Here is a 55407-nt window from a genome sequence, read left to right as displayed (position 1 = left end):
CTATTTGAAGCTATTTTGTTCTCCAATGTCTGTCTTTCTCTTATTTCCGAATATATTCCTCTTGATTGCATATATTTGTCCTCTTTTGCTATTTTTTCCTGCTGTCTACTCTTTATATTTTATTCTGGCACCATTGGTGTGGAGCACCCACAACTTCATTTTACACGTACAATGACAATAAAGGGCTATTCTATTCTATCTATTCTATTCTAAATAAAAATAAATAAATAAAAATGAATAATAGAAATTAAAAACTTCTGGAAATGGTCAGGTATGAGGATTGGACTGAACGTGAATTAAACAGCAGTTATTGTCCAAAGAAAACTTTGAAAACCCTTCAGAAACTTTGAAAGACTATTCTCGACATCACTTTATTATTTTTTAAACTGGCTCATTGGAATCAATCCGCTGTTTTCCTATTATCTAGTTAACTACAGTCATATGACATGCTTCACATGATGTGCGTGCAAATAAAACTGTGATTGGAGGAGACACTTCCTCGGCGCGATGTGATTGGTGGACCGGGCATGCACCGTTCTCCATGATTTAATCATTGTTTTGGGGGTTAAAGAAAGTCCGCAGAGCAATGTGTTTCTCTGAGGTTTGGCTTTAGTCTGCCAGCTGTTCTCATTGTCTCTCTGATAATACAGAAGAAAAAAAATGCAGCTTTGGTACATTGCAGCTATTTTTTTGTGCGATGTCGCTGGTAAGGAAATACATTTCATATTTGTTTTTTGTTTTTTTTAGGTTAGCTGTTTACAGTCAGCCAGCGTTACATGCTGTGGAGGTAGCTAGCACTCGGGGGTCTTGTTACGTGCAAATAAACATGTTAATAAACTTACATTAGCATTCAGTTTGCTAAATAAGAGGCTATCTTTGTAAGTAGCTATACAGTAGAGCAGGAATACATACGATAATTTTTAACTTTCACATTAAAGTCTTCCTGTTTTAGCTTGAGAGAAGTGCTAATTTATGAGCGCCACTAACCACTCTTTAATTCGGCACACAACTAACTTAACCTGTTCCTTTTATGATAAAGTGGGCTTTAAAACTTAAAAAAGGAAGTTTGGGGTATGAGAAGTTTATCTAATTTTATAACTTTTATTGCCAAAATGGCTACAAACGTCTGTTTTATCCTCTGCTCCGTGTGTGAGAAGTTAACAAGGCGTCTGTAAATGACCAGTGTTTGTGGCGTACATGTAACCAGTTATAGCAAATATACAGGGATAGTTGTCAGTATTTCTTGCTTTGCTATTTGCTGCTTGTTGCACCCGCACACAGCTCTGTAGTTATATTACTAATATGTGTTGTCACCTCTGCTTCATTGTCAGGTACAGAGGCAAAGGCAGTACATAGCCTTCCTGATTTTGGAAAGAGCTATCATGTCAAAGGTAGGCTGTGAACTAACAGAGGGTTACACAGTATGTTTTGGGCTTTGTTGGAAGTTATGTTTCATTCAGTATTTACATTTCAGGAATCATCTCTCTGCCCTATGCTGAAATTGAGGAACCATTTGAGGCCTGGTTAGACCTGACAGCAAAGTCAAGCCGGATAGACTACTACCACGGTGAGAAACCCCCTTCAGCTGATTCTCCTGAAGCAGATTCTGTATTCCCCTGCTTGGCTAATCAGTAATTTGAAATTGAGTGCCTGTTGTGTAAGAGAAACGATACCAGACTGTAACATTATCGCAAAAAAAAGAAGTGAAAAAAGACAGAGTAAGCACGAGTGATGAACATAATCTGATGACTCGTGTTGCATGTGACTTTGTACCAAAATTGTGTTTTTATATGCTTACAGTGCTGATGACGGCTGGTGCAAACTTACCCACGAATACTCCTCTTTATTTAATTTTTCTTCCATCAGACAAATCATCATCTTGACTTGTACATAACTGTAGTCTGTTAGGGAAAAGGAAGAATGAACACATTCAAAGTAATAATGAAATAATAATAATAAAATTGAATCCTGATATAATGCATTTCTGCTGACTGGTGTATATGCCAAAAAGTAACTATAAACTATAGCTAAACTATAGCTAATAAAGGTTTTGTCTGAGCCACACATAGCATATTCATTCAGAAATCTTGAGCTATTAACAAAATAAATGTACTATTAACATTAGAGAAGTCAATAATGTCTAATTTTAACACTCTTTATCACCAACAGGCCAGGTTTTGACTTACCAGTTAGCTTCAGAGCAGCAGTTTGGCACTGCCTATAAGATCTCGCCTGAGACCACTGAAGAGGAGCTAAATGTGATGAAGTGCTTCCAGATTAACGGAACAAAGGACGAAGCAGTCACACCGCAGGCTGCGCTCCCCGATGTGCAGGGCTTCCAGGTGTGTGTTTTATTTCTTTTTATTCCACTTTTCAGTTTTATCTTCATGAGTAAAAGTGTATATATGGAACAGTCTCCGGTTGTTAAAACAGAAGCCAAAGCAGAAAAGTCTTAAAGCTGTATACATCTATCATTCTAATGGCCAGAAGGGGGTAATTACCCTACTGCAAGAAGAAGTCAGAGTGTACTGAGGTCACGCACACATGGGTTAAGAGTTGACCTCGACATTGGACATGATGCAACCACCGGTTGCTAGGGAAACTTCTATTCCCAACCAGTTGGCAGTGTTTCTAGTAGATTGCCAGTGTTTGTAGATAAGCCCTTCACTTACAGTCAGACCAGTAAATGGGAATATGCTATCATTACCAGTATTACTAACATTGGGGGAATACTAATATTTCTTTAGTGACAGGTGGTTTCCAGGAAATCACTAACCTGTCTGTAGGCCTGTGTGACTTTGGTTATAGCAGTCATTTTTGCAGCAACTGCCATCAGCCTCCAGCAATCATTCACAGCTGGTCTTGGAGTACTCATTTTCACACAATCATGGTATTAATGGTTAACAAGTTGACATCACATGGTCAGTGGTGATGTGTCAGCAAAACCGCAAAAGAAAACAGGTAAATGACTCAACTGCTTACCTGAGCTCTTACCTCAGTAAACCTTTTCTGATGAGTTTATGGGCTCATAAGTCATAAGATCTTTATTACAGTGTCATGTTCATTTTGTAAATTACATTTTCATGAAGAGTATGTCTTAGTGGAAAACAAACCGTCACCATTTATGAGTATTTATATCGTAGTCACATATTTCATTGAATGTTTTTATCTTTTATTTTGACAAGTCAAGTTGTTTATTTCCCTCCTTAGTTCCTGAGGGTGGAGTACTACAGAGGTTCCCTGTGTGAAGTCTGGCAGAATGTGACCACCGTGGGTTACAAGAAGAACACGTACACACTGTGGGTGACACATTCAGAGCGAGGTGCAGATGGAGGAAAAGACACCCCCATTCCCATTCACTATGAGATGATGGGATACAACACTCTGCTGGGGTCCCATTACGACAAGTACTTGGTGGAATACAAGGAGTTCAGCACTGAGGTGAACCCCAAAGTCTTCCTGCTGCCTGAAGGTTTGTGTAAATATATACCTGCTCGACCTTTTGGAAGACTCAGAGGACAAAAGAAAAACAAAAACTCCTTCTTGTTGTGTTTCTATACAGGCATGAGTTGTGGTGGGTTTCCTGGTCCTGGAGTGGAGCACCATATGTTGGCCAATCCAATGAAAGATCTCATCCACACCTCAGCGTCAGGCCAGTCACAGCGCATGTTCAGCCATTTCAAGGACAAGTTCCAGCGGCAGTACAATGATGAAAGGGAGCACGAGAAGAGGGAGCATGCTTTTGTTCTTAACCTACGGTGAGAGCAACATTTAATACTTTAATAATAATTGTGAGGCTGCAGCTTTAGTAGTAGTTTTTCAGCGGTGTGTCTGACTGGTTTCCTGTTTTTCTAGGTACATTCACTCTAAGAACAGAGCGGGCATGTCTTTCTCTCTGGCTCTGAACTCTCTGTCAGATCGCACCATGTCTGAGCTGGCAACCATGAGGGGAAGAAAAAGGGGAAAGACCCCAAACAGAGGGCTCCCCTTCCCCTTCAAAGCTTACAAAAGAGTAAATCTTCCCGAGTCACTCGACTGGAGGCTTTATGGTGTGTATAAGCTTTAAATATTCACCAAAGATGCATCTGTGAGGAAGGTTTGTTTTTTTCACCTTAACTCTGGCCTCCCAGGCGCCGTGACCCCAGTAAAGGACCAGGCCATCTGTGGCTCCTGCTGGAGCTTTGCCACCACTGGAGCAGTAGAGGGCGCTCTGTTCTTAAAGGTAAAAAGGATAGGAGGCAGCTTGCTGCACAGTCCTTGGCCCCATTCCAGTGTCTTCGAATAATGGGGCTCCTTCCCTATTCTCTTTGAAGCCGCAGATGCTCAGCTTGATGCTTCATCTGTTCTTGTTTGGGTTTATTTCCATTGCAGTTACGTTTGGTATAAATCTATAGTTTCTGATGTTTTAGGGAGAAATTAGGTTTTATTTTAATACTCCTTGTATTGAAGTGGCTCGTGCAGGCAGAAGAATACGCCCAGTGAAATGAATAAAATACAAAGATGCAAATTATTCAAGGTGCAGGACTGATATAGATTCTTTGTGACAAAACCAGCAGAATTATTTGCAAAATTAAAAATAACCATTTGTAAATTAGATAGATATGACAGTCTGTCACATTTATTCAGCGTAGTGCTGCTGTTTGAGTCTACTGACCTTTTTTTAAAAACAAAAAAACAAACAAACATCCTTCTCTCTGAAGTGCAGCCCTCCTTTTGGGGACAGATCCACAGGAAGATTCATTGTGTAACTTCAGTCGTGTTGCACGGGCTTTACAGTGTGTGTGTCTGTGTGAATGAATGAGTCTGAGGGGACGTCAGCTTTGGGCTGCCTCCATCCTGTAGAAAGCTGAGCTCAAAGGCATTCCTTATCCCATGTTGCCTAGCAACTTGATCCAAACATAGGATCAGTTTATTGGGACTTGACGGCACCCCATTGAAGTGACCGAATTCTGTGTCTCTCCCTCACATAGGAGACTCTTAATTATGTGTCTTGCCCCTGGCCTGTAGCTCTGTAACTCCTAGGCTGAGGTCCAGTGATGGAGGAAGTCTCAGGGCTAATACTTACATTAAAGCTCCTGCTTCATCGCAGTGCAGTAACAACATTTAAACATTAACTGAAGTAAAATGTTTTTGCATTGCAGTATACTTAAGGTGCTGCTGGAAAGCTTGGAAATTTCCCACTGAGTATCAGTAAAATCTGATCTTAGTATTTATTTACTCATCTAGTTTTAAATTACTGATCAGAAAATGCAAAGTACATAACGAACACCGAAATCCAGGGTCGAAAAGTAAAGTGAATGTGGAAGTGAGCCCCTTGAGACTGGCTCCAAAGGCGATTCACTCAAGCATAAAAGATCGATAGAGCTTCTGGGTCTGAAAAGTGAAGCAACTGCAAGTTTATTCTTTTTTAAAGCCACCGGGGAGGTGATATCTGTGATTTTAAAAATACTCCTGCCTTATAAAAGTCTGTAGGAGAAGAGCCCATAAATCTTTATCCCTTTTGTAAATTTTAGTCATTTGAAGTGTCAGAAAGGAGGATTATCCAGGACATGCTCTTTGGCATCAGTGCAGTTTCATGGTCAGATCACCCCTCGCTGTCACATGTGGTTCAAAGCACCAAGATGATGTTGCAATGAGATTTCACAATGCAGTAGGCAACTTTATGGTAGTTACATCCTTGTTTCACACTGTCAGTGGTCGTGATAGACTTCCATGTAAAAATGTCCAACTTTACACCCAAAACATGTTTTTAAGGTCTGGTTTTGGTCTCTGTAGCTACTTCTTGTTTAACGATGTATAAATATATAAATGTAAGGGATTCATCCGTGTTATAATCTTAACATTTCTCACTGAGGTAAAGCAGCTTGAACTGCTAATTGCTTTGCAATAATTGCAAGAACAGTTTGTTTTGGCTTGGAGGAAGTACTGCTGTGAGGCTGCAGCAGGTCGTCTTTGAACCTGAGCGATGCAGTGACCCTTTCCCCACGGGCAGGTTCATAAACAGAGCCACTCAGTGGGGGGCACGCTTTGAATTTAGTTCTTCGTGATCTCACAGCATCTGCCTAGAAACCTGTAGATTGCAGCTGGAGTAAAAATGGTGTAGGAATGAAAGCCGCTTATAAATGTTTAGCTGTCTTGTTTGTGTTTCATATAATCAAATGTCAATAAAGTGGATCAGTGGATTAAAATGTCTGCATTTTATTAGAGTTTGATTCATGATTAGTGCAGAGTAAGCGCAGGCTGCTGATGTAATGCCGAGTGTAATCATACTTTTGCTCGTGTCTTTCAGACGGGCTCTCTGCAGGTTCTGTCTCAGCAGATGCTGATCGACTGCTCCTGGGGTTTCGGTAATAACGGCTGCGATGGCGGGGAGGAGTGGAGAGCGTACGAGTGGATCATGAAGCACGGAGGCATCGCCACAACGGAAACATATGGCGCCTACATGGGGATGGTGAGATGATTTCACAACAACAAATCCAAAATTTAAATGGTCTGTATTTGTATTCAGGCCTGTATTTGTATAGCGCTTTACTAGTCCCTAAGGACCCCAAAGCAGCGGTCCCCAACCCCCGGGCCTCGGACCGGTACCAGTCAGTGACTCGTTTGGTACCGGGCCGCGAGAGTTGAGGCTCAGGTGTGAAATGTATGGTTTTCAGGGTTTTTATCGGTTTTCAGCGTTATTTTGTTATCGTTTTGATCGTTAACTCGGTTTTCCTGGGTCTTTTTGTGTGTGTTATGAATAAATCTTCTTTTTTTCGGTACCGGTACTAGTTTTATTTTGTTGTATTTATCCACGACACATTAAAGGCCGGTCCGTGAAAATATTGTCGGGCATAAACCGGTCCGTGGCGCAAAAAAGGTTGGAGACCGCCCCAAAGCACTTTACACAACCAGTCATCCACACACCCATTCACACACTGGTGATGGCAAGCTACATTGTAGCCACAGCTGCCCTGGGGCGCACTGACAGAGGCGAGGCTGCCGGACACTGGCGCCACCGGGCCCTTTGACCACCACCAGTAGGCAACGGGTGAAGTGTCTTACCCAAGGACACAACGACCGAGACTGTCCAAGCTGGGGCTCGAACCGGCAACCTTCTGATTACAAGGCGAACTCCCAACTCTTGAGCCACGATCGCCCCTTAAAAGAGCTTGAGCTGTTTCACGACGTTAATAGTGTAATTCTACAAATCTTATAATTGTGGTATTAACGGCATGTTTGCTTTCAGGCTCAGGAAGCCTGTCTTACAGTTAAACAAGCTTTTGACCAGAGATTGTTTCATGTGTCTCTTAAGTACTTAAAGCATTCAGAAAGTTACTGTCAGTTTGCCCCACTGTGTATAACTGTGTATTTATTAACATCAAAGGAAGAGACTGACTTCCAGTGACCTGTGATTATCCCAAATTGCTCTGGTGTCACCCAAAAGTAGCGACACCTGAACAGTATTTTGCAAAATTCAGTCATAAATCTAGCATGCTCTAACTAAGCAGACATAGATCTGCTGTTAAAGAGTAGTATTAAATATTATACATGTATTTAAAAATAAACTATGTGATGTCTGTTCATGTCTTTAACCCAGCTGCCCCACATGTGCTAGGTCACAAAAAGCCAGAGGTGGATGACAAGTGCTGGTGTGTATAAATGGCCTTTACTGGGCAGCTATTCTACCACTCTCTCCAGTGCTCCTTGTTAAGTTTTCCTTTGTAATAAAACAGCAATTTTAAGGTCCAGAAATATTCAGAACCCAAACAAAGATTCACATTTTGTTCCAATAATCCCTCCCCTCTGGTATTCCAATTAAAATAACATTCCTTGCAGCTATCATAGAATCATCAGGAGCAAAACATCACATACTTTCTTTCTGTGTTAAATAATGGATTGTTTTTCCATTAATTTGCCCTCCACAAACCCCAGTAAATCACATGCGTATGATTCATTTCAATACATTCCTCCCTAAACGTTAAAGCAAAACCTACAAATGTATATTTAAAAAACAAGCCAGCAGAATAACTGCCTGCTTATTAACAGTGGATTTCAACACAAAAGAGGATTTCGAGAAGCTGTGAGAAAGTTTTTAAAAATATTTTTTTCTCTCCGAGTAGAACGGATTTTGCCACGTGAACTCATCCGAGCTCACTGCACGTATCCAGAGTTACACGAACGTCACGTCTGGCGATCAACTGGCCCTCAAGCTGGCGCTCTTTAAAAACGGCCCCGTTGCCGTGAGTATTGACGCATCACATCGCTCGTTTGTTTTCTACAGTAACGGCGTCTACTACGAACCTGCTTGTGGTGAGTGTTTTTTCTTTCCACAGTGATTACGTTAGCTACTATCCTTCACGCTCACAACAACGTAACTCGCTGGTTCTGTTTTTCAGGGAACACTGTGGATGATCTGGACCATGCTGTGCTTGCAGTGGGATATGGCACCCTGGATGGAGAGCCATACTGGCTCATCAAGAACTCTTGGTCCACATACTGGGGCAATGATGGCTACATCCTCATGTCTATGAAGGATAACAACTGTGGTGTTGCCACTGATGCTACATATGTTACACTGGCATAGACTGTGTCTTCTTTTAAAGCCTTTATGTTGCTGTTGATGCCACTTCATGACTGCTGAATTACACTTAATCTTGATGTGTGTGTTAGGCCAGCTTTATGGGAAAAAAGCCTAAGAACTTATCGTGGACTGAACTAAACACGAGAGCCTGATTGGGAGGAGACAGCACTACAGTGTGTTGCATTGATAACAAGACAAACTGGATCATCAGTAAAAAGTTTTACGTCATCAATTTTGTCTCTGTGATGTTAGTTTTTTTAATTGCTGTTGGAAGGCAGAATTTTTATTGAAAACAAATTTAAATAAATTTGTTGGTCCCAGGAAGTTATTAACTCTGGTTGCTTTGTCTGTTTCTACTTGGTGGCACACAAACACACAGAACAAGTTCACTCAGTCATTAAAATTTTACTGCTCAAGGCACACTGGCTCAATGCCCTTATTTCAGATAAGTCACAAATTTCCACTCGTCCTTTACAGACAAATTATTCCTGCTATAAAAAGAAGTTGCACTTGTGCTGACATCTAACATCACATGCTGTGGCCAGCATTAAGGCGTGCACTCTCACATCATGCACATCGACATTTATACAATTGGTTTCTTTAATTTCTTTGCAACAGGAATTTGTTTTTTTTAAATCTACACAAAAATAGTTTTTTAAAAAAATTGATGGAAGGTCACAAAAATATTAAGTCATACAGGAACATGATAAAGAAATGATGCCGGAGAAATTGGAAAACTGCTCTGTGGTCAGAAATGTGAAATTCCTTTTGGAAAACATGAGCGTCATGTCCTCCTGGATAAATCCTGTGTCTTTCACGGTGTGTGAGGGGCTGTGCAATTGGCAGCTTACACATCTGAAAAGGCACCATTAGTGCTGAATGGCATATACATACATATGAGGGCCCAAAATTTTAAAAAAAGCAGGGTGGGTATAAAACTTTGAGAAAAAACTCAAGATTTTTGACATTAAAGCGGCAAATCTGAGAGAGAACATTGAGCCTACAGTGCCTAAGACGCCTCTCATGGTTTCAAGCCTTCAAACCATGAGGATTGAATGCTTTAATAATCTGTTGGATTGCGTCCTGATGTACCACAAGTCCTCAAGATATCAACTGTGCTGTAGTACTTCACACACAGGCTGTTATCTCATCCAAATCAGTGTGTTTTCTCCTGAATGGCAGCTCACGACAACGACTCTTTGAAGCTCAGACGCTTTTGAAAATGTGGTGATTCTGAACTTAAATCACAAGGATTTCTTTATTGCAAAGTCCAATTGAAAAGTATAATTAAATTAGGTCATCTAAGAAAAAGGTTATTTTTTTGTGTTATTCCTGGCAAATTTGCCATTTTTCTCATAAATTTACCACTTTAATGTAAAACATGTTGGGGGGTTTTTCCATTTTTTTTCTTGGAATTTTTCCTGCAGTCCAGACCTTCCACCAACAGAAAGCAATTGGCACATCATGAAGAGAACAAGATATAAAGACTCAGGACTGATAAGCAGCTAGAATCTTTTTTTTTCTCCGTTTAAATGTTTCATATTGTTTCCATATTCTACTGTGAATCAAATGTGGGTTTATGAGGTTTGCAAATCATTGCATTTTATTTCTATTTACACTTTTACAGTTGGACATGTAAATGCTTGTGCCTGAGTAACAGCACAACATACGGTGTTGTGTAAAAGTATTTGCCCGCTTCCTGAGTCCCTCTTTTCTTTTTGCTCATCTGTCACAATGTTTCAGATCATTAAGCAGAGTAACCAGAGTAAACGCAAAATGCAGTTTTTAAATGATCATTTCATTAAATGTGTAAAAATAAAATCAAGAAGGGGCACAGATACTTCAGAGCACTGTATGGCATCATATTGCACATTCAAGTGCATCCGATACATGAATCGAATTTCTTCTATAATTCATAACAATAACAGCCCTTGATTGCTTGTGAAGACTCATAGACTGTTATCATTGATACATGCTGCAGTCCATTTGTATTGGACAATAATAAAAGGAGAACAAATCTAAAAACAACAACAACAACAACAACAATGCTGAAATCAAATATTCTTCCACATGCTGATAACAGTCAAATCTTTTTTTCATCCAAATCTATTAAATACAGCAGTCTAACTAAAAGGCTTCATTAGTGCATGCAGTCTCACTTGACTAGTTTCATTTTTCTTGGCTTGAGACTAAGATGAGGCAGTTGCTTGCAATATAAATTTGTGCTACAACCAACATATGCCCAAAACAAAAACACTTTCATACAAAAATATCAAACATGTTTCTTTGAACAAAATGTTTAAAATGCAGTAATAACGTTTGGAGAATAGGTGCGCTGCATTTGGCAGTCTGCTAGTCTTCTTCTCCAGTCTTTAAACAACGTTTAGTTGTGCGTTCGGCCCCCCCAATCACAAGAGCAGCGCGTCCAGGGATTTTGCCCTGAATAGCAACCGCACACCCATCTTGAGTGAAAACAATACCTAATTTTAAGTGGTGCAAAACACAGTCTGGAGATCTTTGCTAATTTATAGCACGCAGCACACAATGGGCCTATGCCCAGATCAACAATCAGCACCGTTACAGTCACGTGAAACAGAACGTTTTCACTGGACTTCATGCTGCCTGTGAAGACCCAAGTACACATTTAATGCTTCCAAAGCAATTAAGAGGATAATAGAGCACAGTTTATTTAACTGACTAACAACAAGCGTGACCACTTCTATAAAAGCAGGCGTTTGATGGTCTGGTGCATTCAGGTGTGTGTTAACACATTACCGAATCTTCAGAGGAATGGACACCCCAAAGTCAGACCACCAAATGCTCAGAGTAACAGCAAAAAACAGCTACGTGAGCTACATCTCAGAGTCTACACACTTCAGTTAGAATGTTAAATGTTAAAGTTCACGACAGTACAATTAAAAAAAGACAGAAAAAGTCGCTTGCTTGTGAGGAGCTACCAGGAGAACATCTCCTCTCTAAAAAGAACATGGCACCAATGCTTAGGTTTGCACAGTCACATCTGAACAAACCACAACACTTCTGAAGAATATCTTTTGGCAAAAACCAAACTCAGCATATCAGCACTTACAGCTCATATCAGCTGTGAAGCACAGTGGTGGAGGGGTGGTGATTCAGGCTTCCTGTTGGCCATGTGACCTAAGCATCTTTCAGTGACTGAGTCGACCATGAACTCCTCTGTACACACAAGTGATCTAAAGTCAAATGTGTGACTATCTGTCCGTCAGCTAACGTTTGACCCAAATATGGTCACGTAACAGCACAGCAGGAACAGAACGGCTGAACATGAAAAGAATCCAGGCGCTACAATGGTCCCGTCGAAGTCAAGACTTCAATTTGATTAAAATGCTGTTGCAGGTGCTTAACAGAGCTGTGTATAAACAAATGCCTGCAAACCTCAATGAACTGAAACAATGCTGTAAGGAAGATGTCCCAGAATTCCTCCACGATAACGTGGTAGACTGAGAAAGTCATACAGTGAACTATTACTTCAAGTTAATACATGTGGTTCTACAAGAAGTTTCTGGAGTAAACGAGTGTCGCAGAAGGAGAGAGGAAGTCGCTTTAGCTTGCTGTAGCCATGTCTGACAAGCTAACTGTTAGCCAATTTACATACAGGAGAAGATTAAATTAATTTTTGCTGCGTTTTCATTGTTGCTATGGCAGATTTTACAAATGTGACTGTTTACTCTTTAAATTTGACATAAATGACATACATACTTACAGAACAATCCAATTCAGCTTTATATTGATGTAAAGACCCTACAATAATACACTTTTACGCTGATTGTTTTCACCCAAAAGGCAGTGCAGATGGTCTGGTGGCAGGGAAGTGATGTATGAGTGCTCTCATGCATGGATGAATATATACACATATGCAAAATCCTAATAGGAGCTATTATTCTGCCTACCCACATTCAAACCTCAAGTAAAAGGTGTAAATCTCTGATGGATTTAAAAGATTGTAAAACACAGATATTTCTGTGCTGCTTTTTTTCCATTTGAAATATGCTCTGCTCAGAATCAAACACCTGACGTGTAATTGCATAGAGGGTTTTGTGAAAAGTAGTATTTCTGGCATCAAAGCTGAGGCTGTGCATTAGGTGTGGCTTGCCAGATTGCATAACTCCAGCTTCTCTGTGCTGCGTCCTGATTGGCTATCATCTTCACACATCTCTGGGTTTTCCTCGGTTGGAGGTGTCCTGTGAGAGAGGAATAACAAAAAGTAGACACTCATAATTGTAGAGAAGGTTTCATGTGCTTTGGAGTTCAAATTGAAGACTGTGTGTTAAAGTTTGCTAACCTGCGTTTTTACTTTCATCCTTTCTTTTGTATTTTGCTCAGAAGCAAGCAGGTTTTTAAACAATTACCTAACATCCCAGTTCTCTGCATCCTCCACTGTGTCTGGAAGAGGTCTGTCGGCAGTTTCAGGAAGGGCCAGGGCAAGGACAGCTCCCAGAAGCGGAGAGATGCCAAAGATGGCGAGGGGTGTGGCCGGGCTGTGGTTATGCAGCATGTTGATAATGGGTGCCAGCACACCACCCATCCTTGCAAACATACAGGATATGCCTATTCCTGTTTGCCTTTTGGCACAGCAAGGGAAAAGAGACAGTTTCAGGAATGCATCACTGAAATAACCGTTTGATGATTAGGACAAAAGTCTCACCGAAGCACCGTGGGGAATATCTCAGCAGTGTAGACATAGATCACAGCAAACGACGCCGCTATGCCAAACTTCCCTACCATGGCGAGACCACTCAGGAGATTGGGATGATCTGCAGACGGAAGGAGAAAAATCATTCAAGTGATGAAATAAATTTTAATATTAGCTTTTTGAGGAAGAAAAAGCATTTTTAGCAAGTTTGCATCTTACCTGCAGGCACTGCAAGCATGAGCAGACAGGCGAGGCCTCCGATTGCCAGAAAGCCACTCTGAGTGAGTCGGCGGCTAAAGGGCAGCACGACGAGGACCAGAGAACGAGCTGGGATCTCAACCAACCCGAACACAAACTGGGTCAGGTAGAGGTCTGTCCCCAACCTGGACACGCCCAGTGAGAGACCATAATAGACCAGCACATTCACAAACCTGTGATTTCAAAGGGGAGAAAGAGAGGAGTGGTAAAAAGCTACAGAGACATTGTCTCTGCTGAAAATGACAGTGAAACGACAAGAAGTCGTACCAAACGTAGAACAGGATCAGCGATCTTTTCCTCATCTGAGGCGTGCGTACCAGATCGACAGCCGAGTGACTTCTCTTCCCCTCGACCGATATCTCACACTCAACCTGATGTGGACGCCACAAACGAATCAGAAACCACAAAAGAGGCTTTTACATTTTACCTGTACATTAAAAACATCCCTACACTACTTGATGTACTGTAAATGTTAAATAAAAATATTATATTTAAATCTAAGTGTTACATTAAAAATCCTCAAACCAGATGTTTTTATAAGGTGTGGAGCATGCTTCAGCTTACAAACCCCATACAGTTATGTGTAGGCTGATCTAGTACTTAGCAGTGTTGTGGTACAGGTGCCTTTAGCCACGCTGGCTTTAAGCAGTCATGATGGCTCATGTAACGACTGCTTATATCTTTGCCGAATGCATTTAGCAAAATCCACAAGGAGCAGTAAACCTCTGAGTCATCAACACCAGGAGTACAGGTCAGCTGATCACCGGCTGTCCACAAAGAAACTGTACTGTAGCTCCCAGTGCACATCATCATGTGACTTATTTAAGTTAACCCCCTCTGTGGCACTGCTCCATCTATCTCAGGGTTCCCCACCTGCCAATTTCAATTTTAACACCTGTACATGATTAACAATAAAACATGTTTTAGTATCAAAATATATTTAAAGTACATAAAATACTCAGTAGTAAAGCAGGATGGCCTTTTTCACAGCCACATACAGGATATTGTTGGATCAATTTTGGCCTGATAGCACTGAAATAGAATTCATGGAAAAGTTACGTTTATTTGTAATTTCATTCAAAAAGGTAAAGTTGCATATATTCTTTATTCATTACATGTAAAGTGAATTAATTCAAGCCTTTTTACATATTGATCAAACAATATAGTTACTGCGTATCTCTCCGTCTAGCTCTGTACATGAAACCACGGTAACGGGAAGACTGATTAGTCTGGAAGGTCGTCACTAGACTGCAATAGTGTATCACCAGCTGTGAGTCATGACAACCAGTTATTGAAGTTTCATCTGTGCCACAAACCTGCACGTGTTCAGCACACAGCCCGAGAAAATTCCTGCTATCCTGACCATGCATTACACGCTGCATTAAAACAAATCAAGAAAACAGTGTTCTCAGCACGAAACCTCGAGTCCTTCAGCTTTCATGTGGCCATCATCAAATCAGAGGATTCAGCTTTGAAAACCAGCTTAGAAATATATGTATTTATTTGTACTCCTCATTTCGTGATTGTCTCATTTTCCTCAGGAAGCTCAGCTTTCACTTGATTCATATTTAATTCTTATGAATATCTTGCAAGATAGAAAATGCCAAAGGGACCCGTTTCATGAGAGAACTGCAGCATGAGTCCTACGAGACAAAACAAAACATTTAATATGGCTTTTTGTTTTCTTTTTCACATGGAAATGATGAAGACGACGAAATCTCTGCGGCTTTTCCGAGGTCATCATGTTTACTGTATGCAGATGTTTCAGTAATTACGCTGCTGATATAAAGGCAACTGTAAGGGGAGGAGATTTCTCTGTGATTATTTTCTTTTAATTTTGTTACAGAATCGCACGCGGCTACATGACGATCAAAGGAGCAAACATTTGCTTCCAGGACAACATGCCCTGTTCACTGTTTTCCCTTGGTTTAATGTAGCGTGTAATGAATGCTCACACTACTGGTGTGTGATCTGAAATGCAGTTAGGTTTGTGTGCGATCGCTGCTGGAGGAGTACGAGGTTTTTGTGAGAGTTTACAGAGTAAACAGCAGAAACGTGACTATATAAATAAAGCCTAGCACTGTCACAAACACTGTTTTTGAACCAGGTGATCCTGAACCTGAGACACACACACACCTGTACGGTGGGAGGTAAGACACGACCATTAACCAGCGCTGCCTTGCGAAGGAGCGCGATGGCCTCCTCTCTCCTGTTGTTGGCCAACAACCATCTGGCCGAATGGGGAAGCACCCTTGTTGGCATTGAGAGGTCAAACAGAGAGGTAGAGAAAAGGAGAAAATGAGGAATGATAACATGCAAGACACTCATAGAAATGCAGGTGTATTTTCATGTCTGAGCAGGGCAGATTTTATATTCAGATGTCAGTTGAATTTCTCACCATATATAGAAGCTAAGCAGGAAGCCCGGGGCTGATATTGCTAGTTGCAGCTTTCTCCAGTCTCGTATAAGATATGCTACTCCTGCTAGCAGCATATAACCCAGGCCATAGGCATAGTCGGTGATGATACCAGCCAGCATGCGTCTCTTGGTGCATGTCCACTCAGTACCTGTAGAACAAAGCGAGAGGAGAGGAATTGTGGGTAGCTTCCCCATTCGGCCAGCTTTCAACCAGTTTATTTGCATATCTGAAGATAATGAAAGGTCTGCACAAATGTGTTCCTTTCTTGTTAGCATAAAGATGAGGAGAGCCTAGCTGTCTAAAGCCTGAACTTACATCTAAAAGTTCTGTCGTGTTTGCTTACTCAGCACAAAAAAATAACTGTATGAGAACTTAGGTGAAAATAAGGAAAGTGCTAGACAGAGCTCTTAAATGTCTGGCATGGTGGTGCATTAGTAGTCTATGAGGTTTTGAGTCATGTGACCACGAATCTTGTGACCGTTAATCACCTGATATAACCTGTGTGCTTTTTTGGATGTGTAACAGGGTTTAAGTGAGTAAGGCAAGGCAAGTTTATTTATATAGCACAATTCAACAACAAGGTGATTCAAAGTGCTTTACAGAGACATTAAAAAACAAATAAAAAGCATGATTTAAAATTGATTAAAAAAACAGTAGATAAAATCAGAACAGTAGATAAAATCAGTAGTTAAAATGTAAGTTTTGAAATTTAAGCTTAAAGGTGTGGATTTGGTGCTTTATTCAAATGCAGCTGAGAATAGGTGAGTCTTCAACCTGGATTTAAATAAACTGAGTGTTTCAGCTGATCTGAGGCTTTCTGGGAGTTTGTTCCAGATATATGGAGCATAAAAGCTGAATGCAGCTTCTCCGTGTCTGGTTCTGACTCTGGGAACTGATAAAAAACCGGATCCAGATGACCTGAGGGATCTGGAAGGTTCATACTGGGTGAGGAGGTCACTGATGTATTTTGGTCCTAAACCATTCAGAGCTTTATAGACCAGCATCAGAACTTTAAAGTCTATCCTCTGACGGACAGGCAGCCAGTGTAAAGACCTCAGAGCTGGACTGATGTGGTCCACTTTTTTGGTCTTAGTGAGGACTCGAGCAGCAGAGTTCTGAATGAGCTGCAGTTGTCTGACTGATGTTTTAGGTAGACCTGTAAAGATGCTGTTACAGTAAGCCTACTAAAGATGAATGCATGGACTAGTTTTTCCAGGTCCTGTTGAGACATCAGATCTTTTATCCTTGAAATATTCTTCAGGTGATAGTAAGCTGATTTTGTTATTGTCTTAATGTGTTTTTCTAAGTTTAGGTCTGCATCCATCACTACACCCAAATTTCTCGCCTGGTTTGTGGTTTTTAGGTGTATAGATTGAAGTTCTCTGGTGACCTGTAATCGTTTTTCTTTGGCACCAAAGACTATTACTTCAGTTTTGTTTTTGTTTAGCTGGAGAAAATTGTGGCACAACCAGTCATTAATTTCCTCAATGCATTTACCAAGAGCCTGTACGGGGCCTCGGTCTCCTGGTGTCATTGTGATATATATTTGTGTGTCATCTGCATAGCTGTGATAGTTTATTTTGTTGTTCTTTATAATCTGTGCCAGTGGGAGCATGTAAATGTTAAACAGAAGGGGTCCCAAGATGGAACCTTGGGGAACTCCACATGTGATACTTGTCTGCTCAGATGGGAAGTTACCTATTGATACAAAGTATTTCCTGTTTTCTAAGTATGTTTTGAACCAGTTTAGTACAGTTCCTGAAAGACCTGCCCAGTTCTCCAGTCGTTTGAGTAATATGTTGTGGTCAACTGTATCAAATGCTGCACTGAGATCCAGCAAAACTAAGACGGACATTTTTCCCCTGTCTGTATTCAGACATATGTCATTAAACACTTTGGTCAGAGCGGTTTCAGTGCTGTGGTTCTGTCTAAAACCTGACTGGAAGGCATCATAGCAGTTATTCTGTGTTAAGAAGTAATTGAGCTGTTGAGAAACTGCTTTTTCAATGATCTTACTTAAAAATGGGAGATTTGAGATCGGCCTGTAGTTGTTCATTTGTGTCTTGTCAAGATTGTCCTTTTTCAGTATGGGTTTAATTACAGCAGTTTTTAGTGGTTCTGGAAACACACCTGACATTAAAGACAGGTTGACGATCTGTAACAGGTCTGACTCCAAAGTCTTTGAGACCTTTTTGAAAAAACTTGTTGGCAGGACATCTAAACAGCAAGAGGAGTTGTTCAGTTGACCTAAGATGTCCTCCAGGTCTTTGCTGTTAATAGGGTGAAACTGTTTGATGGTGTTTAAACAGTTTTTCGGTGGACACAGTACATATCCTGAATCTGCTGTTGATGTACCAATTGCTTGTCTAATCTTTTGGATTTTTTCTGTGAAGAATTTGGCGAAGTCATTGCAGGCCATGGTCGAATGAAGTTCAGCTGCCACTGACACAGGAGGGTTTGTTAGTCTGTCAACTGTAGAAAATAAGACCCGAGCGTTATGACTGTTTTTGGTGATGATGTCAGAGAAGTAGGACCTCCTTGCACTCCTCAGTTGTAAATTATAATTGTGAAGTTTCTCTTTATAGATGTCATAATGAACCTGGAGGTTTGTTTTTCTCCATCTGCGCTCAGCTTTCCTACACTCTCTTTTTTCATTTTTCACCAGTGTGGAGTTTCTCCAGGGATATTTTTCCTTCCAAAGATAACCTTCACCTTAATGGGAGCCATAGTGTCCATTACATTTAACATTTTAGCATTGAAGATATTGAAGAGCTCATTGACTGAACCTCTGGACAGGCCAGGTGTTAATGGGAAGACCTGGTTAAAGATCTCACTACTGTATTCAGTTATACACCGTTTTGTGATCACTGCTGTTGATATATTTGTGTGTGCTGAAATTGCCCAAAGTTGCCCAGAGTGTTACTCAGGTCTTTAGTCCCTTTGTCCTGAGGGTTGTCCACATGGATGTTAAAATCCCCAACAATAATTACACAGTCGAAATCAACACAGATCACAGACAGCAGTTCACAGAGATCATTAAAAAAAGTCTGTGCAGTATTTGGGAGGCCTGTAAACATTAAGAAACACAACTTTGGATGGGGCCTTCAGCTGTAAAGCCACATATTCAAAAGACTGAAAACTTCCAGGAGATGCTGCTTACATTGAAATGATTCATTAAATAAGACTTGCTGTCTTATTTAATGAGGGGTTGCTGTCATTAAATAAGACAGCAACCCCTCCTCCTCTCCTGCTCACCCTGGCCTCACTGATAAAACTGTAGTTAGGAGGGGTCAACTCGATGAGAACAGCTCCACTGTTACTTTGGTCCAACCAAGTTTCAGTTAAAAACATAAAAAAGGCTGCGCTCAGTGATTAAATCATTAATTAAAAATGTTTTCCCAGCTAAAGATCTAACGTTTAATAACGCCAACTTAAGTGTTTTAGAGGTATTATTTGCCCCCTCGTGTTTGGGAGCAGTCTGTGGCACACAAGGTATGTTTACTATATTTAAAGATCTTTTAGAGTGCAGCTCTCTGTGTTGTGACCAGGCCACATGTCTCCTTCTGTCACCTAAAAGTACAGAAATTTTAAAACCTTCTAGTAAACAGGGTCCCAGCTTCTCCTGGGAAAAGTCACCACTGCCATAATCCTCGCAGCCCGGACCCTCCACACATCACACATCAGACTGCGGAGACAGAGCATGAAGGTGGTAAGGAGGAACTAAGGGGGGCGAGGCTGGGCAATGTAACTTCGATTGCTCTGTTGAGGGCGGGGCTCGATGGCGAACCTTTGGCTGCTCTGGTGGGGGGTTTATGGGGGACAAAAAGGGATTGGGCCGGGGGGTAGATCTGAGCCCAGCACTGACCCGCTCCATCATCTCCTCAGTGAATTTCAGGTGTGGGGAGGAGGGAGAAAGGGAGGGGGGGAGAGGGTGATGGCCTGTCAGGGGTTTGGGGGACTGGGGAAGATCGTGGTCCCTGGTCCTGGTCATTGGTGTTGTTGAGAGAGTTGGAGGCAAATAGGGACCCCTCTTCTTGCCTCTGATGTCTCTCCTTTCTGAAGCTCTTCCGGGCGAAGCTCTTCCGGGTTGGGAAGGCATCTGCATCCCAAAATATTAAAATTGTTGATAAAATGCACTGAGTGATCAGTACATGCTGATATAAGCCATTATTCAGTGCAAACAACCTGCTGAATCTCTCGTCTCCTCCTCTGACGGGCGGTACAGGTCCACTGATGAATACAGCTGCATTCAGAGAGTTTACAGTATTTAATAATCCAGTAAAGTCCCGTTTCAGAACCTCCGACTGTTGTCTGGACACATTGTTTGACCCTGTATGCAGAACAATGTTTGTCACAGTTGGATATTCATCTGCAATTTGAAGAATTCTCTCCTTCAGGTTGTTGACCATATCCTTAGGAAAGCAGAGGACTTTAGTGTTCTTACCACACATCCTTTGTACATCCTTTACGGCAGAGTCACCCACAATCAGAGTTTCAGGCCTAGCCTTTAGCTTTCTCTGTGGCCTTTTACTTTTCAACAGATTTTCAGACCTTACTTCGCTACTTTTAGATGGATGGTTGTCCGATATAGATCCAGGGTCCTTTGATAGTGGAGCAAATCTGTTCTGCAGTTTCACATTCAGTTGTTTTGGAGGTTTGTTGTTAACCTTCCTATTCGCGGTTGTCCAGTCCTGTTTCCTCCCGTATACAGGGGTAGAAGAGCTTCCCTGTCTTGTAGGAAGTGAAGGCCAGTTGGTTTCAGAGATTTCAGCTCGCTGCGCCCTGCCTGTGATACGTCCTCCCCCTTCCAGGAGACATGATTTATGTCTTGGTTTTGCACCAAGACAGTCCAAGGGGGGATTTTCGCTTGAGGATTTATTATAATGCACAGAGTCTACTTTCTTGGTCATGTTATCTGTGCTCCTTAGCTGTGTACTAGCTTGCTCATCGCCATTGTTTTGAATCAAAGGCAAGGTTGTTTAATTTCCACACAGTCCATTTACCTCCACGTTTACTTCTAAGAGATGAATTTTTGTCTCCAGTACTGTAATCTTCTGCAGGAGGCTGTGGTAGTCATCTGTGGAGAGGGAAGGCATCTTGTTGCTAGTTAGCCTAGCGGTTAACACCTTTCCAGGCTATTGAGGCTGTTCAGTGCCCAGACGCTGTAATCAGGCTTCAGCTGTGTGTAGGCCACAAACACATGGTGCGCTGAAGATAAGGTAACTATAAAAATGTTGCTGTTTCTGTTAAGAACACTTTAGTCCGAATGATCTATAAGTGTCCAGAAGCTATCGCAGGTAAGCTCATACGGAAAAAAGGGAAAAAATCAGCATAAAAATCAATAAAAATCAATAAAAGAAGCAAAGTATTTAAAGAGCAAAGAGAGGAAGCGTCCACACTCACAAAAGGGGGAGATAATTTAAATGGCCATAGTCACACAGGCTGCTCTGTAACCATCTGGCAACAACCAATCTTGAGGGAAAAATTAGTATTCTTTGACTAGTTTTTGAGTGGTTTCTGCAGGTTGCTGGCAGTTGTTGTGAAATAGACTCCTAAACCCCCAGTCACACAAGCCTAGACCCATTCAGTGAAAACCTGGCAACCGCTGGTCACAAGGAAAAAATGTGTATCACCCCGCGGGTTGGCAAAAACCTCCTTGAGGTTGCTTTGGTCAGTGGCAGGTTGTTGCAGTCAGCGTTCTCCATTTCTGGTTCTGGCTTTGCCAAGGCTTGCTGCCACCCTGGCCATGGGGTGACTGTGGCTCAGGAGGCAGAGCAGGTCTTCTACAAATCGGTAGGCTTGTTGTTTAGTGTTCTTGTTCCAGTCCTTGGGCAATGGGCATGGTACTGAACCCTGATGTGCTCCCAGTGCATTTATCAGAGTGTGAGTGTGAATGTTAGATGCAGATGCAAAAAAAAAAAGTGCTTGTAGAGTAGAAAACTTTAACTATAACTATAAAAGAGCCAATCCATTTACCATTCACTCAGCTGGCAGTCACAGACTGTTTGGAAATAAGTTGACGTGTTGCATGCAAACGACTGGGAACCACAGTAATCTCAAATCAGAAGCAGGTTTATGGTGCAGCATCCTCTTTGTAACTGATTTCATCCAGCGAGAACCAGCAGCCTGCAGGAACCACTGATCAGCATGCTATAGCTGTGTCAAAAACATGCAGAGCTGTGACCTGTTCATGTTTCATGTTTGTGCTGATATTGGCTCTGGTCGGAAGACAATAAGAACTTCTTTGTAGTGAAGTGAAACCAAGTGAAAGAATAAATACTAACCACTGCAAATACTATCTGTGCTTCCCACGCATGTTTTTTTTAAATATATACTTTCAACCAGTCAGCAGTGAACATATCTGCAGGGCCACCAATGTCGGTTTATGTGCTGTTGGCTGTTTTAGAGAATTGTGTACAAATATATCTTCACAGACTCAAATCCTACAATCCCTCAGACTCCACACAGACACCAACCATAAATTTGTATTAGTGGTGTCTCTCAGTGTATCTAATTAGAGCCTCGTTAGCTGTTTCCATGTTTCCACTCTGAGTAAATACAATTGAAGTTTATCAGCCAGGATATAAAATGTAGGTTTGAAATAGTGTTGTAACTGTTAATCTGCATTTAAAGTAAATGTAATCACATTGCAACAGGTACCAACGTGTTTTTTTATACACACACTTTTGGGACACTCAACCAGAAACACACCTGTGCTGGATCTGTGACGATTAATAAAACTTAATAGTAACTTAAAAAGTCTTAACACTGACTAGGAGGATGATTTTGTTGAGGCGTATGTCATTATGTTTTCTTTATTAAAAACTCTTCTGAAAATGACAAACCCTGAAGTCATCAGAAAAGTGTGAAAAGTTTTGAAAAATAATAATAACATTAATAGTTTAATTCATTTATAAATTAATTACCAAATTAAATATTTAATATTGAAATGTAAGTTGTTTTTTAGTATAAAAGTTCTATATGAATAAATGAGGTCCTTATATGTCTGAGATGCATCTTATTGATCTGATATTGCTTTAAAATTAAAGTCATAATAAGGAAATTAAAATAGGAACGCTTAACCAACATTTAAAAAACATAAACGCACTATCCTGCATCAACAAAAATGTCAGTCCTGTCATACAAGGCATTATTGTTAAATAATTGACAATTTAAAAAAATATTAATGAATTATCTTTTTTCACCATTTAAATGAACCTGAGATTATATATCAGCCACTGTGTTTTATGAAAACATCACTTTTTTATAATTACTAGCAGCGCTTTCTCAAATTTTTCATCCTTTATTTATGGTTGTCTTGGTGACCATTACGTTTCGAATGGGCAACGTACGTTGAACATGACTCATGAGACATGATCTATATGAAAATCAAAAGAATTTGGATTTATTTAAAATATTTTTAAAAACATATAGATGTTAATAATTGCTACATGCATGACGGTGTTCGTGCACAGCTTCATTCCGATTGGCCCACCCAACACATATGCATACATACACTACAATGATTACAGTAGGAAGGTAAGTGCCTGTCGGGTATTCTGTGCTGACGCTCCACTACAGCAGCCTCAAATCATCATACTCATGCAGGGTTTGAGTATGTGTGTGTGTTTGTTTAGTACCAAGTACAAAAGCATTGATGATGACACCAGATATTGTTGTGCCAACTACAAAGCGAAGAATCACATAGACCGGGAAGTTGGGTGCGAAAGCCACAGCGACACCGAACACAGTCTGGAGAGCGAGGGACAGCAGCAGGACGACGCGTCGGCCATACCTTGTAGACAGAGAGAGGACACAGGAATGTGAGTTAGCCCTCCCTCATTATTAAAGATTTGCACCAGTAGACCCAACGAAACAGAAGTAAAGATATCACACTAAGCTCGAAACACATAAAAGAAAAAAATACTAAGTCTTTATCTAGTTCTTAGTGTAGGAGGTGCAGTTATCAGAAACCAAGTGCTTATAACTTTATGTTCACCAGAGAAAATCTGAGGTTTGAAAATTAGTAACAAAGCTGGAACAGTTTGTTCCCTGGGCTGTTTTTCTTTTCAGGTGCAAACGCTTCCTTTTGTTCACTTTAGCCCTAACTTACCAGGAAGACCACATATTGCCACCTGCTCACTACCACCCACTGCAGCCTTCACTCTTCAGCTTCTTAACCCTTTCAGCTCCGTCAATAAAAGGGAAGCACAGGTCTCATGACCCACTCCCACTTCCCATTTGTCTTTCTGCAATAGATCTACTGTGTCAGTTCAAAGACTTTTCCAAGATATTGATGATACTACCCTTCTATTGTTTCTAGTTTAAAGAAAAAACAGAGAATGAACAACAATGTTACAAGTATGGGTGATTTTTAGTGTCACACAGTTAAGTCTGAACAGTTTTATCGTGTGTATCTGTAGCTGATTAATCAAATAAATTAACTGCTCCCCTTACATACAGTTAGCACATGCAAAGGCCTACAGCAGTGGCCACCCCTACAGTCGTGCTTTGATGCTGAGGATCTGACACTTTGTTCTATCTGTGCGCCGAGTGAGAAAAGCCTACCTGTCAGCCATGGCTCCAAACACCACCGATCCCACCAGCAGGCCAAACATGTAGATAGATGATCCAATGTTGTTGAACACAGCTTTGCTGCACACCAGGTCCCACTGGTAGATGGAAAAAGAAGTTAGTCCTTGTGCATTTGTTTATTTCTTATGTATTGGTGAATGGCCATGCAAGTGACATACACTCTGTGGGCAAAGTGTCGGGCTACATCACGTAATCTTAAGCACCTCACTTTTGTAAAAGAACTCAATAAATTTAAGTGTAGTACTATAGTAGGATGATATCAGTGAAACAAGTCAGTTCCTGAAATTTCTTCCTCCTTTGATACTACACAATAACATGAAAGTGGTATTATTGTAACGTGGAAGCTTTTAGGAACCAAACCACAGCAACTCATCCACAAAGTGGCAGACCATATAATCTTACAGAGCAGGCCTTTCAAGTGCTGAGGCGCATATTGTGGAAAAGTTGCCAACGCTCTGCTGACTCAGTAACTACAGGGCTCCAGACTGCTGCTGACATTAACATCAGCACAAAAGCTGTGCACTGGGAGCTTCACAGGATGAGTTTCCATGTTTATGCAGATCCTGCAGCTGTATCTGGCCCAGTACCTATGTCTATGTAGAGTATTGTCAAAGTAAATTTGCTTGTGTGTTTGGGCTGCTCTTTGCTGATATTGATTATAGAGTATGGTATCAAACTGGCATTGGACAAAACAAAGCACTGTCATAAAGTTCCAAGTGCAAATGGACCTTAGGAAAGGGTTAGGGCTGCATCAGGGTCAGATTGACTGCAACCTCTAAGGAAATATGATTAAATCAGTCTATACTTGCCAAACATGGCAGCTGACCAGCTGTAAATGACCAGACACTGATGATTTTCAAATTACACTGTCATTTGTTTCTGTTCTGGCTCATTAAACGCATAACATAAAATAGTCCTTGCACACAAACTGAACCTTCCAAAGTCCAAGAAGAACATCCGCAAAAGTGGCGAAACTGTCCAGGATATGGTAGCAGTACAAAATGATGGCAATCATTTCTGAATCCCTTTATAGTTGTGACAGTGACTGTTAGTCAAGGAAAATATGTGGCACTACAGCACAATATCAAGGACACAAGAACCTTTATGCCAAGAAGACTCTTATGTAATATAATACAAACTGTTGTTGATTAATTCGTGCATGATTACAACAGCAGCCGTGCAGCAGGGTGTGAGTGGGGCCAGTTGCTTATTTTGGCTCCAAGGCCCTTTGGAAAGTTAATGTGGATGTTTGCTGTGCTGGGTTCATTACCCTTTATCATCACATCAGTCTTTCATGAAATAACTCTAATTAAATTTCTCAGATTTTTACATATTTGACTTTTATTTTATTCATGTTTTTCCTTATTTAGCTCCTTTCTTTTCCATAGATTGAGATATTTGCCTTGCCATATTAGAATAGAATAGAATTCAACTTTATTGTCATTGCACATGCACAGGTACAGCGCAACGAAATGCAGTTTGCATCCATCCAGAAGTGCTTTAGTGATATAGATATATTACAATATATATTAGCAATAATATAGATATGTAAGTATATTACAGAAATGGGTCTATTATGGTATGTTATAATGTACACGGTATGAAGTATGTTGTGAATATTCTATAACTATAGGTATATACAGGCTGTAGTGAGTACAGGCTGTAGTGAGTACAGGCTATGTACAGGATATGAACAGGATATAAATATGAAAAACTAGACAGAATATGAAATAAATAACTTTACAGAAGTCTGAGATATACAGTTATACAGAAATGGGAACTATGCAAGTTGTAAACAGTTGTAGGGTTAAAAATTATCGTATGTACAGAATGATTATTTACAGAGCTATACAGTAGTGCAGTTAAGATAAATTAGATATGTGGATAATTTCTACAGTATCTGTATAAAGTGCTAGTGGTTGTGAGTGGTGGTTCAGTCCATGTTATTATTGTGTGTTTGAGGGTACAGTTGTCCATTGTGGGGGTGTGTGTGTGTGTATGTTCAGTCCATGTGTTAACGTGGGTCAGATGTCAGGAGGCAGAGTTCAGGAGTCTGACAGCTGTGGGGAAGAAGCTGTTCCGGTACCTGGTGGTCTTAGTCTGGAGGCTCCTGTAGCGCCTCCCAGAGGGCAGGAGGGTGAAGAGTCCATGTGATGGGTGACTGGGGTCTCTGATGATTTTCCCAGCCCTTTTCAGACACCGCTTCCTGTAGATGTCTTTTATGGCAGGAAGTGGTGCTCCGGCGATGCGTTGGGCAGTTTTCACGACCCTCTGCAACGCCTTCCGATCCGAGGCAGAGCAGTTCCCGTGCCAGACTGTTATACAGTTGGTCAGGATGCTCTCGATGGTGCAGCGATAGAAGTTCACCAGGATGTCTGAGGACAGGTGGTTCTTCCTCAGAGTCCTTAAGAAGAAGAGGCGCTGGTGAGCCTTCTTGACCAGCTTGGAGCAGTTGGTCGTCCAGATGAGATCCTCGGAGATGTGGACTCCCAGGAACTTGAAGCTGCTCACACGCTCCACAGCCGTCCCCTTAATGTGGATGGGTGGATGTGGGTCAGCATTCCTCCTGTAGTCCACGATGAGCTCCTTGGTCGTCTCTGTGTTAAGCAGCAGGTTGTTTGTGTCGCACCACTCAGCCAGACGATCCACCTCCTCCCTGTAGGCGGCCTCATCGTTGTCACTGATGAGGCCAATCACCGTGGTGTCATCTGCAAACTTAATGATGGTGTTGGAACCATCAGCAGGTCTGCAGTCGTGGGTGAAGAGGGAGTAGAGGAAGGGGCTCATCACACAGCCTTGTGGTACACCGGTGTTATATATTGTTTTATTACATGCATTTAGCACAAAAAAATAAGAACATTTATGGTTGGTTGATTATTTCTTTGGACAGCCAGTTTATTTGGGTGCCAAATGGTGCCACGTTTGTAAGAAAAATGCATTTGTGGGTTGAGCAGCAGAGCTGAGTATGTGGATTGCACCAATGAAAAACTTGCCAATCTTCTCTTAAATTGTGACTCTTGTTTGGTGTTGTTTATTGGGTTATATGATTGAAGTCTGAAGAAACAAGAGATATTGGCAGATTAACAACTGATTCATTTATCAAACAGGGGCCTCTGCAGCATGTAGAAAAGCCGTACACAGCCACAACAGGCACCTCCTCACTAGTTTGTCCACACTGCTTTGGCATGGCATCCCAGTCTTAATCAGTATTTGTCGCATGTCAGACAATGTTGTTGTGCTGGTCACAGAAAATGTAGCAACAGCGATTAAGATTCGTCAAGTTTTTCACGGCACAACCCACGTACTCAACTCTGCTGCTCAACCCACAAATGCATTTTCCTGACAATTGTCACGCCGTTAAAGGGAAAACAAATAAGCTATGATTTATTGCCAAGAAGCATTGTCATATGACCACATGTCATAAGAACACCACAAATATTTTACATATTTATCAAAAACAGGCTAAATAAAGAAAACTATATTGTTATATAGGTACATAAAACACTAAATTCATGTTTTGCCAAAAAGTGATTTCCAGTGTTTCTATGCGTTTTCTATGTGTAATATCTTTATTTATATCGGTAAATAGACTTCAGTGAACAGAATTTACAAAGGGTTACATAAAAAAAAAATGTAACCTCTTCATATCTTCATGACTGCGACATTATAACCAGTGTAGTCCTTTATGGCCATTAAAATATCTTCCTAGGAAATTAAAAAAAAATAAAAAATTAAAATTTCCTTCTAGATATTTGTTGCAATTTCTGCTACCCACTTGGTCACATAAGTCATAAGTCAATGAGACTTTTTAACTGGATAAATAAAAGATCGATAAAAGTCCCTTTGCCAAAAATTGCGGTTTCTACCCTGTGACAGAAATGTTCTTTCTGGCACTTAACGAATTAATATCATTCACGCGGGACAGATTTTACATGTGTTTCACATATTATAGGCCAGCATTGCAAGTAAATAACCGTAATTTGACATCTTAATATAATTTTTTAAGTGCTTCCCTTTTTTTCTGCTTATAAAACAGTAAATTTGGGAATAAACGGCTAACAACAACGATTATATTTTAGCATTAAAAAATATAATTTAAATAAAAGAAATTAAGCACGCTTGGATTAGGCTTTGCAGAAACAAAAGATGATTTTGGTAAATATCAATATGGTTAATTTAGACATAAACGCTGCACTAGGTGTTGGTCTAGTAAATGTTTTAAACACTGGTAGTTTTGGCTGCCGTAACACAAAAAAGTCCCAACTTTGGGATAAAGTATACCACATCATAGCTTAAAAACCACACTGGCAGCAAATGATCTTTGGATATGTCTTTTTATATATTAGTGAGATTAAAATCCTTACTCTGATACTTATAAGTATTTAATAGGTAATATAAGCAATAAAAAGTATCAAATGATAGCCTACCGTCTAATATTTGACACCTTTTTGTCTCTTTTTTTGATTTCCGCCTCTTTTCCCAGCATGAAAGTGAACTGATTAATGACTAAAGTTGATCTTCAGCCCAAACCGAACAGACCACATGGTCATGTTTCTGTACCTCGGTGACGATGGTGCTCTCAAAAGTCTCCCTGCTGTAGACCCATCCGTCACTGCACGGCACGCGCTGAGTGCCGTTGCCCAGCAGCACGACATCCTGGGAGAAGCAGGAGGAGTTGGAGAGGCTGAAGTTCAGGGTGGCTGAATACAGGGACTGATTCCCCGCTGCTGGACTCGAGCCCTCGCGGCACTGATGAGGCGGCGTGGCTCCGGTGAAGATGCTCACCAGCATGTGGAAGGCGAGGAGGATCTGAGGTAGACATATCCATATGTAGAGAATTTTCTGGTATCTGCCAAAGCCTCCAATGGCAGAGAGGATCTGATCGAAATTCATTTCAAATGTAGGTCAAATTGGCTCCAATGGAGTGGATGAGCCGGGGAGATGGAGGCGGAAGATGGTTGTAAATACCGACCAGATACTGAGGCGGTGTTTGCGGTGGTATGGAGACAAAGATAAATTTCCATGTGCTGCCGTGGTCAGTCCGCGTGAAGTTGTTTAACAATTACTGAAACGAGCTCAAGAAGGTTATCCTCTCTCTGCAAACACACTCTCACCTCACGGGCAGCGAGGCTTCACAGAGATCGATTAAAATGCTCCAAGATGAGACGCGCGGACAAAGTTTTTCAGTCTCAAACCAAGTAACAGGTGCATCAAATTAAATGTAAAAAATCCACAATTAGTCTTCCGTTGTAAATATTGCACAGGGAGTAAAATCACGCACCCAACAAAACGCCATTGTTGTTTTCCACTCTGTGCAAAATATGCACATTATGGCAGCGGGGAGCGCGTGTGGTGTTACGTATCCGTTACTTATAGGGGAAGGGCCATAGCATCGCTACCACATCTCATATGTAAAAAAAAAAAAAAAAAAAAAAAAAAAAAAAAACCCTCAAGAAAAACAAAACTCAGTGTAAGAATCACGGGCCACCACTGAGGCGCAGTGATTTCACAGATTACCGGATTTAAAGCACTTCAATGTGGAAATCGTGTAAACCTCACTTGCTGCAGTTCACTGCGTGGATGCAGGTGTAGCACTCAGCTGTTACACAACCTTCAAACACATCTCTACTCTCAATTCGCAAAAAGCAGGTTGTGCGTTATCTAAGAGGCTCTCTGCTGCCACCTGCCGTTTGATGCGATGGTAGGCACAAAACTACTGTGAGCGGAGGGGATGCGGGGGTTATCATAGCATTTGTAGCCGCCAAGACTGGTGGACCTAAATCTTCACCACCACGTCTGTATACATACAAGCGAAAAGGGGAGCGAGCGGGTCAGCGCTCAGGGCACAGAAACTAAGCTGGCTTCAAACACCATTTATTTCCATAAAAAAACAAAAAAAAACAAAAAAAAAAAAAAAAAAAACCCCACACAGCTAGAGTCACAAATACAAGATAAAATTCCCCGTATACAATAAAAATAGTGTTGCAACCCGCTAAAAACCCTGCCGGCAGAAATAACTATACACTATTAAAACAAGGCTAAAACATGTTTTCCATATGCTAAAATTACCCTCCCACAGTCCCATAATCCCACAGTCCAGCCACACATGGGCGAATGGTCCTTATCTGAAAGAGACAGGAGAGGAACTTCTCTTCCGGTATGGTAAAACTCGCCAGCAGCAGACCAGGGAGGAGGCTCCTATCGCAGACCTGTCTCATCCGGACAGCGCGTCGCCGCACAGTCCCGCCCCACTCCACACCTGAACACGGCCTCCCTCGTCTCACCGTCAGATGCAGGCAGAAGGGCATCCCTGCCCTGTTGTGCATTGCGGCCATCGCCACCCACTGTTGCCGTTCCTGCCGTTGGGACTGGATCGCCGAACGACTCGCGGCACCCCACAGTCAGGCAGCAGTTCGTTCCACACACGTGCGGGCTTGCACGCGTTCCTTTTTCTCCTGCTCACCTTTCGTGCGTCGCTTTTTTTGTCTCTGCGCTCACTATCCCCTTTAACAGGTCAACCTGGCGGCTGATAGGCCACCTTGGGGAACGCCCCCACCTCACAGGTGCCTACAATTGTCTGTTTAGTCCACAGTGGATTGAAGGAATATGGTACAACATTAACACACATAATATAAATATGAGGATAAAACCATGCAATATAAATATCACAATAAAATCAACACTATGTACCAATACACAGATTGATAAAACATAAAAACACAAATTTCCACTGTGTGACACATTCACCTGAAAGTGCTAGATATGAAAGGTAAAGACCATAAAGTGTTAGGTAGACAAGCGATGGTGGGGAGAAAGAACTCTGTTTTAAAGGGAAGAAACTTCAGAATCAGGGAGGGGCAGAAAAAAAGACGAGCACAAAGGGATCAGGACAAATAAAAAAACAAAACAAAACAAACAAAAACAGTAAGATGAGAGAAAAGTTAGTGATTAGTGGCATATAAACATCAGGATAGAAAAGAGGGAGGTGGAGGAGTCCAGAGTATATCATAAGATTTCATTTTCAGGGGCTCGAGTTGGGAAAAATAGAAAATAAAAAGCATAAGAAATCAGAAAAGGAATCATAAAGAAACACCAAGATAAACCATTTAACAAATGACTTATAGTAATGCAACTGTGGACACACTTCTTACTTTGCAACTGATAATGCAAGGCTATCTTGTTTTGCGTTTAACCCTGGAGAACCCATGGGGTCAGATCCGACCCCATTGGTTTACTAGGGAAACCATGGGGTCAAATTTGACCCCATGGGTTCTCCAGGGTTATAATCACCACAGGTTACAGCGCATGCCTATATAATATTTCAAAGGGGGATCTGTCCTCCCGTCATTTCTGCATATTGCTGCACTTATATGATCACAGAATATATGCTTGGTGGAGACAAAAAAAAATGGAGGTGCAGGGGTGGCACCTCTGGTTTCAGACCTACTCGTTTGCACTGATGCAGCTGGCTTTCAGAACAGGATGAAAAATGGTTGAGAAACAGTGAGAAAGAGGACCTGAGTGGCTGTTCTTACTTAAGTTACCCCCTCTCCCACTTGTGCAGTTGATCAAATAGAAAACACTGAGGATTGCTGGGAACTGAAGTTGTGTGTCATCAACAATAAATTAAAAAAAAAAAATACCTGTGGGAGAAACGTGATTATCTGTCGTGACCTGTACATTTGTAACTTTGCACAAAATGCAAGTTTTATTTTTAATCTAAAATAATACACTTTTATATAATAACACTCTAAATGTCTCGACGTTACAATAGTATGGATAACTAATTGCACTTTATATTCTGACCACTCTCTACCCTTCTGTACACAGTGCTTCCTTTATTATAGATTTATTTTATTTATTGGAGTGTAGGAAATCTCGCAAAGTAAGAATATCATTGCTCAGCGTGACCACTTTGTTCTGGACAAATACATTTCTTGATTAGAAATTAAATATGTTCCTTATCATGATTACAGCAAAACTAGCCTTACAAGCTTTTAAAGCTGTAAAGATCCTATAATTTTAAATTGCCCGCAAATGATCACCCCAACCTCTTCCTGTTAGGCGCGTGTGACGTCACTGATGCTCGGTCCAGAACGGGTTGGGTCTCTGGTTTGGGAGTCTTCTGGGTGGCAGCAGGGTGGGAAAAAAGTGAAGTCATATACAGTTACCCAGGAAACCGTGCGAAATAAAGCAGCGCCTTACAATTAAAAGCATCAACGCGTTTACTAAGTACGAAACTTTTCAACTTAAGCCGTAATAAATATTAAAACCATCAAGTGGAAATAGAAGTTAATCTCAAGATGATCATTGTGCACTTTCACTGTATTCTACAGGCGCATGATAACAGTATACTTACTACGGTGCAAAATATGCATCCACGTGTTTTTTTTAAAGCTGTTAGGGAATAGGGATTTTATTTTGAAGGTCTCGGCCAGAAGTCCTATTATTCTAATGCTGTGTGGTGTGACAGTGGCGAGGGAGGTTGATCGCAGGGAAAGTGAGAGAACAGAGAGACAGAGGGAGATGGCTGAAAGGCTGGAGCAGTGGACCAGGTCAGGAGCGAGTCTGGACAGCGGTCTAAGGTGATCTTGATCATCCAGAGGTGTCTGCGCTGTGGAACGAGAGTCCAGACCGCGCAAATCCCCCGTCACGGCGCTCCAGCCCGGCCTGACCGAGGACTGTGTGGCAGACACCCTCTTCGGCTGCCCATCCGGGAAACATTTTCACTGTCTAAACATTTCCTAGCTGCAGGATTGCTCAGCTTCACCCGAGTCCTCTCTGGATCACGGACAAGGAAACGTGCTTGGATCCGTCACCGTGAGTGTCCGTGTAGTGGCTGATGCACTGCTGTCATGATTAAATGCTTTTAATGGCGATGCCGTGCATCATAAGGTCAACTGATCAGGTCCTGGTAATTACTGTCATACTTGTACGGTGACACGATTTGCAAAAACCCAGATTCGCATCCGTGACGGGTGCTGATGTAGATGAAGCCACGCCCTCAGACATGTCATTGTGTATGCCCCACGCTTGAATGAACCCTGGCCTATTTACTGCAGCACAATCAGCAGGAGCAGCTGTCAGCGTTCATTGCGGGACAGTTGTAATATCTGGGCCTGCAGGACATCCAATAAGCACCTCACGTTTATCCTCGTCAGCACGGGATTGCAGCTTTAATGTGTTGTTTTAATCCCAAATCTGCATGTGGTGCATGTGCGTGTTGTCAGTTCAAATCTGAAGTCATCTTTCATCCACAGAGTATGTGGTGAGGTTTTTAAAAATAGATAAATTCCCATAAGATGCTGCTGTCACAGTGAGCAGTGTGAGTTCAGCTTTCAGACTGCTGCAATGGGAAAGACGTTCCAAGGTTGCACTGCAGCTACAGTGATGACAGAGACCCGTGCTTGCCCGTGTGTCCCTCCCTTTATACATACACTTTCTGCACCGACATGTCTCTCTTAAGAGAGGTAACCGGCTATTCATGCAACTGGCTCACACAAACACTCATGCATATTCACAGAGACTTTTAGTGAGGCTCTATTTTTGTTCAGAGCTGCAGCACCGGCTGTTTGATCTGGCGCTCAGGTGAATTTGTTTCATCTGGCTTGTGTGTGTTTTTACCCTGCCTCAACACGCTGATCCCTGCAGGATGCAAACTGAAATATACAAGGTCACCGTGAATGAGCACCGGTGTGTTTATTTCAGACAGGGATCCCAGTACAGTGTGTGACTGCGAAAGAGGCCGTCTAAGGTGACTGTGAGGTCAGCTGGAATAGGCTGAAGCTAAAAGCTTTGTCCTTTTAATTTAACGTTACTGGATCGATTAGGTAGAACACTCTTTCTTCTCTTCTTCGGTATAATGTCTTTATAAAGAGCTGCACAGGGGACCTCTTATGCTCATTTCCAGCTCCATATTTTATTTTTATTTATTTGGAGTCTGCTGGAGTAGATCTGCATGATTTACAACTCTTACACAAGGCCTTTGCACCATTTTTCTTCCTGTTGGCTATCCCTCACAAACAGAAGGTTTAAAAGCGGGTGGGTGGAGCTTATGTGATTCAAGCCAGAGCTGGATGCCTGTGATGATTGTACCAGAGATGTCCACTCTCACTGACACCAACTGGAGATGTTAGGAAAAGTGTTAGAAATGGAGAGTTTAGAGAGGTCTGAAGCCCACTCTTTTGACCCACAGACATTATTTGCACATATCCTGAGCTCATGATTTGAAACTTTGGCCATGTTTCATATGGGCATCCACTACTGTACTGTATATATGACAGGAAATAGAGAAAAGCATAAATGTTCCCCTCCAACCACCGTCTGTTTTTATTTAAGTCTTGCAACTTATGAAACCTGGTGTCTGCAGTGGGTAGGCTGTGGTTTTATGCAGCTTGTTGGCAGGAAGCACTCTGCAGAGTCAGCAGCAGCACTTGTGGTAAAGAGTCTGTAGGGAAAGAGAGACACACTGATTGAAGTGGACTTTGGATCACAGCAGCAGAAAAAGTAAAGGTCTCTCCTTCTCCTCTCTTCTGTCCCCTGCAGGTGTCTGTGTCTGCTGTCTATCGTCTGTCCCGTGTCACCGTTACAACAGTGGAGCTCCAGCTCCATGGCCCCCGTCTCTCTCCGCTAGCGAGAGGTGAGCCAAGCTGGCCTCCCCAGCCCCCTCCTTGTCCCAGGACCCGGAGTCAGAGCCTGAGCCCGACCGGCGGCACAACCACGAGGAGCAGTATGTGAGCGTGGGCGAGTACAACCAGCCCGAGACACGTCCGGAGCCTCCCGACTGCAGGGACGCCGAAACCATCACAGGTGCAGAAGAACTCAGATCATCCAAAAGTCCAAATATAGCAACAAAATTTGGAGTATGCAGCTCACCGTCTGGTGACAGTGTTGAAATTACTATTCTAATAAATCTTTTTTTTTAAATAGTTTTATTAATAAAGTATTGCTTTCTCTTCTTCTTTTTCTTCTTCTTCTTAAAAAAAACAAACAATTTTATATGTGCAATTCCAAACGTAATTTTTCAAAATAAAAGTTACTTTTCCACAATTTGCACATGGATGTAGCCATGCATCAAAGTAAAGTGATACCAGTTGGTGAAACTAGTCTTTTACCATTCTAAGCTTGCAGTCATAATTAAGTTAAAATGCACAAGTGTTTCTTTTTGTTTTTAAAGTACAGTATTGCTTGTTTTTCAAAATATTTCACATTAAATAGGACGTGTTATGTTAAATTCCAGCTCCACAGTTTCATTCATGGACTCTACTAGAGTAGCTTTGCATGATTGACAGATCAAGACAATCCTGTGCTATTGGTGTAGCCCCTCAGCTTTTTTTTGCCCTTCCCCCTTCCTTTAAGCCAGCTTTCACCTGATTGGCTGCTCCGTGTAAACATTAGCTTTGAACCCACAGGTGTCCAGGGGCCAGAGCCGTGTGCTGTCTGATGTCTTTATTTGAAACATTGGCTGTGTTTAAAACAGGTCCTCTTACAAAAAAAAAAAAAAGTTTTGTGAAGAGTTATCTGATTTTATTTTAGCAGAATATTTTTTGTCTCTGATTAAACGTAAACCTGCCTTTCAAATGTTTGATCAGATTTAATGTCGGCCATCACAAACCTGACTCGCTGTGGTCACGCAGGGAATGAGTGGAGAAAAAACCCACCCGTCTCATCCACCCTCATCCCCTCTCGCTCTCTCTCTCTCTCCCTCTAATGTTCAGATGTCTGTAACAGCACTGACCTGCCGGAGTTTGAGATCATCAGTCTTCTGGAGGAGCAGCTGCCGGTGTACCGCTTGCGGGCTGACACTGTCTACGGCTACGACCATGACGACTGGCTCCACACGCCCCTCGTCGCTCCTGAGGCCAGGCTCGACCTGACCACCGAGCAGATCGAAGAGACACTAAAATACTTCTGTAAGTCTGCGCGATCGCATCAGTACTTTACATGTTTCACACCGAGACAGACTGAAAGCAAGAAGGAAAAGCTGCCGAAGGCAATGATAACAGAACTCTCTATTTAAAGGTTTCAGGTTATAACTGAAACGTTGTTTATCAATATTAAAATTGCAGAAGTGTTTCAGTCGAAAAGCTTTAGAATACAAATAATTTTAATGACAGCAAAAAGTACAAATTATAGTCGACGTGCACTCAAATGGGGTAGATGTTATAAAGAGGTACTCGGGTGTTCTACTTGCCTTTATGGGTCTTTCCCTTAAAATCATTTGATAACCCCTCCTACAGTAGATGAACAAGACAGGTTTCGAATAGCCCTTTGATGTCTTTTATGAATCTGTTTGACTTAATGCTCAAAGTTAAGCCATAAAAACATTTGGATACCAAGCCCTTTATTTCTGTTTGGCCCTGAAACATGAATGCATCTTCGTTTATTCTGGATAATTGCTGCGCTCCCTGTATATCATATCAGCACTCTGCTTAATTCGCTGCTTTATGAGTAGGCAGAAGAGGTTTATGGAGTAAGGACAGCACTGTCTGCAGAGGCTTTCTCACATTAAAGATTAATGTGCAATATTAAACAATATTAACTCTTGCTGTCATCGCGTTACATTGTTCTTTGAATCTTTGATGGCATCTGTTTATAAAGTATAACCTGAGCCACCAAGCATCCGCCATAAAATCTGTGCAAAATCAAACATGCTGATCATCAAGATGCAGATGGAGGAGGACGTGCCGCTGGTGGGCGTGACACAACACGATGTGATTGACATTTTGAAGATCAGATACATTTGAGTAGAGTGATCTTCAATAAGATGTTAATGTTAGATTTGGGTTGTTTGTTTTCTATTCTAATCTAGTCTGTCTTTGTCCTATATGGATAAAGCTGGTATTTCAGCTTCTGTCCACATGGTTGTCTCTAATAACCCAGTATGAAAAAGTGGACAAAATGAAAATACGGTGTGTAAAATGTGAATAAAGGCAGAATGCATTGATCTGCAAATCAAATACATTTAAATTAAGTTTAAACATTTCATTTTTTCTGCTATCTGTGTTCTCTTGTGGATAAAATATGGGTTTATGAGATTTGGAAATCGCTGCATTATCTTTTTATTCATATTTTTACTTACTTAATACTTTGGGAATTGGGGTTGTATAGTTGGTAAAATCAATCCTATGGCTTTTGCAAATGACTTTTTCCTTGACCCACATGGAAAACTTGCACGATGGAAAGATGTGAAGAAGAATTTAGGTCGTCTAATGAAAAGAGGAAGAATCTGACTGGCTTACTGAGACGTTAGATCGTGTCACGTGAAGGATGTTGTCTGAAACATTGTTGAATTTTTTTCTTCATTTATTTTGTGCGTATCTGAGATTGATTGGTACAGTTATAATTTCTAAGATTGAGTTTTTACAGTTCAGATAGACTCATCCCTGATCTTTGCTCAGATAAAAGATGATTTCAGCTTTGACATCTTAGCATACAGCTAAGTTGTTTAATTGCTGAGGAAGTTTGATTACGGGTTGCCAGTCTATTGTGTTAGCAGCGGTGCTAAAGAATGAGTCAGAAGACAGAGGATGTGAGGTAATGAAAGAAAGGTGAAAATGAGAGAAGTGGGAGTCACTTCTATTGACTCTGTCCTGGATAATGCATCCTCGCCTGTCCAATCATAACACAACTTCCACTTCACCTCCGCAGCTGTGGAACCAAAACGGATGCACACACGCTCTCTCTCATCTCTCCACCTACCTTGTTCTCGCTCCACCAACACAGGGACGTCCGTGTGGGTGGAGGGTAATATAGTCTGTAAGCCTGTGATACAGTAGCTGAGCAGTGGCATGAGAGAGACAGAAAGCAAATGGATCAGTGTTTTGGACCAGCGGTCGATTGTCATCAAGGCAAGTGGAGGATACGGACAGCAAGAGCAGAGATCAGAAAGGGATGAGTGTGGGCCGGAGGACTGCTCAATGTTAAGATGCGATCAAATGATTGGGATATTAGTTTCTTTTCAGTACTCTGATTTTTGTTGAATGTCGTTGTTCCTCTTTGCTTCCTGACTGCGGTGGATTACAGGCTGCAGTCTCATCATTTCAGAGCTCCAGTAATGCAGAAAAGCTGTATTATTTCTTGCTGATAGTTTTGCTCCGGTGTTTGTTTCTTAGTTAGTTCGCCTCACTAAGATGACGCATGTCTCCTGTCTAATTTCCACGGCTATCTGTTGTACCCCTGTAAACCAGCGCTGATCACTATTTCAGTGCCATCACCTAAATTTGCTTTCAGAAATGGGAAGTTTTTGTGTTGTTTAGAGTACCAACAGGATTACAGAGGCTTACCATAATGGATTCGATAACTTTGTGCAGCACGTTATCGATTCGAGCTCGGAAGTCAATAATTGCTGCCAACCCCGCAGCAGCAGAGCCACACGCTGTGCGCCATGGAACACGACCCTTTCCCCTTTAACGCCTGCTCGTGCATTTCCAAACAGTGGTGATGGAAGTGGTGCACGCTATACGTGGCACATCCACTTCCTCTGAGTGTGTAAATACTCTTTGTGTTACATAATGGGGCAGTTTTTGCATGCAGTCACACATGTTTGCAGATCACAACTCAAGTGGTGGGATGACCAGAAGGTCATTCAGTGTTTTGATGTTCGGTTGGGTTTTCTTTTTTTGTTTTTTCCACAGTGCTATGTGCAGACAGAGTGGGCCAGATGACGAAAACCTACAATGACATTGATGCTGTCACACGTTTGTTGGAAGAGGTGAGGTATTTTAATTTTGCCAGTTCTTTGAGGGTAAATTGAAGCTTTTCTTTTTTTAATCAGACCAAATGATAATGAGATGTTCCTCTCCTCTGTTTGCTTCTCCTACATTGCAACCAATAGAAAGAGAGAGATCTGGAGCTTGCTGCAAAGATTGGCCAGTCGCTCCTTAAGAAGAACCGGACTCTCACAGAGCAGAAGGAGTATTTGGAGGAACAAGTGGGACAAATCACAGAGGAGGTATGCCTCACAGAAATTTAGACCAGGAAATGTTTTGGTGCTACAGGTGTTGAACAGTACCTGTCCTCCTGCAGGTTGCCCAGCTGCACCATGAGCTGAACCTCAAGGATGAGCTGCTGCAGTTTTACACCAATGCAGCTGAAGAGATCGAGGATGAATCCAGCAGTTCCCCAACGTTAGTTTCCTTTCTTAATGTCACTCCTAAAATGTGTGAATACTGTTACCATTTCACAGGTGTAAAAATATAACCTCACTTGTACTGGCTGTAAATTCCATGCTAAAATTTGTGTTTGTATCCTGAAGGGGTAAAAAAAGCAAAGTGGAAACTGCTTCAGGAGGCTTTGTGAGCGACACGCTCCAAAAGAAACTCAAAGAGCTGGAAGAGGAGAACCTGTCACTCCGCTCAGAGGTATCACACGCAGTATTGAGGAAAACACGGGAGGTGAGTTACCGAAACGGCTCAGAGTATTTTGTGTAATTGTGGACGTCTACTCGCAGGCTAACCATCTAAAGTCAGAGACCGAAACTTATGAAGAAAAGGAGCAGCAGCTTGTGAACGACTGTGTCAAAGAGCTCAGTGAGTTTTGTCTTGCCACCAATTTCTTTTTTGGAGCTTCTGTGTGTGAAATTGCCTGTTTTTCTTTACACAACTCCCTCCAAGAGTTTGCATGCTGTGTAATATTTGAATAAAAACACAATGCAATCACTCTACAGTATATAATATGGCTGCAGCTTCCAGGGCAGAATATTGAAGCCAGAGTGGAAGTGCCTTAAATCTGGATTCTACTGGATGGCAAAAGCTGTGGTAGACTTCCTGTCCTATATGTAACTGTCCCAAAAGTCTACGAGAAAATGGCTTTATGACTTGACCTCTTTAAACACTTTCCTGCTGAGTTTGACTTGGTTTGGATCATGCTGGATAAAAAGTTAAGTCTGTGAAGGGTTATCTTTGGTAAGAAACTCCAAGTTCAATAGCTGATCATTTTCACATTTAGTCACATCTTGTCAAGTAGTTAGTAGTAGTTCGAGTTTGTTGTTTCATAGTGAGACTCTTTCTTCTTCATCACATCTGCGGCTTTGCAATAAAGTAACAGCGAAAATGCATCGTCAAAGCAGTACTTCAGAAATCATTGAGTGATGTCGTGGTAGCTACATCCACCTTTTATATTGTGTATGGCAATGACGCAACTCATTTAGAATCATATCTTGTTACAACTTTATCTAATTTTTAATTGGATTTAATCAGCATTTTTGAAGAGCAGACAACAGACTGAAAAATATATAGTGAAAAATTTTTTTTTTTGTGGAAGGGTGGAGGGCCCACTCCAGGTCAGGGACAAGTTCCTGCCCCAAGTGGAGGAGTTCAAGTATCTCGGGGTCTTGTTCGCGAGTGATGGGAGAAGGGAGCAGGAGATCGACAGACGGATTGGTGCAGCGGCCGCAGTGATGCGGACGCTGCACCGGTCTGTTGTGGTGAAGAGAGAGCTGAGTGTAAAAGCGAAACTCTCAATTTACCGGTCGATCTACGTCCGTACCCTCACCTATGGCCACGAGCTGTTGGTAGTGACCGAAAGAACGAGATCGTGAATACAAGCGGTGGAAATGGGCTTCCTCCAAAGGGTGGCTGGCCTCTCCCTTAGAGATAGGGTGAGAAGTTCGGCCATTCGGGAGGGGCTCAGAGTAGAGCCGCTGCTCCTCCACATCGAAAGGAGCCAGTTGAGGTGATTCGGGCATCTGACAAGGATTCCTCCTGGGCACCTCCTAGGTGAGGTTTTCCAGGAGGCCCCGGGACAGACCCGGGGCACGCTGGAGAGATTATATCTCTTGGCTGGCCTGGGAACGCCTTGGTGTTCCCCCAGACAAGCTGGAGGAGGTGGCTGGGTAGAGGGAGGTCTGGGCTTCTCTGCTTGGGCTGCTGCCCCCACGACCCGGCCCCGGATAAGCGGAAGAAAATGGATGGATGGATGCCGCTCCCTGAGCCTGGCTGGAGTTTTTTCCTGTTAAAAGGGAGTTTTTCGTTTCCACTGTCAGAGTGGTCGCTCACAGATGTATGACAGTTTGTTTATAACAAAAAAAAATGCCCTCCATAACTCGAGATTTGGAGAAAATAACTTCAAATTTCAAGTAATGGATGGCAGTTTTATTTTTTCAGTGGTGGAATCAAGCTTCTGTACATGGGGGATCAGCTGATTGTTGGTTGGTTGTCTCTCTAACACTGTAGGGTCTCTGTCGTGCAATGTAAAGCACCTTGAGCTGACCGTTGTTGTGAACGTATAGAAATTGTACTGCATGTTCCTGTTTTTGAGGTTAGCAGTAGCAAAGTCAAAATGACTATTTTTTTTAAACCTTAAAAATTATTATTTTTAAAGTTTTTATTTCAGTGTTTCATTGCACTTTAAATATAAATTTGAAGTGTTCTGATTTCATTTATATTTCATGTGCAGTGCAGAAAAATGTTTTTTCTCGACACATTTTGTTCTCATTTTTCTCTGTGCTCTTTTTGAACTCCCTGTCAAACTTTAAGGGTTGTCCAGTCTTCAGATTTCTGCCATAGCGGAGGAACTGGCCCGTAAGACTGAAGACGCATCACGACAGCAAGAAGAGATCACACACCTCCTCTCTCAGATAGTAGATCTGCAAAAGAAAGCCAAATCTGTGAGTATATAAGCACACAGGTATATACTTTGACTGGTTATATTTTTACTGGTCTTGTCCTGTTTAGCTGTTTGCTCAGTCAAAGCTGCATTTGTGTGTCTAGTATGCAGTGGAAAATGAGGAGCTCTCTCAACACCTGCTGGCAGCTAAAGATGCCCAAAGGCAGCTCACAGCAGAGGTAACTTCTCTTTGCTTTCCAAGCTTGTCCCCAATCACAGTTGGTTCCGTAAATACTGTGAATGTGAGTTTAATTGCTGTGTTTACAATACAACAGCTCCAGGAGTTAGAAGAGAAGTACTCAGAGTGCATTGAGATGTTGCATGAAGCTCAGGAGGAGCTGAAGAACCTGAGAAACAGAAACTACCCTGCAGGAACCCCACGCCGCTATCACCCGCTGGGACTGTACCCGATGGTGAGTTACTGTAAAAGTGTGTGTGCCTCTCTTTGCTTGTATGCATTGTATTCCCCTCTTAAAAGTTTATATGTTGCAGGACTCTCTGGCAGCTGAGATTGAGGGAACGATGAGGAAGGAGCTGAGTCTTGATGACCCAGAGTGTGAAGAACAGAAGTAGGTATTCATGCATGCATACTAGATGCCAATTCCCAAACATGGGAACAGGTTTGGGAATTGTTTGATCAAAAGAGTTGGCAATAAGTAATGGACAGACAGTAGAAATAGATAGCCAAAATAAATATACTACGGTGAAAAGTAAATGCATAAGTAATTGTCAAAAAAAGTGATAAACTAGCCAGCATAGCTCACTAAAAGTCTTTTCAAAACTTTTTCTAAAAGTATACATAAGCAGTAGCGGTTTTTGATACAGGCGACACGGGCGGTTGCCCGGGGCGGCATCATGGTGGGGGGCGTACTCATGCTGCTCCAACATCAGCCAGCGCATATCGGGAATGGCATAGGCACCGATTGGTTTTCTATCGCCCATTTGCTGGGAGTAAGGGCGCCCTCCGTTTGCGAGGTGCGCCTGCTGCTTGCGGCACAGGAAGGAGAGGGTGGGGCAGCGGGGGATTCTCTGGCTGGCTGGAGCAGCATCTAATAACCAACTTGCAAAATAAAACAAAATAAAAACAAAACAACAAACACGAAAACACCAGACATTATGATACAGCCTTATAATGTGCACTGATGTTTTTTCGAAATTCTATAAAGTGAGCGCGAGAGCCCTCGGTGCGCCTGCTCGCTGCTGAAGTCAAAGTAAACTTTGTCATCTCCGCTACATACAGTCCAGTATATAGAGAGACGACGAGACGACGAGGCTCCAGTTACAGCAGTGCAAGTAAACAAACAATATATATAAGAAGAGTAAGAAAATAAATATACACTTTAGGACCAGGGATAAAGGGATTAATAACAATTTAAAATTTATAATTTACAGTTTGATGATTTAAAGTCTCACACACAACCCGTCGAAAGGGGGGGGGGCTGCTTCCAAATAGAGCACATTTCATTCATAATATTGTAAATCCAAGCCCATTATCTATTCATGATTAATCCTGGGTTGTGCAAAATCCAGAGGGAGTGTTCGCCCGGGGCACCAAACAGGCTAGGACCGCCACTGTACATAAGCATAGTCAAAGTTATGAATACAGTGTATATGAGAGGAATGTAACCACTGTGACCTCACCTACTGAGTTTGGACTTTTGGAAATGTTTAGCTTTAGCATTAGCATTGTAGCCACTGTCATGTTCTTTTTTAGAAGCCTGAAGTTACCATGTCTGGATGAACAGGTGGCGTATTAAATTATCAGCTAATGCTAGCAGACTTTTATTTAGCAAGCTGTATAGCTAAAATACACAGACACTGTTAATTTGTGCTAAATACCAGATCTGATACAGTTGGAGAGGATTAGCTAAACTGCTAAATCTCATTCTAGCTAAAATTGCTAGCTATAATAGTTAAATTGTTAAAAAATAGTAACAAAACCTAATGAATACACTTATAATAAAGTAGTAGCTTAAAATAGGAAAAGACTGGGTAAAATGTAAAGTGTAATGAAATGAAGTGTAACTGATGAATGGTAATCATACAGAAATTCCTTATTAAATCGCTAATAATGGACACTACTGTCTACTACGCTGTCATGAAGTTCTGTGAAAAACTAAGCACACCATGTTAAAAGGGTAAGTTGCAGCCAGGTGCTTATAATCAAATGCACTTGATTAACTGATCATCAGCAAGTGTGGGTACCTCTCTTTTGGCAGTTTCCTGGTCTGTAGCATTCGGGTATGTGTTAACATAGTACTACAGTCTTCCTAGTTGTGGGCGTCCAAAAAAAATCACCCAAAGTTTAAACCATGCAATGCTTAAGAAACTGCACAAAAATCGAAAGCTACTTCTTGGACTCCACTGCTTTCTGGAGACTTCTGGTCATAATTCACAGCCATCTGTCTGACAGCTAAATCTTAGCATTAGTGACAATGATCCCAAGCACAGCAACAACTGTTCAAAAGCATGAAAAAGAAAAGAATCAAGGTTTTGTAATGATCCAGTCGATGTCCAGACCTCAACTCTACTGAGTTATGTTGCAAGACCTTAAGAGACCTGTGCTCAAATGAATGCCTGGAAACCTCAATAAACTGAAGCAACATTGTAAAGAAGAGTGGACCAAAATTCCTCCACAACAATGTGAGAGATGGCTTAAGTCATAGAGAAGACAATCGCTTCAGGTTATTACTGATGGTTCTATAACCTACATGGAGTATTAGTTTTTCACAGAACTCCATAGTGTCACAAGAAAACTTTCTTTTTCACACGGCTATGGTGGATGGTGTTCTTCACTCTGATTGTTAGTCGCTTTAAACACTCGACTTAAAGTTGGGATTTGTTTAATGTTAAGAGTTCAAATAAATGTAACCTTGGTGAAGCGTTCTTGAGTCCATCTTTGGGAGTAACTTAGGTAAAAAGGTTTGTGAACCACCGTTGAAGAGCATCAGTATAATACTCCTATGTTTGACTGTGTGCAGGGTCCATCGGAAACGTGTATTTGAGACGGTCAAAAATGTTAACCAGACAGTTCGTCAGCGTTCTCTGACTCCAACCAACTCCAACATCCCGGGTTCTAACCAGTCCCTGTCAGCTCGAACGTCACCCCAATCGAGTGGTCTCTCCACACCCCACTCCAGCATATTTGGAGGTGACCTTAGTGGAGAAAGTGTAGCCCTTGATAACCGAACGCAGAGCATCCTAATGGAGACAGCATCCAATCAGGACAGGTAAGACCGAGATAAGCTGTTGTCATCTGCATGAATCAAACTCAGTTTTCTCAAGAATGATTTTATTTTAAAACATTTGATTGATTTTTGTTTTAACCCTGCTCTGTCAACAGCACAGAGGGCCAGGAGAAGAAGGCAAGTGGGGCAGAGGACTTGCGGCTTGCTCTGCGTCGCCTGTCTTTGCGCCGACAAAACAATTTAAGTGAAAGGCGCTTCTTTGAAGAGGAGCGAGAGCGACGGCGGGGAGGACACCCTGGACTCCACGATGCCCTCAGCCAGGAGAGTCTCTTAACCCCATCTGAAAGCATCATGTCCCTCGGAAACCTCCACCTCTGGGCCTCGCGAGGGCCCTACCTCCCCGACAAGCTTCAGATCGTCAAACCACTCGAAGGTGAGGTAGAAAGGGAGCACGGAACGAATGGCAAGGCAGGGAGGAACCTGGAAGGAGAGAGGCACCGAGGGGCCGGGGCAAAAAAAGGGAGCAGGCAGGGCTGGGGAACAGAGGGGGAGAGGAGGCAAGATGGCAGTCAAGGGGAAAGGGAGAGAGTGTGGGGATGGACGAGGAAGACTGGAGCTGGAATAGAGAGGGAGAGGGGAAGGAGGTGGGCTAGAGACCGAGCCGGCAGCAAGAAGATGAGGAGTGCGCAAGAGTGGACAGAGAGGCCCCTGTCTCTGATGCTCTTCAACTCTTTCTGGTCTCTGATGCATCATCACAAGTCTGGCAGCTTTGCATCTCCACACAGCTATTACAAAGAAACCCAGCCCAGAGGGTGGCTTTGAGCACTCATGCACTACACGGAGGAAGTAAGACGGAGTCTATCCAAATCACTGGCTGCTGCTCATGAACTGATCGGGGGCTAAAAGGGGAAACAGGCAGACCTTAGGTCTATACAGTGTGATAGAGTCACAGTAGTATTCAGTCAGCATGTACAATTAAGGAGCTGGTGTCTTAGATTTAACCTTAAAGAAGATTATGCTCATTTCCAGATCAGTGCCAAATATTTATTACTGGACTCTGTGCTAGATTAGTTTTATATGATTCACAGTTCAAACTAACCTTATTTATCTTTACTGAACCTTGGTACCTTTGTCAGAAACGGACTGTTGTGGCTTCCTGCCTGTTCTTTTTAAGGCGCGTGTCTTCTGGTTGGTTGTCCCTCGCAAACAGAAGGTTTAAAACTACTGACAAACAGTGTTGCCAACATATTTAGTAAGTTTTCAGATCCCCTTAGCGACTTTTTTTCTAAAAAGCAACCCGTGCCAAAGCGCTCATAGGCGGCGGATCGTCCTCACGCAGAAGTTGCCCCCAGCTGCTGTCAGAACAGGACATGTTCACCCAGTGGCGGTCCTAGCCTGTTTGGCGCCCTGGGCGAATACTCCCTCTGGCGCCCCCCCCTCCACACACACACATAAAACATATTAAGGATTGTACATTGACATAAAAATGTTCAGTTCAATTCAATTTTATTTATATAGCACCAAATCACAACAAAAGTTGCCTCAAGGCGCTTCATAGATACAGAGAAAAACCCAACAATCATATGACCCCCTATGAGCAAGCACTTTGGCGACAGTTAAAACTCCCTTTTAACAGGAAGAAACCTCCGGCAGAACCAGGCTCAGAGAGGGGCGGCCATCTGCTGTGACCGGTTGGGGTGAGAGAAGGAAGAAGTTGTCGGAACAATACTGAATTTCACCAGAGAAACACACACACACACATATGAAGAGAGAGAGAGTATGCATTGTATGCAAACGGCTACCAAACAGCCATCATAATTTGTCATACAATGAGAACAGGAAGAATCAACAATTGACAATGACTAATTAATATTAAAATCTGTAACATAATGAATTGCTTGGAGTTTAGTCTGTTACTGTTAGTATTTCTTCTTGGAGCAACTGTAACCCACATAATTTCCTTAGGGATTAATAAAGTATTCTGATTCTGATTGTTTCAGGATACATGACCTGCCATTATCCAATGCTGCTTACCTGTATCATTTGCTCGTTTCTCCTCCTCTTCTTTTCTATGTTTTCTAAACTGAGCACCTGATGGCTTTGAACTTTCTTGTCCATCTTCCATTGGTTTTAATTTTGCACTCCAGTATGAACACCCATCCCTCAACCCGAGGATCACCACAACATAACCTAACAGACCTACACCTTAGTTCACAGATTCATTTTGTCTAGGGTTTATTTCTGGGATTTCGCACAACCCAGGATTCAAATCATGAATACATAATGGGCTTGGATTTACAACATTATGAAATGTGCTCTATTTGGAAGAAGCCGGTCCCCCTCCCCTATCGACGGGTTGTGTGTGAGACTTTAAATCATCAAACTGTAAAATATACATTTTAAATTGTTATTGATCCCTTTACCCCTAGTCTTAAGTGTATATTTATTTTCTTACTCTTCTTACTGCTGTAACTGGAGCCTCGTCGTCTCATCTCTCTATATACTGGACTGTATGTAGCGGAGATGACAATAAAGTTTACTTTGACTTCAGCAGCAAGCAGGCGCACCGAGGGCTCTCGCGCTCACTTTATAGAATTTCGAAAAAACATCGGTGCATATATAAGTCTGTATCATACTGTCTGGTGTTTTCGTGTTTGTTGGTTTTTTTTATTTTGTTTTATTTTGCAAGTTGGTTATTAGATGCTGCTCCAGCCAGCCAGAGAATCCCCCGCCGCCCCGGCCGCAAGCAGCAGGCGCACCTCGCAAACGGAGGGCGCTCTTACTCCCAGCAAATGGGCGATAGAAAACCGATCGGTGCCTATGCCATTCCCAATATGCGCTGGCATGATGTCGGAGCAGCATGAGTACGAGTAATTTTTCATTTTTATTTTTTTTTCCGATGCCCGTGATGCCGCCCCGGCAAACCGCCCGTGTCGCAAAAACCGCTACTGTGTTCACCCCTACGCGTCCAAACTGCAAATGAATCGCACATGAGCGAAGCTGCTGCTCCCGCCCTGACAATAACAGTCAGTTCTTCTTTTACTCTTACTTTTTGTGGATCACAAGGTTTAAAACTACTTTAAAAACACACACACAAACACAAAAAGTAACTCCGCCAGACTGCCTATTTCGGGTCACTTTTGCCGGTACCAAGCCTGGATAAAGGAGGAGAGTTGGAATTGTGACATAATAAAAAACAATAATTGCTAAAAGAAATTTAATTTGTAATTCTAAATATATCCTAAATGCATTTAGGCTGTTTTTTTTTTACTGACTTTATGTCTCTTAAACAATGTTATTTCTCTCTCCTACAACGTAGTTTGCAAATACATAAGCATCACCAATTATGCTAATTAAGTGATGACGTCATTTAGCGACTTCTAGCGACTTTTAGGACAACCAATAGCGATTTTCCTTACTGAGGAGTTGGCAACACTGCTGTCAAAGTTGACAAAGTTAGGGAAACCTGCTCTTGCTGGCCATTAAGACAAGGCTGAATCGCGAGCTTCAGGGATTATTTGCACATACTCTGAGGTCTTTATATGAAACTTTGGCTATGTTTATTATGAGCGTCCAGCACTGTAATGGTATACTCTGTATGCAATAGAAAATAATGCAAAGTAGAATAGAACCACTCAAAACAGGTTCCTTTGGCCTGTGCTGCCCTCTGCTGGTAATATTTTATACTTTATTTAAACTGAATCTATCCCCCATGCAGAAGCCCTGCTGTTGTGGATTTGTTTATATGTATTCTTATATATTTATACACGTTGTTCTGTCCATATTCATTCGTAACTTAGAATTTTTTAAGCTTTTTCATTTTTTCACTGCTCACTCTGTCTGTTTATTTTCTGTCATTAATCCATGTGGCTGTCTTAATAAAAAGATTCTCATTCTGCTTTGCTCCTCCATTTCATTTCCTTTTCATACCATTCCTCTGATATTCATAGCTTTTTGATATTCACCTTTCTCTGCCATCCTCTTCACTTATAGTATTAGCTTCATCTTCACTTTTTTATTGAATGGATGAGCTCTTTAGAGAAAAGGATCTAAAATACTTTTTGTTCTTAATTGCATGAATTACTGGCTGACACTCTGAGATATGTGTGTGCACAATATCTGTTTTGTTGCTGTTACTGCTAGTTACTTCTCAGTTACATATAATTCTTAAAACCTGTTAACATAGGAATGCCTTTTAAAATGCTAACAAGTATTTTCAGGAGATTTAAGGTATAAAACATCTGCTGAAGGTAAAGCAGCCAGTTGAAAAAGTTTCATATTCCCCTAAATGTTTTTTTGTCTGTGTGTTTGGAGATGGTGCAGGTGGAGTTAAGTACATTAAGTTAAATCCACTTCTCTCCACCAGGATCTGCCACTCTGCACCACTGGCAGCAGTTAGCCCAGCCTCACCTGGGTGTGATCTTGGACGCCAGGCCAGGAGTTGTGCCAAAGGGCTACAGACCTCTAGAACTAGAGCTGGAGCAGGTCTGTGTGTGAGGTTTCTCTGCGTGTATCTGTTGTGTTCACGCTAAACCATCTCCGTTGATTACATGTACCGCTGTATTGGTTTAAACTTAGGCCCAACCTCAGGTAACGAGAATCAAACCTTATCACCTGTAAAGCACTCCTCTCCCTTCCCTGCATGGCTCTTTGTTTGTGTTAAGGCGTACCCATGGGGCGGCTTTGAGGAGGATGAACCAGGAGAGCAATACTTCCAAAATCTTCCCACCTCCTCAGCTTCTGCCTCATCGGCAGTGGCCCCCACCTCCAGTACAAGTGACGCCAACCTCGTACAGCCTTCAGTCACCCTGGCCCCACCTTCTCCGCCCTCACCATCACCATCACCACACCTCAGCAACACCGATGCTCTGGGTGAGGACATATAGTAAATTTTCATTGACTCTAAATACATTATACTGCCAGAAGTATAATTAAGAATGGATTTCACTCAAGTTCATATGCGTGTGAAGGTGAGCAAACACTTCTGGCAGTATAGTGCATAAATACTTCCACATTGTTGAACATGTATAAAAGGCTAAAATGTGCTGACTGACAGTGACGGGCTGTGTGTGTTTGACTTCCAGCTGCATACTACCCAGGTAAATGCATGGCTCACACCAGCTCCACTTACACCTTTACAACCTGTCGGATCCTCCATCCAACTGATGAGCAGACGCGGGTTACGCCAAGGTGAGTGGCATCATTAAGTGTCTGTGATCAGAGTCGACTCTTTGTTATTATTCGAGCCACCGAAAGTCACACATAGTGTTAGTTCAGGCAGGCGATGAGAATGACAGTTCTCACTATGGGCACACTCTTTAAGCTCCTTTAGCCTGCCTATACCTGGTGCACATCTGCATGCTGCTTTGTAACCCACCTCCTCCCCAGCATAACCTTTTAATGCTACTCTACTCAGAGCCGGGGGCTTGTTGCTGCTTCCCAGAGCCATGGACATCGTTGCACATGGAAATATCTTTTTTCTGTTTAGAGTGACCCTGACTAAATTTACCTATAACTGACTCCTGCAGAATTGAGCTTTTCTGCTAAAAATGGTCTTATAACGACACTTAAAATGAAACTCTGGCTCTGAGTTTTCTTTGTATTATTGTAGGGTCTTTACCTTACAATAAAAAAAAAATCGAGTAATTCATTTTTATAAAAATTAGTAAATGTTTTTCTTCGAGAAGCGCGCCCTTTTAGAAAGTGAAAACTGCACACACTGTAGTGACAAGAAAAATTAAGTGGGAAAAAACTAATGCAGTTCTTAAAAAAAGTCATTTAAATACGCCGTTCAGATACATCATGTTTCTAGAAGCCGAAAGAGTGCTAAATGTGCACTCATTCTGAATTTGATTGGATCTCACAGGGCGGGTCTAGGCAGGACACTTAGTCAGTTTTCTGATAGACAGTGGGAAGGTGCTGAATTATACATGCAGCTGCTTATATTTTGAACACCCGCTGTAGTTCTGGTTTTAATGATGAGACCATCTGAAAGTGTGATTTATATATTTTAATTTTTTTGTTAACCTAGATGAAATCTTCTCATTCCCTCCAGTTTAAACCCAGTGCCTGCATCGTCCTCCTGTGTGATGACCAGCACTCTGCTGGGTACTCCTGCTGCTACTCCCTGCACGTCCCGCAGGCTCAGTCTCAGGCCCTCTGAATCCTCAACAAACCTCAGGCAAGAAACTGCATATTCTGACATTTTCCTTTTTATTTAAAAGACAAAGTAAAATCAAAAGATTGTTTTAGCTAATTTCATATTTTATATAATGTCATATTTAATTGAGTGCATATAAAAAGTAAGTTTGCATTCAACTGCATGAGATCACAGACTTGTGGTATTGTAAGCATTAATGCCTTCCCTCTCTGTCGGGCTGAATGCTTCCTTTGGTTGACAGGTGTAGTTCCTTGGTTATAGCTGGCTGTTTATTTGGATAAATAATCAGCAGAAAAACTATATGCATTTGAGTTTGGTGTGAACTGTTCCTTTAAGAAAGGACATTATGTGTGTATTTTGTCTCATGTCTGTGCAGAGATGCTACACGCACCACCAGCACCTCCCTGGGGTTGGTACGTCTTCTCCAGGAGAGAGGAATCTCAGCAGCTGTGTATCACCAGAGCCAGGGCCTGGAGCAGGGTCAGGGCAGCGGAGGAGTCCTATTAAGCACCTCCATTGCCCCCAACCGAACACCTAATCCCGATCCTATGCGGCCCTCGACCCCTCCAAACTCTCCCACAAGACAGGGAGCTTCAGCTGTGCCAAGCTCCGCTGGGTTTGACTTCAAGAGTCCTTCTTATGAGAACTTCCTGGCTTCCAAACCAGCCCGTTCCATCCTGAAGGAGGTGACAGGGGGGATGAGAGGCAGGCAGCGAGGGAGGGACTGTGAAAGCCAAACAGACGTTAGCGTGGCCGTCCACAATCTGAACCTGGTAGACAAGGTGAAGCGGCTGGGTGTGGCTGGAGCCCCCGGAAGCAGAGCGATGAGCCCTGGTCCCATGCTAGGGCCTCTGGGTGGACTGCGTAGATCTGGCTCCCCTTTTGGACCTGATGGAATGAGGAGGAACCGGAGTTATCCAGGCATGGTTGGAGCCAGCATGGTCATGAAAGCCCCAGGGCCCCAAGAGTAGTCTGGATAGCTGCTGGCCAACAGGGTAGATGAGTAGGAGCCCAGCAGGGCCAAGGACTGGCTGTTGATCAGTCACCTGGAGCCCATAAAAATATTCACACTGTACAACAGCAACATGGCACTACTGACCTATTTCTAATCACAGCTACAGTTTTACACAAACACTACACCTCTGTAGTGCTTTACAGTGGTGATTCACGCTTGAACGAAGAGAAAAATAACTTAAAGGGTTAGTTCATCCAAACTACACAGCAACATCTTCTGACACAGCTCTGCTGGTATACTTTTGCTTTTGTGTGCCCAGATTTTGAGATATTGCTAAAATGACCGGACAGATTGGAGGCTCTTCTGTGTAAGCACTGAACAGTGACATTTAAAGACTTTCAGTTATTAAATTAAATTAAACGGTGATGACGAAGCTTACATTCTTTCTAGCTTTAACAGGTCTGAATTAAAATTTTTGCCAGAATTCCTGCCGAACTGAAAACAAGTGCTCCCACGTCACCTGCATTCATCTTCATTTTTATAAAAATTAGTAAGTGTTTTTCTTCGAGAAGCGAACTCTTTTTAATTTAATTATGTAAAAATTAAGGGGAAAAGGCTAATGCAGTTTTAGGGGGAAAAAAGTCATTTAATTATGCCGTTCAGGTACGTCATGCTTCTAAAAGCCAAGAGTGCTAAATGTGAATTTGATTGGATCTCACAGGACGGGTCTAGGCAGGAACACTTAGTCAGTTTTCTGATAGACAGTGGGAAGGTGCTGAATAATACATGCAGCTGCTTATATTTCGAACACCTGCTGTAGTTCTGGTTTTAATGATGAGACTAACTAAAAGTGATGGAGAGGCTCACCTTCTCTCTAGCTGCAACAGGTCTGAGTTTACATTTTTGCCAGAATTCCTGCAAAACTGAAATCAAACACACTCACCTCAGCTTTATTTTGACTTTAACTCTTAAGATGGTAACTAGTTTCTTCCATGTCAATGAGCAACAAATGCTTCTTATTAATCTAAAGTGGAAAACTGACAATATGTCTGCACCGAAATAAAAACACATTTACTTAAAGTTTTCTTAATCGGAAGCTAATAATATACATAAATATTTTGTCATTTTCTAATGCCCACGGATTGATCAGGAAAGAATTTATAGCATTTACATGCCATTAAGGGAGGAACCCTTAATGGTAGCTGTTCCCACCCTGTGGTGACATAAAGAATTGATGCAAGCAGCAGAAATGGGTCTCACTTAGAAATAAGGGGAGGAGCTTAGTTATTCAGGCGGGACTTGGAGGACTACTACTCCACATCAAAAGGAGGCAGTTGAGGGGGTGAATAGGATCACCTGATGACAAGTCCTACCCGGAGGAGGCAGAGGATGTATGGATGGATGCACAAGCACCCCCTATGAAAATGCTTTTGAGCATCTGGAAGTCTTTCCTTGTCATTGTTAGCATGTTGAGTTTTGCATGTAAGTCAAAGCACTCTTTATAGAGCTGCTGTAATCTCTGCTCACTCTCTAATATTCAGATATCTAAAATTCTGGACACACAAAGCCAGTTTTATGTAACTTAATTTTACATAATTAGGTGAACTGACCCGTTAAAACAGAATACACTGAAAGCGAGCTACTGAAATATCACTCGGATTCCTGCTTTGGAGACTGACTCTGCTGGCTAGATGTAGTACTCCCACTCTTGCCTTTTCTGAAACACATCCACAGAATCCCACGCACATCCAGACTCACACAGGTGCACTCTGCTAAATCTTCCATGCACTGGCTGGCTATTTGTAGTCGCTGTAGCACTGAAACATGCCTTTCTACTTCAATACTAGCAGATAAAAATTTCATAAGTGGTTTTAAAAAAAGTACACCGAATTCATAAAATATGTCATCCTCTGTCTCTCTCTCCTTTCTTTTGAAGGGATTAAGTGTGAGTCTGACAAGTCACTTTCACTAAATCATCAAATAGATTTCACGCCAGTGTTAAAGGTACTTCAGTTTCATTTTCTAAATGGCCGTTAGACAGTAAAGCTGATGGTACTTCCACTGAACTGGAGAGATCAATACACTGAGGGATTGCTTTATCGTGGTTGGAAGCTTTCAGCTATTTTTCCCTTATTGTTTTATGGTTGAAGAGAATGAAGCAATACAGTGCCTCAGCCTTTTGTGTTTTGTGATTTTCCCTTGTCATGCAGGTCCGAAGACACTCACACAACCATAGTTTGCACTTGTGTTTATTTATTTTAAAAAATCCTGATTTTAAGATATCTTTTTTGTAAAAAATAGCATTGTCTTACAGACTGTATATATATACTGTTCACAGTCACTATAATGTCATGTGTAGATGAACCATTATGTGTAGTGCTTTAACCAAGAACCACACATCGCTGTAAGTATCTGGGTGAGCATGTAATCAGGGTTTTTCCAAATAAAAAGTCATCAAACAATAATTTATTAATAGGATTTCTTTTCCCTTTCTGTGTGATGGAGTTTTAAAACATGACTCAGAATTGAAGCGGGGTAATAACGACGTAAAGAAAAGCCACACACGCAGGAAATGATTACTTGGCCTCCTCCAGCAGATGGTGCTCACAAATAACTCGACACGCGACGGCGAGGATGTGTATTGCGTTCATCTGTCTGTCTACAGTCATCATCCATTACCCATTCACCATCTGGATATCGTGGAGGGGATATGACGAAGGCTGCTTATTAAACTTAGGCTGGCCACAGGTGAATGAGAGGTGAGCAATAACCAAAAAATGTCACAGTGGCAGGCGGTGAGTCTAATTAGAAAAAATAAACTGGTTTCAAATGCCAGTGACGTCGCTCATGTCAGATATTTGTCATCTTACAGAAGCATTTTGATAATCTTATTTCATAACCTTATTTTTGTTGGATGTAATGACACAGCCCCAACAGATGAGCTTTGGTACCTGTCGTATACCAGACGAGCTCATTTTAGGTGATAGTGG

General features: G+C 41.9%; 3 protein-coding genes and 2 long non-coding RNA genes across 7 annotated transcripts; 3 read left to right on the top strand and 2 right to left on the bottom strand.

The window, feature by feature from the left end:
• The first annotated feature begins 527 nt into the window (after nt 1–527).
• On the top strand, nt 528–8887 carry LOC146362595 (digestive cysteine proteinase 2). The gene is made up of 11 exons (XM_084918435.1): nt 528–706; nt 1332–1391; nt 1475–1567; nt 2170–2342; nt 3211–3472; nt 3563–3758; nt 3856–4049; nt 4131–4222; nt 6290–6451; nt 8103–8292; nt 8379–8887. The coding sequence occupies exons 1-11, from the start codon at nt 661–663 to the stop codon at nt 8564–8566; spliced, it is 1656 nt and encodes a 551-aa protein (XP_084774561.1). The 5' UTR covers nt 528–660; the 3' UTR covers nt 8567–8887.
• A 66-nt stretch (nt 8888–8953) lies between these two features.
• LOC146362593 (solute carrier family 22 member 13) lies at nt 8954–29418 on the bottom strand. Of its 2 annotated transcripts, none has more exons than XM_084918437.1 (10): nt 29068–29418; nt 24481–24584; nt 23553–23707; nt 15892–16060; nt 15630–15744; nt 13761–13864; nt 13455–13666; nt 13248–13356; nt 12952–13164; nt 8954–12783 (listed from the first exon to the last, which is right to left on the bottom strand). In XM_084918437.1, exons 1-10 carry the CDS (start codon nt 29398–29400, stop codon nt 12681–12683), a joined length of 1617 nt encoding a protein of 538 aa, XP_084774563.1. In that variant the 5' UTR covers nt 29401–29418; the 3' UTR covers nt 8954–12680. The 2 variants fall into 2 exon arrangements, 1 of the variants encoding a protein (XP_084774563.1); XR_014799135.1 differs by having other exon boundaries at nt 12695–12783; nt 12885–13164.
• On the bottom strand, nt 16440–23492 carry LOC146362594 (uncharacterized). The gene is made up of 2 exons (XR_014799136.1): nt 20098–23492; nt 16440–20011 (listed from the first exon to the last, which is right to left on the bottom strand). It is a non-coding gene; the product is annotated as an uncharacterized LOC146362594 (long non-coding RNA).
• On the top strand, nt 29248–29971 carry LOC146362592 (uncharacterized). The gene is made up of 2 exons (XR_014799137.1): nt 29248–29321; nt 29412–29971. It is a non-coding gene; the product is annotated as an uncharacterized LOC146362592 (long non-coding RNA).
• A 5187-nt stretch (nt 29972–35158) lies between these two features.
• On the top strand, nt 35159–54882 carry trak1b (trafficking protein, kinesin binding 1b). 2 transcript variants are annotated; one of them, XM_084918434.1, is made up of 18 exons: nt 35159–35316; nt 36225–36419; nt 39144–39220; nt 39344–39460; nt 39535–39635; nt 39764–39869; nt 39959–40037; nt 41985–42115; nt 42219–42293; nt 42390–42527; nt 42607–42683; nt 45096–45344; nt 45458–45735; nt 49669–49787; nt 49967–50174; nt 50387–50492; nt 51358–51483; nt 51839–54882. In XM_084918434.1, the coding sequence occupies exons 3-18, from the start codon at nt 39170–39172 to the stop codon at nt 52431–52433; spliced, it is 2556 nt and encodes an 851-aa protein (XP_084774560.1). In that variant the 5' UTR covers nt 35159–35316; nt 36225–36419; nt 39144–39169; the 3' UTR covers nt 52434–54882. The 2 variants fall into 2 exon arrangements, with proteins under 2 accessions (XP_084774560.1, XP_084774559.1); XM_084918433.1 differs by lacking the exons at nt 35159–35316; nt 36225–36419 and adding an exon at nt 38250–38357.
• The last annotated feature ends 525 nt before the right edge of the window (nt 54883–55407 follow it).

This window comes from Perissodus microlepis, chromosome 22, assembly GCF_051167445.1.
Source record: "Perissodus microlepis isolate ML-2025 ecotype Zambia chromosome 22, ASM5116744v1, whole genome shotgun sequence".
Classification (NCBI taxonomy): Eukaryota; Metazoa; Chordata; class Actinopteri; order Cichliformes; family Cichlidae; genus Perissodus; species Perissodus microlepis.
This window is presented reverse-complemented; position numbering and strand designations above follow the sequence as displayed.

Excerpts from the sequence above, each read along its gene's own strand:
- LOC146362595 (XM_084918435.1), top strand. The coding sequence starts at position 661 with ATGCAGCTTTGGTACATTGCAGCTATTTTTTTGTGCGATGTCGCTG. Across the intron at positions 1,392-1,474 it reads AAAGAGCTATCATGTCAAAG|GAATCATCTCTCTGCCCTAT; the intron begins GTAGGCTGTGAA and ends TTTACATTTCAG. Across the intron at positions 3,473-3,562 it reads AGTCTTCCTGCTGCCTGAAG|GCATGAGTTGTGGTGGGTTT; the intron begins GTTTGTGTAAAT and ends GTTTCTATACAG.
- LOC146362593 (XM_084918437.1), bottom strand. The coding sequence starts at position 29,400 with ATGAATTTCGATCAGATCCTCTCTGCCATTGGAGGCTTTGGCAGATAC. Across the intron at positions 24,585-29,067 it reads AGAGCACCATCGTCACCGAG|TGGGACCTGGTGTGCAGCAA; the intron begins GTACAGAAACAT and ends TCCATCTACCAG. Across the intron at positions 23,708-24,480 it reads TTTGGAGCCATGGCTGACAG|GTATGGCCGACGCGTCGTCC; the intron begins GTAGGCTTTTCT and ends TCTGTCTACAAG.
- trak1b (XM_084918433.1), top strand. The coding sequence starts at position 38,318 with ATGGATCAGTGTTTTGGACCAGCGGTCGATTGTCATCAAG. Across the intron at positions 39,461-39,534 it reads TGGGACAAATCACAGAGGAG|GTTGCCCAGCTGCACCATGA; the intron begins GTATGCCTCACA and ends GTCCTCCTGCAG. Across the intron at positions 42,684-45,095 it reads CCAGAGTGTGAAGAACAGAA|GGTCCATCGGAAACGTGTAT; the intron begins GTAGGTATTCAT and ends GACTGTGTGCAG.